The sequence below is a fragment of the Amblyraja radiata genome, chromosome 21 (assembly GCF_010909765.2).
Source record: "Amblyraja radiata isolate CabotCenter1 chromosome 21, sAmbRad1.1.pri, whole genome shotgun sequence".
Lineage (NCBI taxonomy): Eukaryota > Metazoa > Chordata > Chondrichthyes > Rajiformes > Rajidae > Amblyraja > Amblyraja radiata.
The window spans coordinates 6,489,720-6,554,899 of NC_045976.1; the positions used below are offsets into that span (position 1 = coordinate 6,489,720).

At 46.0% G+C, this 65,180-nt stretch overlaps 1 protein-coding gene and 1 long non-coding RNA gene across 2 annotated transcripts in view; one reads left to right on the plus strand and one right to left on the minus strand.

The window, feature by feature from the left end:
• LOC116984925 overlaps positions 1 to 5,943 on the plus strand; it is a 12,814-nt gene extending 6,871 nt beyond the window's left edge. Inside the window, exons 3-5 of the long non-coding RNA XR_004415169.1 lie at positions 982 to 1,087; positions 2,516 to 2,617; positions 5,840 to 5,943. This is a non-coding gene — a long non-coding RNA (uncharacterized LOC116984925). The remainder of the gene's footprint in view (positions 1 to 981; positions 1,088 to 2,515; positions 2,618 to 5,839) is intronic.
• A 31,058-nt stretch (positions 5,944 to 37,001) lies between these two features.
• LOC116985048 (death domain-containing protein CRADD-like) lies at positions 37,002 to 58,934 on the minus strand. Its single transcript, XM_033039415.1, has 2 exons — positions 58,387 to 58,934; positions 37,002 to 37,304 (listed from the first exon to the last, which is right to left on the minus strand). Exons 1-2 carry the CDS (start codon positions 58,688 to 58,690, stop codon positions 37,003 to 37,005), a joined length of 606 nt encoding a protein of 201 aa, XP_032895306.1. The 5' UTR covers positions 58,691 to 58,934; the 3' UTR covers position 37,002.
• Positions 58,935 to 65,180: the final 6,246 nt, after the last annotated feature.

Below are 65,180 nucleotides of genomic sequence, written 5' to 3' on the forward strand. Positions count from 1 at the left end.
GGAAGTGACTGGGAAACGGTTTCCCCCTATTCCCCACCCCCCATATAAAAAAGACTAGGAAACCTTTAAAAATATACTTTTAGACACACTTAAAATAACAAAAAGGGTGAAGGGATGGACAGCTGCTGGCAAGGTTGCCACATTCGATGGCGCCACCCGATGGTTTAGTTTAGTTTAGAGATACAACACAGAAACAGGCTCTTCAGCCCACCGAGTCCACGCTGACCAGCGATCCCCGTACATTAATACTATCATACACACACTAGGAACAATTTACAATTTTTACCGAAGCCAATTAACCTGTAAACTTGTACTTCTTTGGAGTGTGGGAGGAAACCAGAGCACCCGGAGAGAATCCATGCAGGTCACAGGGAGAATGTACAAACTCTGTACAGACAGCAGACCTGGTCAGGATCGAACATGAGTCTCTGGAGCTGTAAGTCAGCAACTCTACCGCTGCGTCACCATGCCATCCTGGAGGACTTTTATGACGTTTGTGTTAGGATTGCTTTTATTAGAGGGAAAACAAGAATTGAGAACTAATGGATGAATACGTTATGTCATTCTAGACCTTGGTAAATATTATGAATTCATACAAGTTCTGGAGTAGAATCTTGCAATTCCCAATCCTGAGAATGCATTATACACCATCAACACTATTTCAACCCTTGGTTTAAGATGTGGGAATGAGTTTTTCAGCATTCACATTTCAGAATAAATCCCTGCAACTCCAAATCCCTTAAAATCCTGCAACATGAAAAACATACTGCACCATTCTGAACTGAGAAGGCCAGAGATCAGGCACCATATCTGGAGAAAAGGAATAGGTGACGTTTCGGGTCGAGACTCTTCTTCAGCCCCTATCATTCAAAGTGGAATATTGAAATTGTTGATTTAAAATCTTGATCATTTACAGTTATTAACTCTTAGTGACTTAGATCTTGTTGCTTTAAAAGTGTTAAAGTTATGTTTTCTACTTAGGTGAGAATTGGACAATGCATTAGGAATCTAATGGTTCCATCTACCAACAAATCCAATTTAATTCGATTACTTGTGAGCCTTGTTATTCTGGTGATTTTGATTGTCAGTAAGTATTTAATATACAATGTTAACTATTGGTTAAAATATCTGATCTCTGTTCGTGCTCTCCCAGTCTTGTCTTGCCTGCCACTTGCTTTGGCCAGAGTTGGAATAATGGGAATGAGGGAGGGATGTGGGGTGGATCCACATAGAGATGTATGGATAGCAGAAAGGGAATGATGGAACAAATCTGAACTGATGGATTCATAGTTTAATAGATGAAGATTGAGTGAACAGGGAGAAATGGATGGATGGATGCATAGAGGATAAGCACTGTTCCTAAACTCACAGTGGTTGTGTAATTAAGGCATCAAGAATTAATTACAGGCTAAATGTGTGTTATTGCAGTTGGTCAAAATTGGATTAAACTTAGAATGACTGCGGGTGACCTAATCATCTGTGTATCTTCAGCAGCTTACAACCCAGCAGTATGAAATATTGATTTCTCTAACTTCAAGTAACCCTTGCTTTCCCTCTCTCCGCCCCTCCCCCACCCACGGCATTTTACTAGTTTCAGTTGTCTTGTAGTCTCAGTGTCTATAACGTCTTCACCTAGCCCACAGCTAACAATGGCCTGGCTCCTTTATCATTGTTACTTTTTTGCATATCTTTCATTCACTTGTTCTATATCTTTCTATATCATTATGTCTATATTTCTCATTTCTCTTTCCCCTGACTCTCAGTCTGAAGAAAGGTCTCAACACGAAACGTCACCCATTCACTGCTGTCTGACCCGCTAAGTTACTCCAGCTTTTTGTGTCTAGCTGTAGCAAGATTCAGTATATGGGGAAACAGAAAACCTAAATGCTGAAAGAACTCAGCCAGTCAAGCAGTATCTACGGGAAGAAAAACTGTTAATGTTTCTGATGAATAATTTTCAACCTGACAACAAGGTTGCCTTCTCTTTCCAGAGGTGCTGCTTGACTGGCTGAATTAATAAGGTCATAAGTGATAGGAGCAGTAGTCAAGTGTACTCCGCCATTCAATCTCTGGCTGGTCTATCTCTCCCTCCTAACCCCATTCTTCTGCATTCTCCCCATAACCCCTGACACCTGTATAAATCAATAATCTATCTATCTCTGCCATAAAGAATTCATCCAGCATTTGGTTTTGTTTGAAAGTTTAACAATCTGCAGTTTTCTTTTTCCATATATGGGAAATCATCAAAAAGTCAGCAGTATTAGAAATATTTAAGGAAATGCTTTTAAAGATATTGGAGCATTTTAATTTGAAGATGCAGTGTGGTTTTCACAAGCTTAATTCTGCATTATTATTTAGTATATATTATTTTTAGGGTCACATTTCACAAACTTTGACTAGAAATCTGTTTGAGACTTCTGGTTTTGGAAATGTTGCCCCTGCAGTGGTTAATGTTATTTACTTGGAACTTAGTTTCCTTTGATTCACAGTTGTTCAAATTATTCCCTTTCTCTAGTATGTTGTTGGGAATTGAGTCCGAAAGACAAGCAATTCTCTAAAAAACTGGATCCCCAAATGGAGCTCTTGGAAAGTAAATTCCGGACACAAATTTGATAAGGTAACTAGTAAATGTTTAATGCTGAAAGTTTAACTATTGCATTTAGCAATGCATCATCTATGGTAGTAAAGGGAATCCTAGTGGTTCAGCCACTCTTGCTATGCGAATCCTCGGCAGCCATGGGAAGGAGTCATGGGATATATGGGGGAGTGCCCTAGTATATAAGACTGGATAGACTCGGCTTGTACTCGCTAGAATTTAGAAGATTGAGGGGGGATCTTATAGAAACGTACAAAATTCTTAAGGGGTTGGACAGGCTAGATGCAGGAAGATTGTTCCCGATGTTGGGGAAGTCCAGAACAAGGGGTCACAGTTTAAGGATAAGGGGGAAATCTTTTAGGACCGAGATGAGGAAAACATTTTTCACACAGAGAGTGGTGAATCTCTGGAATTCTCTGCCACAGAAGGTAGTTGAAGCCAGTTCATTGGCTATATTTAAGAGGGAGTTAGATGTGGCCCTTGTGGCTAAAGGGATCAGGGGGTATGGAGAGAAGGCAGGTACAGGATACTGAGTTGAATGATCAGCCATGATCATATTAAATGGCAGTGCAGGCTCGAAGGGCCGAATGGCCTACTCCTGCACCTATTTTCTATGTTTCTATAAGAACTGACTTCCCTCTCTCGCTCTCTTGCTCTTCCGCATCCTCTCTCTTCATGACGTTCCAAAACAGATATTTTGGATTCCAAATTGGTGGTGAGCTGATGACTGCAGCCGACAGCCCAGCCCAGCTCTACAGTAATTAATGCTATGTATGCAGCCATCAACTCTGCACGGCAACCGGACGCCATCTTGGGCCCTGCAGTCGGGCCGCCTGATTCCCGCCAATGCCTGGCCTAGCTGATTGCAGGCTGCCAGGGTCGCCCGCCCGCGTCCCTGGCCCACCGCAACAGTCAGCGGTGCAGCAGCCTCGGCCCTCGCTTTCCTTCCCGCAGCACCTGCCCGGAGCTGCCCTACGGGGCTGAGAGGCTGCGTCTGCCAACACTCCCCCACCAGCTGCTGCAGGGGCTATGAGTGTAGCTGCCCAGCATCACCGACACCACCTCCAGTATCACCGACTCCCGCCTGACGGCGGGGAGAGAGAGCGGGCCCATCCATTACCCTGCCGGCCGCTGCTCAAGGCCTAGCCACCCGATAGGGCGGGCCTACCTGGGGCGGATACCCGAAGAACTCCCGCCTGATGGCCTCGGGTGCGGGGAGAGAGAGCGGGCCCGTCCATTACCCCGCCGGCCGCTGCTCAAGGCCTAGCCACCCGATAGGGCGGGCCTACCTGGGGCGGCTGCCCGAAGACATCCTCCTTCTCCTCGCGCAGCGCGGATTCCCTGAATCTGGAGGTGTGCGTTTTCACACTTCTATACCTTTTCCCTGATGTGGGGAAGGGAAAAGAAGGAGTGGCCAAGGTGCAACTCATCCTTGATTATGCTGCTGGCCTTGCCGAGGCAACGTGATGTATACTTGGAGTCAATAGAGGGAGGTTGGTTTATGTGATGGTCTGGGCTGCGTCCACAATTCGTCGCAATTTCTTGCGGTCTTGAGAGGTAGTCCCCCTTCCTGACTCAGTCTGATGAAGGGTCTCGACCCGAAATGTCACCTATTCATTTTCTCCAGAGATGCTGTCTGACCCACTGAGTTACTTCAGCATTTTGTCTCTATCTTCAGCAAACCAGCATCTGCGGTTCCTTTTTATACATATCTTTAATTGGACTTTATCTTGCACTAAATATTTTACCCTTACCCTTCATCTTTACACTGTGGACGGCTTGATTGTAATTATGTAATGCCTCTTCGTTGACTGGATACACAACAAAAGCATTTCACTGTAACTCGGTACACATGGGAATAATAACCTTAACTAAACTCCATTGATTTATTGGGAAAATGTTTTATCCATATCCCATTTTAGACATTGCACTGGAATTTGGGGAAATAATCACTGCATTACATTGATAGTGGGTCCACATATTGTCGCTGAACATGGCATAATCCTCAACCCAAATATAGGAGCCATTTAGCTTAAATTCCATGTCTACTGAGCAGGAAGCAATTCAAATGGTAAAACATCTGACTTCCCTCTGCAATAAGGGAGGATTCACGCTTTCCAAGTGGATCAGCAACAGTCATGTTGTATTGGAAAGCATTCAGATTCAGATTTCACCAGATGACTGAGCCAAAGAGACCAGAGAGTTGGATTTGGTCAAAGACAATTTGCCAATGTAAAGAGCTTTGGTACGGCATTGGTGCGTTGAAGCAGATGTGTTCAAGTTTAGAATCTCGATCCAAGAGCGACCATGTACTAGAAGGCATATCCTATCCGTGATTGGTTCCGTTTATGACCCTTTGGGATTCCTTGCACCATTTACACTGCCAGCCAAGTTGATTTTGCAGGTTTTTGTAAGGAAAAACTTGGATGGGATGAGAGTATAACACGAACTTCCACTCACCGATGGACAGAATGGTTAGAAGATCTCAACAAGATCTCAGAATTCAAAGTAGACCAGTGCATGCAGCCTACAAGCTTTGGTAAGATCAGATGTGCACAGCTGCATCATTTCTCAGAAGCCAGTGAAAGTGGCTAATTCCAGAATGGAACTTACTGCCGCAGTCTTAGCTGTTAAAGTTGACATATTGCTGCAAAAAGAACTACAGCTTAAACTGGAAGAATCTATCTTCTGTACTGATAGTACCACGGTACTTAAATACTTCAACAATGAGAACAAAAGTTTTTTGACATTTGTAGCAGACAGAATCTCTTTTGTTTTGGGAGCTACTAATGTTTCACAATGGAAATATGTCAACACAAAAGAAAACCTGCAGATGAAGCTTCTAGAGGACTGACAGCAGATTGCTTCTTAAGCAATAAGAGATGGATCAATGGACCAGAGTTTCTCTGTAAGCCAGACAGTGAATGGCCAAAACTTGAACTGGGATTTGAAATCTCTGCTAATGATCCGGAAATTAAACAAAACCTCACAATGAACGTTATTGCTAAAAATCCTATTATTCTCTTGAAGGACTTTCACATATCAACATTATCGTTACGACGTATCCATGAGTTGATCGGACATGGAGGAAGAAGTTTCATGCTGTCAAAACTTTGGACTTTTGTGTTTTGGACTATATACTGGGGATCATGCCTGATGTTAAGGGTTTTGTGTGCACGGTATGACTTCAGACTAAGAATAACATTTTAATAAGACCAATAACCAAGTTATGTTTGCTTCTAGGAGGCGAAGGTGAAGATGGAAGAATCGCTGAAGAAATCTGAATTCGGATATATAATGCATGCTATTTTTTGTTTTTGATATATGCTAAGCCTTTATAGCTACTTTTTTGGTACCCAGACGTGGCGCCGACAGACAAGAAGCCGAAGCAAAGAAGTTGAAGCCAAAGAACCGAATGGAAACGAGGCTGAAACGCTAATAAACCGAAAGAGTCCGAAGACAAAACGCCTACTAACCGAAAGGACGGGATGTCTAAATGCAAATTAACCGAAAGGGCGGGACGCCTAAAAGCAAACTTACCGAATGGCCGCTCTGTCGAAACACCACCTACCTGGAAGGCGGTGTCACCTACAGGCCAAAGGACCAACTGCCACTCAACAGAAACGTCCAATAACGGACATGACGTTGCCGGGGGGCGGGACTTGTCAGCAATTGGTCCGGACCCCCGCGTCCATCACTTTACTGTGAAGGCATGAACATTGTCCCAAACCTCCGCTCCACCCGACCCACAGCCCGTGGGAGAGTGGGGGATGTCCCGAGGGATGCACACCTTCGGCCGCTTTCAACTTGGTGCTTGGGTTCAGATTTCCCAGTCACCTATGGCTTGTGTGGGAAAATGAACCCCACGCTCCCGTCTCCCCCTTCTCTCTCTTCTCTTCTCTCTCTCCTCTCTCCCCCTTCTCTCTCCCCTCTTCTCTCTCCCCCCTCTTCTCTCTCCCCCCTCTCTCTCTCCCCCCTCTCTCTCTCCCCCCCTCTCTCTCTCCCCCCCCTCTCTCTCTCCCCCCCCTCTCTCTCTCTCCCCCCCTCTCTCTCTCCCCCCCTCTCTCCCCCCTTCTCTCTCTCCTCCCCCCTCTCTCACTCACCCCTTCTCTCTCTCTCCCTTCTCTCTCTCTCCGTTCTCTCTCTTCCCCTTCTCTCTCTCTCCCCCCCCCCTCTCTCCCTTCTCTCTCTCCCCTTCTCTCCCCCTTTTCTCTCTCCACCGTCTCCACCCACGGGAGCGTCCCACAGTCACTGACCGCGATGCACCACCATCAGACCCCAACCCCCACACCAAGGTGATTCACCCCCACGGCGGGGACAGACGTTTATTTATTACCGTCTCGGTGCTTGCGGAACGCACCCTAGCTCCCACGCACAAAACAGGCAGCATCTCTGGAGAGAAGGAATGGGTGGCGTTTCGTGCCGAGACCATTCTTCAGAGTGTGTCTGAAAGGTCTCGACCCGAAACGCTTCTCTCGGTGTGCATCCCTCGGGACATCCCCCACTCTCCCACAGCCACCCTCCACGGGCTGCGGGTCGGGTGGAGCAAAGGTTTGGGACAATGTTCATGCCTTCACAGTGATGTATGTGGTGGACGCGGGGGTCTGGACCAATTGCTGACAAGTCCCGCCCCCCGGCAACGTCATGTCCGTTATTGGAATTTTCTGTTGAGCGGCAGTCGGTTCGTTGGCCTGTAGGCGAAGCCGCCTTTCAGGTAGGTGGCGTTTCGACAGAGCGGCCATTTGGTAAAGGGCCTGTCCCACGAGCATACGACTTCATGCAGCAAGCGCGACCTAACATGGTCGCTTGAGCCGTACGGCCTCGCGGGGCCAGTCCCACTTCGATCGCCGGAGCCGTATGGAGTTGTGTGGAGCTGGTCCCGACATCGCGAGGGGCTCCGAAAAACTGACCGTTCAAAAATTCCGCGCGGCAACGGCCTGCCGGCTCGCAGCCGCCTCGACGCCGTACGCAGCGCCTCGACGGGCATGCGCAGCGTCTCGATGCTGTACGCAGTGTCTTGACGCCGTACGCAGCGTCTCAACGCCGTACGTCACGCGCGAACTTACCGCGGACTTCGCTCGAACTTCACGTCACTCACTCGACCTCCACGCGGTCCCCGCTTCCGGTTTGGTCGCGCTCGCCGCATGCTGGTGGGACCGGCCCTGTACGGGGATCACTCGACCTCCGCGCGGCCCCCGCTTCCGGTTTGGTCGCGCTTGCTGCATGCAGGTCACATGCTCGTGGGACAGGCCCTTTAGTTTGCTTTTAGGCCATGCAGCTTTTCAGTTCGTTGGCTTTTAGGCGTCCCATCCTTTTGGTTAGGCGTTTCATCTTCGTAATCTTTCGGTTTATTGGCGTTTCGGGCCTCGTGTCCATTCGGTTCTTAGGCTTCGACTTCTTTGCTTCGGCCTCTCGTCCGTCGGCGCCATGTCCGCACAAGACTTTTTTGATGTATTTTTATAATTGCCTCGTTATATATTCAGAACAATTAGGAGCCGGTATGTAATAGCCATTTAGCTTAACTCAGTGTGCTTTAACTATAATCAGTTACCTTTAAATTTTATCTGCCTGTAATTATGTGGGTGGGATGTATTACGTGGTCGGAGGCGTGTTTGTGGCTGGGATTTTCAGGCAGACGCGCCAGTGATTTTTAGTTTTAGTTTTTAAGAAACATGGGAAAGGCACAGCTTTTGACCATGCACGAGTTTGACTACGAGTAAGATCAAAATATACTTAAACAAGAAGAAGTTTGGATGAATATCTTACTGTTTTTACTACGACAATAAAGAAACTACTAATTAAGAGACTGTGTTTTGAAGGTTTATCTTTGGACGGCTTTGAATGTCTCGTGGAGAGCTCGCAAGCGTAACAAAACCATCTCCTTATCCCTGTCTTTAATCATAGTGGCTAGAGGAAAAATACCTTGAACGATATAATAAACTGCCACTACACCAAATACGTAGCAGGCATTAAGCCTTTGGTAAATAAAAATGATAAGCTTCATCTGTGGGAATGGTTTATCGTAAGCCAACAACACAATCACATTCAGAGAAAGTAGTTCACATGTGTTCCTTGTGCAGGGAAACTGTTCATGAAAACAACTGACAGCAAATATGCAGAAAGCAGATGATGAGACGGAAACACAAAATGTGTGAGAAACATTATTTGGAATATTCCATATTGGGAAGACTATCCGGAAGTGGCGGCACTGTGATACAGCTGCGGCTCGCCTGCAGTCTGTCTGTTTTTACTTTTTATGTCGTTTTTTTTTGTCTAGTTTAGTAATTTTTTTGGTTATTAGGTGGTGTTATGCGTGTGGGGGGAGGGTGAAACAGAGCTTTCTGTCTCTCCCTTCGGGGGAATGCGACTTTTTGTCGTATCCCCCTTCTCTTCCCCCGTCTGCGCTGAGGCCTAATGGCGGAGCTGGCGGCCTCCAACCTGCGACCGACCTCGAGGGTCCGGAGGTAGAGCCAGCCAGGACTCACCAACGCGAGGCTGGCCGTCTTCGAGCTGTGGCGACGTCCGGGTAGCGGCACGACTCGGCGCTCCGGTGAGGGCGGACGGTGCGGAGCTGAGACACTCCTGTGCGGCCGGCACGGCTACCGGCTGGAAGGTGCTCCCGTGTGAGCAGCCCGGTGCGGGGCTGAGACGCTGCCTTGTGGGCGGACCGGCTACTGGCTGGAAGGTGCTCCCGTGTGAGCAGCCCGGTGCGGGGCTGAGACGCTGCCTTGTGGGCGGCCCGGTGCGGAGCGGAGACGGTGCTACGGCGGCTGAGGCGGCGGCGACCTGGATCCTGGGCTCGGCCGCGGGCCGGTGGAGGACAATGTCGGGAGCTCGCAGGTCACAGGCTGGTGCCTGTTTTCCGGAGCACCCGTTGCAACAGCTGCGGGCAGCTTCGACCACCCCCCGGGCCGCCATCGCCCGGTGGGGTATCGCCTCGGCGCAGAGGGAGAAGAGGAGGGAAGAGACAGTAACTCTAAGACTTTTGCCTCCATCACAGTGAGGAGGTGTTTGGTGAACTCACTGTGGTGGATGTTAATTTGTGTTTATTGTGTTTTGTTATTATTACATGTATGGCTGCAGGCAACAGCATTTCGTTCAGACCGAAAGGTCTGAATGACAAATAAAGGATTCAATTCAATTCAATTCAATTCAATTCAATTCAATTCAATTTTCTCTTATATTTGAGGGAGTATGGTGCTGTGGAGATAGTTACACTAACATGGGAGGAAAATAATCATCTCATAATATTGATAGTGGGGCCTATGTATTGTAGATTATAGCAGGTTAGCACGCAACAAAAGCTTTTCACTTTAAGATGAAATACGACAGGCAACTTTTTAGAGCATGATAATTGACAATTTATTTAATTCTTTATTTCAAACAGAATAAAAGAATAAAAAGCAAGTGTGAAACAGCATACAAAAAACAAAACAAGAATATTTATAAAGTGTCATAAACAATATTTATAAATAAATGAAATCGTATGTGTCCGAAAAGGAGCAGGAAGCAGCCAAAGCTTATTAATTCCCACCACTTATTCAACTGTTTATAATCTATATTACTAAAAGTAAGATCTTGACTGCTTTTGACTTACTATGATGTGATTTCCGAGAGAACGCCGCCACTTACGACCGTCATTTTTGGCCATCTCGCTCAGAGCCCCCCTCCACCGGACTGGACTGGACTGGAGGATTTTTCCCATCGATGAAAAATCAAAGAGATATTAATGTTTTAAAACATTTCGCCATTCTCTCTGCTGCCCCCGCTGGCGGCAGAGGGAGGGACTATAAAACCCAGAAGTGTCGTGCCTCACTCAGTCTTTGCCAGACGGAGCAAGCGAGAGGGTCATGGCTCTCTGAGCTGCGAATAACACTGAACGCACGTCTACTCCACGGTGAGTCCCCGGGATGTGGTTTTCAGCAAATGTGTTTGTTGTTTGCAAAGTGTTTGCCCAATTGGGTTGGCTTTTTAAAGGGCTTTCAGCAAATGTGTTTTGTTGGCTTGCAAAGTGTTTTTACCCACTTGGGTTGGCTTTTTAAAGGGCTTTCAGCAAATGTGTTTTTTTGGCTTGCAAAGTGTTTTTGCCCAATTGGGTTGGCTTTTTAAAGGGCTTTCAGCAAATGTGTTTTGTTAGCTTGCAAAGTGTTCTTGCCCAATTGGGTTGACTTTTTAAAAGGCTTTCAGCAAACGTGTTTTGTTGGCTTGCAAAGTGTTTTTGTCCAATTGGCTTGGCTTTTAAAGGGCTTGCTTGCAACAGTTTTCAGATGGATAAAGCGTGAATAAACATTTTATTAGATCAGGACTGAGTTTAATTTCAAAATTGGCGCTCATTCTGTGATTTTCGCTTAGTTGCAAGATGGTGCCGATGACGTCATTTCTGGTTAGCGGCATGCTGGCGCTGAGTGCCTCATTTCCAGTTCGAGGCAAGAAGCGAGAGGGTGACGTCAAGATGGCGCCGAGTGCAGGTGCCGTTGAATAATTCAAGAGCTGACTGCTCTGGCTATGGTGAGTGTGTTTGTTGGATGTTATTTAAAGCACATTTTTGCTTCAGCACCAGCAGCCTCTACAGGAGGCTTTAAACATTCGTTTTACACAGTGTGTGTGTGTGTGTGTGTGTGCGCGTGCGTGCATGAGTCTGCGTGTGTGTGTGAATGAGTCTGTGTGTGTGTGTGTGTGTGAATGAGTCTGTGTGTGTGTGTGTGTGAGAGAGAGTCTGTGTGTGAGTATCTGTGTGAGGTGGAGGGTGTGTGTGATCAACAAATAAAAAATAGTACAAACTAGCACAACGGAAAGCCCCCCCCCCCCACTGGCCAGCAATATTGGAATTGGTGGAGAGGTGGAATATTGCGTTGGGTGACCAACCCTCCAGTGTGATGCTGGGACCCAACGGGTCCCACTTAGTCTGGTTATCTTATACAAATTTATAAGCTATAAACAGCTATTTCCATATGTACACCAAATTATTTACATTTGTACACTAATCAAATTTTTCAAAGCCATACAAAAAAAGAGAAAAAAATAAAAAATAAAAAACCCTCATATACTATACAGTATATCTTAGTCATATATACAACCCATCACCCTATAATCACCCTTCCCAACACAATCAGTATAACAAATATCCCACTCCAAATCACCTATCCTCATCTCAATGCTGAGCCACCAGGTGATGGACCTGTCATCCCTTGAATGAAGCTTTAGAACCATGGATCTGCAAATGCTGGTTTATACCAAAGATATGCATAGAGTGCTGGAGTAACTCAGTGGGTCAGGCAACATCTCTGAAGAAAAGGAATACCAGTGAACCAGGGAATTACTGAGGGAATGGTCTCTGCGGAAAGGGTTGGAAATGGAAAGATGTGACTTCTAGTGAAATCCCATTGGAGGTGCTGATAATGTTGGAGGATGATGTATTGCACCTCTCCGTACAGTCTGAAGAATGGCTCCGACTCAACGTCACCTATTTTTCTCTAGCGATGCTGCCTGACCTGCTGCATTACTCCAGCATTTTGTGTCTATCCCTTGAAGTTTTGTGCATTTTGCTATTTTTGTCTGTTATGTTTAGGCCTATTCAACCCGAAAAGTCAAGGTAATTATTTCACAGCAGTTGAAGCCTCATATAAACTTCAAATCGCAATTGTAAACAGAAAATCCTAGGGTATACTCATTAGGTGAAGCAGCAGCTGTGGGAAAGAGAAGCAACGTTAATGTTTGCCACACTAAAATCAATGGAACAGGTTTTAATTTAGTCTTGGCGAACTCAGCAGGTCAACTTCTTCCAGCGTCCTGTTTTTGTTCTGGATTATTGCATCTGCAATCTCTTTATGGGCCTGTCCCACTTAGGTGATTTTTCAGCAGACTGCCGGCGACTGTCAAGTTGCCGGCAGTCGCCTGAAAAACCGGCAAATGGAACGACGACTGTCAGAGTGCAACACACACACACACACGTTTCCTTCACCACCCCGTTATGCAGGCAGGGGACAGGGCAAGCAAGCAAGCAAGCAAGCAAGTTGTCTAAAACATTCACACAGTGCAAAGCCAAGGTGATGCAGACACACACCACGATGAACAGGAAGGTTGGCGCTGTAAAAAGATGGTTAAAGCACAATGTAAAGTAAGTCCGTTAAAAGAGGGGGGGGGGGGAGAAGGGGGGAGGAGACAACTTTTAAGAAGCCAGAGATACATGACTGTGAAGCTCGGCGGACATCAACATCGGTTATCCTTGGTTCTGAAAAATACTGCTTGCCCTTTTTTACAAAGCAGGTGGTCTAACTTGACATAGAGTGATACATGGTGGCAGGGTAGTGCCGTTAGTAATTAGTCAGGGTTGACAGTCACTCGGCTTTTAAAAAATCTTGAAAACCGCGCATGCACAGATTGTTCTCTCCGGTAGACAGTCAGTCGACTTTTATAAAGTAATTTGTCTTCAAAAGCCTTATCTCTTAATAAAGTATTTAAAAACATATACCGTATTTCCCGGCTATGAAGACACACCTGTGTCGAAGACGCACCCCTTTTTTGAGTAGCTAAATTTTGAAAAAAAGCCTGGCGGGCCATAGAATCTCTCACACACAAAATAATAAAAAATAAAAAATAGAAATAAAGAAAATAACAATTCAATTTGCCCAAGGCTTCCAGATCTCCATTCTGCATGACTGAATGGTGGTGGAGGGTGGAGAGGTGGTGGGGAAAACGGGAGCACACTGGGACAAGTTGAATCAGTTGTGATATTATTGAATGACAATACTAGTTCAAGGGGCCAATTGAGGTTACTTGCGCTGACACAGGAGTAAGCTCCACCGCCCGCTGTCCTGTTATCCATCGCCCGCTGACCCGCTCTGCTCTATGATCTGTGCTCTTGAGCTGGTCCCCTCACTGTCAGGTCTCCGTGGCAGGTCAAAAATAGGGATAACGAGAATTTCAAAACTAATACCAACTGCTTCTGTTGACAAGACAGCAGTTCTCTCTGTTATTCTCATTTGAATAACAAATGCCACACACCTCCAAAGCCCGCGTGCCACAGGTCTGGCCGTACCGCCCAGGTCGGCTTGCTTGCCCCAGGTCTGGCTCTGACATCCAGGTCGGTTGCGTGCCCTGCGAATGGCTGCAGTTTCAAGGTCGGCTCGCTTGGGTTCGCTTGAGTTTGGGTTACGGGTCGGACCGGGCCATAGGTTTCCGCCCCCTGTGTTAGGCCTCATTGTGTCCTCCCCATGTTTTAAAAGCGATTTGGCCCAAGTCTATCTTTGTTGGCTAACAATCTAGCCTTCGGCCTCCAAGACGCAGGTAAATTTCCGGGCCTTATTTTAGGGTAAAAAATAGCATCTTCATTGCCGCGAAATACAGTAGCTCAAAGAAATTTACTTACCACATTATTTGTACACAAACTCCATTCTTCGCTCTTTGTTTCTTAAAATACTCTTAAGATAACGACAATCCATGTTTGAAAAACCCGCCAAGAAACTTGCACTGTGCACGTGTGAACTTGCATGTTCACACGGGATAGCTGGTCCCCCAACGCAATATTCCACCTCTCCACCAATTCCAATATTGGTGGCCAGTGGGGGAGTGGGGGCTTTCTGGAGCACTAGGATAGGTGTTGTGGGCTGAAGGGACTGGTTCCCAGAAGGCTAGTGTGGACATTGTGGGCTGAATGGATTCTTGGGCTGGCAGCTCAGTCACTCAGGCCTGGTGGGCTGGCAGCTCAATCACTCAGGCCTGGTAGGCTGGCAGCTCAGGCCTGGTGGGCTGGCAGCTCAGTCACTCAGGCCTCGTGGGCTGGCAGCTCAGTCACTCAGGCCTGGTGGGCTGGCAGCTCAGTCACTCAGGCCTGGTGGGCTGGCAGCTCAGTCACTCAGGCCTCGTGGGCTGGCAGCTCAGTCACTCAGGCCTGGTGGGCTGGCAGCTCAGTCACTCAGGCCTGGTGGGCTGGCAGCTCCGTCACTCAGGGCTGGTGGGCTGGCAGCTCAGAATATGCCAGAAATTCTGCCCAAAACAGGTGATAGACTCTGTGAGAGAAGGGGGAGAGTGGGGAATCAATTTTAGACATTTTTCATATTTTTCTGCAGATCACAGCAATGAAGGAGGAAAGCCTATTATGGCCTAGATCTCACTGGGAGCCAATGAAGGGAGGGAGAAAAATACTGGGTTGAACTATAATACTTGCAGTGTGAATACTTACTGATGGGCCGAAGTCTGTTTACATAAAAATCAGAGTGGAATCTCAGTGAAAGGCACTCTTTCTGGACTTTTTCTGGCCTGGCACGGGCCTTTTGGGCCAAAATGCTCTTCCTGGGCTAATACAGGCATTTTCGGCAAAAGGGATTTCTCAGCTAATAGGGGCCATGTGGGCCGAAATGAGGGGTTTCAGGCAGTCCAAACAACTCATTTCATTTCATTTCCATTTCATTTTCAAGCACAGGGCAGGCAAAACAACATCTAATTTTCATTTCATTTCATTTCCATTTCCATTTGAGCTTCAAGCACAGGGCAGGCCAAACAACTCATCTCATTTTCTTTTCATTTCATTTCCATTGCCATTTCGAGACCCTTCTACGGACTTAGTAATTCTTAATAATGTAAATGCACCATTTAGTTTCACTTCAATTTTCATGATGGAAATTTAAGTCGAATTAAATGTTGTATTCACATCACTATTCCATGTTGAAATTGATGTGGTGAAGTTGTTAGGTCAGGAGGACCATTAAAGATGCACTGCACACACTAACAGAGTCGAACAGTAACATGCAATCAAATCAGCACACAAAACATTTTCTAAAAAAAGGTTTTAATTACTGCAAAAACTTACAGTATTTTATTTGCAGTTTTTGCATGCTCCTTTATAACACTTTACAACAGTACAACTTGATTATTAAAACAAGGACAACTTCAATTCTTGATTTAAGATAATGTATACAACAATGACCCCAATCATCCCATTCCACCCACTCATCACTCTTGACTAAACCAAAATTACTTCTTAAATATTGGTCATACATTTGGTGCACAAATGCTCCAAATTAAGGCTCAGAATGCACCAGAAAGCATCTAAAACCCCAGAGCTTCCAGGGCCCTTAAGCGGGCCCTGGGCCCGGACGCTAGGGACTTCGCGCTTCGCTCTTGTGATATGCGCTGCGTGCACTGATTTCACATAAAATGTTTGTAAACCTGTCATGCCACCTCCCTTTTCGAAAAGTTTCGTATGGGCCTAAGTTGGAAGTAAGATCGCATTTTGTCAAACATCAGTCCCTTATCCCGTTAATGTGACTGACCACATGATGGAGCTAAATGAGCATGTAATTTGTAGAAACAAGGAACTGCAGATGCTGGTTAACAAAGAAAGACACAAAGTGCTGGGGTTAATCAGTAGGTCTTGCAGCATCCTTGGAAAACATGGGGAGGCAATGTTTTGGGTTTGGGTCTGAAGAAAGGTCCCGACCCAAAAAGTTACCTGTCTATGTTCTCCATATCCCTCCAAACCTGTCCTATCCATGTACCTGTCTAACTCTTTCTTAAACATTACGTAAGTCCCAGCCTCAACTATAATAATAATAATAATGGATGGGATTTATATAGCGCCTTTCTAATACTCAAGGCGCTTTACATCGCATTATTCATTCACTCCTCAGTCACACTCGGTGGTGGTAAGCTACTTCTGTAGCCACAGCTGCCCTGGGGCAGACTGACGGAAGCGTGGCTGCCAATCTGCGCCTACGGCCCCTCCGACCACCACCAATCACTCACACACATTCACACACAGGCAAAGGTGGGTGAAGTGTCTTGCCCAAGGACACAACGACAGTATGCACTCCAAGCGGGATTCGAACCGGCTACCTTCCGGTCGCCAGCCGAACACTTAGCCAATTGTGCCATCTGTCGTAATCTAGCTCCTCTGGCAGCTCGTTCCATACACCCACCACCCTTTGTGTGAAAAAGTAACCCCTCAGATTCCTGTTAAATCATTTCCCCCTCACCTTAAACCTATGTCCTCTGGTCCTCGATTACTCTACTCTGGGCAAAAGACTCTGTGCATCTACCCCATCTATTCCTCGCATGTTTTTATACACCTCTATAATATCACCAATCCTCCTGCACTCCAAGGAATAGCGTCCCAGCCTACTCAACCTCTCCCTATTGCTCAGACCCTCAAGTCCTGGCAACACCTTCATAAATCTTCTTTGTGCCCTTTCCAGCTTGACAACACCTTTCCTATAACATGATGCCCAGAACTTAACACAATACTCTAAATGCGGCCTTATCAACTTCTTATACAACTGCAACCACCTCCCAACTTCTATACTCAATACTCTGACTGATGGCGAATGTGCCATAAGCCTTTTTGACCACCCTATCTATCTGCGACTGCACCTTCAAGCAACCATGCATCTGCACTCCTGGATCTCTCTGCTCTACAACACTCCCCAGAGCCCCAAGACACTGTGTAGGTACTGCCTAGGTTAGACTTCCTAAAATGCAACACCTCACATTTCACTGTATTAAATTCCATCAACCATTCCTCCGCACACCAGGCCAAGCGACCCAGATCCTGCTGCAATCTTTCACAACCATCTGCACTATCTGCAAAACAACCCACTTTTGTATAATTTGCAAACTTGCTAATCATGCCCAGTATGTTCTCTTCCAAACCTTTGATGTAGATGACAAACAGTAACGGGCCCAGCACCGAACACTGAGGCACACCACTAGTCACAGGCCTCCAGTCCAAGATGCAACCTTCCACCATCACCCTCTGCTTCCTTTCAGGAAGCCAATGTTCTATCCATTCAGCTATCTCTCCTTGGATCCCATGCAATCTAACCTTTCAGGGCAGCCTGTCATGCAGAACCTTATCAAATACAGCTCAGTCCTCATCGACCTTTTGGTCACAACTTCAAAAAACTCACATCAGATTTGTGAGACACGACTTCCTACGTACAAAACCATGCTGACTATCCCTAATCAACCCTTATTCGTCTCAATGCCTGTATATCTTACCCCTCAGAATACCCTCTAGTAACTTTCCAACTAAGGATGTTAAGCTCACCGGCCTATGGTTCCCAACATTTTTCCTGCAGCCCTTCTTGAATAAAGGCACAACATCTGCCACCCTCCAGTCTTCCGGCATCTCTCCTGTATTTAAAGGCGACTCGTAAATATCAACTAGGGCTCCCACAATTTCCTCTCTCCACAATGTCCTTGGATATATCTGACCAGGCCCTGGAGATTTGTCTACCTCCATAAACAACAGTACCTTCAGCACCTCTTTGACCATAACACTGACTGTTCTCAAGACACTTCCATTGACTGCCCCAAGTTCCTCCGTCCTACTGTCTTTCCCCTCGGTAAATACTGATGAGAAATACTCATTGAAGACCTTGTCCATCTCCTGTGGCTCCACACAAAGTGTTGAGGGGTCCCACTCTCTCTAGTTACCCTTTTCCCCTTATCTATATTACTAAAAGTAAGATCTTGACCGCTTCTGACTCACTGCGATGTGATTTCTGAGAGAACGCCACAACTTACGGCCGTCATTTTTGGCCACCTCGCTCAGAGCCCCCCTCCGCCAGACTTGACCAGAGGATTTTTCCCATCGATGAAAAATCAGAGATATTAATGTTTTTAAAAAATTCGCCATTCTCTCTGCTGCACCCACTGGCGGCAGGGGGAGGGAATATAAAACCTGGAAGTGTCGTAGCTCACTCAGTTTCTGCCAGACGGAGGAAGCGAGAGGGTCACGGCTCTCTGAGCTGCGAATAACACTGAACGCACGTCTACTCCACGGTGAGTCCCCAGGATGTGGTTTTTAGCAAATGTATTTGTTGTTTGCAAAGTGTTTGCCCAATTAGGTTGGCTTTTTAAAGGGCTTTCAGCAACTGTGTTTTGTTGGCTTGCAAAGTGTTTTTGTCCAATTGGCTTGGCTTTTAAAGGGCTTGCTTGCAACAGTTTTCGGATGGCCAAAGCGTGAATAAACATTTTATTAGATCAGGACTTTGTTTAATTTCAAAATTGGCGCTCATTCTGTGATTTTCACTTAATTGCAAGATGGCACCGATGACGTAATTTCCGGTTAGCGGCGTGTGCGTGTGTGCGTGTGTGTGTGTGTGTGTGTGTGTGTGTGTGTGTGTGTGTGTGTGTGTGTGTGTGTGTGTGTGTGTGTGTGTGTGTGTGTGTGTGTGTGTGTGTGTGTGTGTGTGTGTGTGTGTGTGTGTGTGTGTGTGTGTGATCAACAAATAACTAGCACAACAGAAAGCCCCCCCCCCCCCACCCACTGGCTCGCAATATTGGAATTGGTGGAGAGGTGGAATATTGCGTTGGGTGACCAGCCCACTCGTGTGATGCTGGGACCTAACGGGTCCCACTTAGTCTAGTGTATTTATAAAATCTCTTGGGGTTGTCCTTAATGCTGTCTGCCAGAGCTATCTCCTGGCCCCTTTTTGCCCTCGTGATCTCCTTTTTTACTTTGCTCCTTAGTTCCCAAAACTCATCCAAGGATGCACTTGATCCCAGCTGTCTGTACATATGTGCCCTTATTCTTGACCAATGCCACAATTTTGCTCATCAACCAAGCTTCCTTACATTTGCCTCCCTTACCCTTCAACTCTCAATATTCATGATTTTATACACCTCTATAAAAGTACTTTAAGCATTTTCTTCTTCAGCTTTCCAGCATATGTTGTTTAGTTTTGCTTTTGACTATGCTGGAGGATTGTGGCCCATTGTCTATGATGTGTCATTCCTTAATCTAGACTCTATCTGGCTATCACTTGATTTAAGATAGACACAAAATACTGGAGTGACTCAGCGGGACAGGCAGCATCTCTGGAGAGAAGGAATGGGTGACATTTCAGGTCGAGACCTTTCTTCAGACTGAGAGTCAGCGGAGAGGGAAACTAGAGATATGGAAAGGTAGAGCATATAAGGTGTGAAAAGGACAGATCAAAGCAGCCGATTTTCAAGGAAATGTACAATGGTTCATTGATGGCTCAGGAGAAGGGGACAAGGCTTACATTCAGTAAAATTAATCAGGACAGTGAAACTAGTCGGAGAACTAGGATGGGGAGCGACGGACAGAGAGGAAGAGAGCAAGGGTTACTTGGAGAAATCAATACTCATACCGCTGGGCTGTAAGCTGCCCAAGCAAAATATGAGGTGCTGTTCCTCCAATTTGCATTGGGCCTCACTCTGACAATGGAGGAGGCCCAGGACAGAAAGGTCAATGTGGGAATGGGAAGGGGAGTTAAAGTGTTTGGCAACCGGGAGATCGCATAGACCCAGGTGAACTGAGAGAAGGTGTTCAGTGTAACAATCGCCCAGTCTGCGCTTGGTCTCGCCGACATATAGGCAACCGCTTTGTAGGTTTAAACATCAGTCTGACATATTCACAAGGGAAACTTTGCAAGATTGCCTGAACTATGATTAACCTTGGCATATCCGAATTTGTTATCAATCAATCAATCAATCAATCAGTTTTATTCGTCACATTGCACATAAAGTGCAAGTGAAATGAATTTGTCAGCAGCGGTACAATAATAAAGAACACGCAAACACAATAAAAATTTAACACAAACATCCACCACAGTATTCATCACTGTGGGGGAAGGCACAGATTGGCCAGTCCTCCTCCATTTACCCCCGTGGTCGGGACCTCAACCCTCCGCAGCCGTCGCTGCGGGCGTCCAGATGGTAAAGGACAAAGTAAAGTCAAGGTAAGTCCAGGATCGTCTCTTCCCCACCGGAGACCGCGGCTTCAGCTGGTGTAGGCCGCAGGCCTGCGGTCGAAGGTTTAAAATTTGCGCCGCAGCCGGAAGCACCGCAGACTGCTGGGCCGGCAGTCAAAGTTCCCCTCCAGGGGTGATGGTAAGTTCACGCCGGGCCCGCGGTAGATGTTGGCCGCGGGCCGGCATTCGGAGCTTCTTCTTCCCCCCGGGTCCCCCACAAGGGATCGCGGGCTGCAGACGCCGCGCCAGCTGGAGCTCTGCAGACCGCGGCTTCAGGATGCCGGCTGCCGCGGGCTAACGAAACGGAGTGCTCCCCTCCAGCGAGCCCCAGCGAGGGCTTGCCCACTCCACGCCAAGAGTCCACGCTGCGCCCGCCGCTGAAGCCCCAGGCGCGTCTCCGGGAAAGGCCGCACCGATCCTTGATGTTAGGCCACGGGGGAGGCGACCTGGAAAAAGTCGCCTCTCCGTGGAGGAGGCGACCGAAGCGGTTTCCCCCTTACCCCCACACCACCCCCCACACAAAACACACCGAGAAACATCAAAAACATACTGTAAAACACACTAAAAAAACAAAAATAGTAGAAAAAAACGGACACGCTGCTGACAGGGCGCCGGCTTGCAGCGCCCCCACCGACCTGAAAATCTGTTATCTGTTTGATGTTGAGTGTTTCATCGTTTTTTTTTTTTCTTAGTCTATTTCATGTAGCGGATAAGATACAGCTTCAGAGGGTCACGTCAGAGGGCAACGAGGAGTCAACCATTTACAGCATGAACGGCGAATACAGGGATACTCTGGTTCTCATGTTGGAGTAAACCACAAAGTGCTGGAGTAACCCAGCAGGTCAGGCAGCATCTGTGGGAGGAATGAACTCTTCCAAACGTTACAACTCACTATTTAACAGCTCTCAGTTTAAAGGTCTCAGTTTAATATCTCCTGCCAAGGATGGAATTTCCAACAGTATAATACTGTAAAGGAATGAACTTCAGTTGCCGGTTCACACCAAAGATAGACCCAAAAGGATGGAGAATTCAACGGGTCAGGCAGCATCTCTGGAGAAAATGGCGCCCATGGTGGCGCAGCGGCAGAGTTGCTGCCTTACAGCGAATGCAGCGCCGGAGACCCGGGTTCGATCCCGACTACGGATGCTGTCTGTACGGGTTGTACGTTCTCCCCATGACCGCGTGTGTTTTCTCAGAAATCTTCAATTTCCTACCACACTCCATAGGTTTGTATGTTAATTGGCTTGGTAAATGTAAAAATTGTCTCTAGTGTGTGTGGGATAGTGTTAATGTAGGTATGTTACAACACTTACCTTCAGCGGCGCTGCAATTCTGCTACTGGCCGTGTGAGCGATTTTGGCGCCTATGAGGGGGAGCGGGGTTAAAACGCGTTTTTTTTCCTACCTTGTCCTGGAATATATTTGGTTGGAGTGCAAGCTTTTGCTAAAGAATCGTTCCGACGGGCGTTCTGTGTATTTTTTTTTTTTAATCGCCCGAAAATTTCAGCGCTGGAGTCATTTTAAAATCAGCTTCTAAAGCCATCAACGCCGACAACGGGGACGGATTTCAGGTCAGGACAGGTAAAAGAAAGCCGTTTATTTTATGTATCCTTAAGATGCCTTTAATTCACATTTTAAGTTGCGAAACGGTGATTAAGTCCCCATCCGAACTGGCAGTATTTTTCCTGCCAATATGGGTCTAAATTCACCGCAAACCGCAACGTTCCAATTGATCGCGTTCCAGAAAAACTCACTCACAAGATGATTTAAATGGCCATTAATTTACAGGTATTAAACATTAAATTCCTTCCATTTGCCCTATAAATCTATGACAATGAGATTTTAAAATTTTGTTATATTGTGAATTCTTGTGTGAATGTTATTTGAACACTTAGGCTATTTAAAAATGTTAATCTATTCTTAAGAAATTGATAGGTGTTTAGATCTAGTAATTGAATTTTGTAATTAGCTACAATTAGGTAACTAATTATATGCTTTAATTTCAAGTCATCTAAGTAAGCTTGTTTCATATTTGTTTCAGAATGCTTCAATCTATAATAACTGAAAATTTCATTGTGTGTGTGTGTGTGCCAGCGGTATGAATCCTGACTTCTCTAACTTCAAGTCACCTATAAAATCTTCCCCCTTTACTTTAAACCCACAGCCTCTGGTTCTCCATTCCCCTACTGGTCAAGAGACACTGTGCAACTACCCGATCTATTCCTCTCATGATTTTACACACCTCTATAAGATCAGCCCTCATCCTCCTGCGCTCCAGGGAATAGAGCCCCAGCCTAGCCAACGTGTTCTTGGTTCCAAAACCTTTGGAGCTGTTACCCCTGCCAATGTTTCATTTATATAAATAATGATTCACTCCACATCTATTTTTACACCTCGAGTAGCACACAATAATGTTGACGTTTGGTTGCTAGGGTACAGTTCTCTCAAATGATCGCTCAGTAAATAAGAAGGAGTTTCTGAAAGTTTTCATCGGGACTTGTCGACGAGATTTCTTTTCACAGTTATTGAGGTGCTTCTGAAAATCAAGTTTTAGCCAAACAATCCGATTTTTAGTTTTAATTTAGAGATACAGCACGGAAACAGGACTCTTGGCCTACTGAGTCCGCACCGATCTGTGATCATCACACATTAACGCCATCCTACACACAATAGGGACAATTTACACTTATACCAAGCCAATTAACCTAAAAATCTGTACGTCTGGAGTGTGGGAGGAAACCGAAGATCTCGGAGAAAACCCACACGGTGAATATACAACCTCCGTACGTAAAGACAGCACCCATAGTCAGGACCAAACCCAGTTCTCTGGCGCTGTAACTGCTGTAAGGCAGCAACTCTACTGCGGCGTCACCATACAATAATTAGTTTAAATTTATATTGTTGTACACAGTTATGACATCCCAAAGCATGTAACAAATATTTCTTAAATACCGATGTATTAATATTATGAAACATCCAGTTAGTGTGTCCTGCACCATTGCTATTGTTAGGACGTGGCAATATTTCAGATTGAGACTCGGAACCACGCAAGGTGCACGTAACACGACTGGTGAATCTGGGGACACTGCGGATGTTGGAATCTGGAGCAAAGAACAAACTGCTCAGTCATAGAGTGATACAGCGTGGAAACAGGCCCTTCGGCCCAACTTGCCCACATCGACCAACATGTCCCATCTACACTATTCCAACCTGCCTGTGTTTGGCCCATATCCTTCTAAACCTGTCCTATCCATGTACCTGTCTAAATGTTTCTTAAATGCTGAGATAGTCCCAGCCTCAACTACCTCCTCTGGCAGTTTGTTCCATACACCTACCCCGCTTTGTGTGAAAAAGTTACCCCTCAGAATCCTATTAAATCTTTCCCCTTCACCTTAAACCTACGCCCTCTGGTTCTCGTTTCCACTACTCTGGGCAAGAGACTCTGTGCATCTACCCGATCTATTATTCCTCTCGTGATTTCATACACCTCAATAAGATCATACCTGATCCCCCATCCCGGTGCTCCGGTTTTCTCCCATACTCCAAAAACGTACAGGTTAGTATGTTTATTGGCCTCGGTAAAAAATTGTATATTGTCTCTAGTGTGTAGGATAGTGCTAGTGTACAGAGTGATCGCTGGTCGGCGCAGACTCGTTGGACCGAAGGGCCTGTTTCCAGCTGTATCTCTAAAGTCTAAAGTAAAGTGAGAATAATATACCAATACCATATTCAATGACTGTGAGGAAGTTGGCAGAAAGCAGGACCTCACAATCAACCTCAATTTCAGCTTAATATTCAAGTCCTAAGTTCCAAAATATTGATATATTTTTTAACAGGGGTAGCACAGTAGTGCAGCGCCAGAGACCCGGGATCGATCCTGACTACGGGTGCTGTCGGTATGGAGTTTGCATGTTCTTCCCGTGACCTGCGTGGGTTTTTTCCAGGTGCTCCAGTTTCATCCCACACTCCAAAGATGCACAGGTTTGCAGGTTAATTGGCTAGGTATGAATGTAAAATTGTCCCTAGTATGTGTAGGGTAGTGTCAATGTGCGGGTCGGCACTGACTCGTTGGGCCGAAGGGCCGGTTTCCGGGCTGTATCTCTGAACTAAACTAAACTAAACAATGTGTAATATAATGTGTTAGTCGTTTCATACGGTGGAACATGGTAGGTAAATCTACTCCAGTGTTTTGAAGGGTGTATCAATAGACAATAGGTGCAGGAGTAGGCCATTCGGCCCTTCGAGCCAACACTGCCATTCAATGTGATCATGGCTGATCATCCACAATCAGTACCCCGTTCCAGCCTTCTCCCCATATCTCCTGACTCCGTTATCTTTAAGAGATGGCAATATACGAAATGGCAAACAAGTTGGCCTTGTCTGGGACCATATTGACTAATTTTCTCATTTTGTCTCCATTTCTCACCCTTTCTGTAAGCCTGCGTCTGTAGAAGGGCTTGAAGACGTCCAAATCATCTTCTATCCATGTCTTCCAGGGATGCCTGGCCCGCTGAGATACTTCAGCAGTTTGTGTTTTTTTTGTTGTAAATCCAGCATCTGCGGTTCCTTGTTTTGGTTTTGGTTAGAGATACAGCGTGGAAAAAACCCACGCGGTCACTGCGAGAACGTGCTGGAGGGACACAGCAGGTCAGGCAGCATCTGTGGAGGGAATGTACAGGTGCTGTTTCGAATCGGGCCCTTCGTCAGACTCCAATCAGTGGATAAATGTTCAACTAAGCCACCGGGGATCTAAAGATATGGAAATGTGGTCGCTTCCCTTGTTTAGATCTCAGTTGCACTTAGCAACATAAACCTTGATAAACAGCAGCTGGTCTGTAATCCCCATTGCCGACGTTCTGTGCCAGATATCAGTCAAACAGCATGCGTGGGAAGGAACTGCAGATGCTGGTTTACACCGAAGATAGGCACAAAATGCTGGAGAAACTCTAGCTTCCCACTTGTTCCATACACCCACCACCCTTTGTGTGAAAATGTTACCCCTCATATTCCCGTTAAATCTTCTCTCCCTCACCTTAAACCTGTGTCCTCTGGTTCTCGATTCCCCTATTCTGGGCAAGAGACTGTGTGTGTCTACCTCATTTATTCCTCTCGTGATTTTGTACACATTTTTTATTTATTCCACCTCCTCCCCTATTAGCAGTGAAACTGGGGTGAAACCGATGACCCCGAGACCCTGACTCCCAGTACTGAAGAAGGGTCTCCACCCAAAACGCCACCAATACCTTTTTCTCCAGAGATGCTGCCTGACCCGCTGAGTAACTCCAGCATTTCGTGCCTATCGTCAGTCAAACAGCCCTTTGTTCACGATTTTCTGTGGATTTTAGAAGAGGTTCTGGCTGCCATTATCACAGGTTGGCCCTGCAAGCGGAGCAGAGCGGAGCCAGAACTGTGACTGGTCGGGTTATCGCACCCCAAATTATTCCAGGTATAACACGATATTCAAGTCCCATGGTCTTTCAGTTTAGTTTAGAGATACAGCACGGAAACAGGCCCTTCGGCCCACCGTGTCTGCGCCATCCAGCGGTACCCGTACACTACACACTAGGGACGATTTACATTTGTACCAATCCAATTAACCTACAAACCTGTACGTCTTTGGAGTGTTAGAGGAAACGGTAGCACCCGGGGAAAACCCACAAAGGTCACGGGGAGAACGTACAAACGCCGTACAGACAGCACCCGTAGTCAGGATTGAACCCAGGCCGCTGGGCCTGTAAGGCAGCAACTCTACCGCTGCGCCACCGTGCCGGCCTTTATGTTATTAACTGTCTCAGCTACCAGGCGGTCCAGCATTTCACATCTCCCGTCACTGTCTTTCGACTGTTGTCCTTGTGTTAAATATTTCTATATTGACATTCTACTGTTTCTCAATCGTTCTCATACACTACGAGATTCATCAATCAAAAAACAAACCGCTGGAAGGATTCAACAAACCGGGCAGCATCTGCGGGGTGAAAGGAAATGCGGATGTTTCCGGTCAAGACCCTGCATCAGTTCTTGCCCCCCACACAGATAGTGCTCGACCCACCGAGTTCCTCCAGCAGTTGAATGTGAATGTGACACCATGGTGAATGGTAGGGCTCTGGAGAATGTTGTAGAGCAGAATGATCTAGGAGTGCAGGGACATACAGTAGTTTCTTGAAGGTGGAGCAACAGGTAGATCGGATAGTCAAAAAGGCATTTGGCACATTGGCCTACATCAGTCAGTATAGAAGTTGGGAGGTCATGTTGCAGTTATACAATATGTTGGTGAGGCCGATTTTAGAGTACTGTGTTCAGTTCTGATCACCATGTTATAGGAAAGATGTTGTTAAGTTGGAAAGAGTGCTGAGAAGATTTTACGAGAATGTTGCCGGGACTCGATAGTCTGAGCTATAGGGAGAGGTTGAGCAGGCTGGGTCTCTATTCCTTGGAGCACAGGAGGATGAGGGGTGATAGAAACATAGAAACATAGAAATTAGGTGCAGGAGTAGGCCATTCAGCCCTTCGAGCCTGCACCGCCATTCAATATGATCATGGCTGATCATCCAACTCAGTATCCCGTACCTGCCTTCTCTCCATACCCTCTGATCCCCTTAGCCACAAGGGCCACATCTAACTCCCTCTTAAATATAGCCAATGAACTGGCCTCGACTACCCTCTGTGGCAGGGAGTTCCAGAGATTCACCACTCTCTGTGTGAAAAAAGTTCTTCTCATCTCGGCTTTAAAGGATTTCCCCCTTATCCTTAAGCTGTGACCCCTTGTCCTGGACTTCCCCAACTTATAGAGTTGATCTTATAGAGGTGTATAAAATCATCAGAGGAATAGATTGGGTAGACACACAGAGTCTCTTCCTAGAGTTGGGGAATCGAGAACCAGAGAGTATAGGTTTAAGGTGAAGGGGGAAAGATTTAATAGGAATCTAAGGGGTAATTTTTTCACACAAAGGGTGGTGGGTGTATGGAACAAGCTGCTGGAGGAGGTAGTTGAGGCTGGTGCTATCGCAACATTCAAGAAGCAATTAGACAGGTACATGGATAATAATAATAATAATAATACATTTTATTTAATGCGCGCCTTTCAGACATCTCAAGGACACCTTACATAGATTAATAGGAATAAAAACATAATCAGAATAAAATAAGTAATAAAGACATAACAGAGACACAAATTAAAAACAGAATTCAATCCAAAAACAGAAAATCAAAAACACAATGTGAAGAGAGAGCAGCGGCAGCCAAAGTGCGCCAGCGTCCACTTTCTCTTCACGGCAGCCATCTTGGACATAGACTTACAGGATTACAATAGACAAAAAAAATCATCCCCCAACAGTGGATACCACTGTGGGGGAAGGCACAATGTCCAGTCCCCACCCCAAGTTCACCCCAAAGTCAGGCCTATTGAGGCCACCGCAATTGCCTCTACGGAGGCCCGATGTTCCTGGCCGTTCTCACCGGGTGGTCTTGCCCCGGCGTCGGGAGAGTCCTCTCGGCGGCTGGGCCACCTGGAACGGCCGCTTCCTGGTTGGAGACCGCGGCTGCCGAAGCCGACAAGGCCGCGCCGGTTTGGAGCTCCCAGGTTCCCGATGTTAAAGTCGGCGCCGCCTCTCCGCACTGCCACCTCTCCGCACTGCCGCCTCTCCGCTCCGCAGACCCGCAGCCTGGAGATGTTGCTCTCGGTGGTCCAGCTCACCAGAGCTCCAGCGCGTCGCTCCAGCGCGGCGACCCAGGCAAGGCATCGCCCGCTCCGCGATAGCGCTCCAGGGCTGTGCCGCCACCGAGGCCGAGGTGCTGGGCGGTCCCCGCCAGGAAACGGCGCTCCAAGCCCGCTAGTAGGCCATGAGGACTGGTCGACGGGCAGCCCAGAGAAAAAGCTGCCACACCGACCAGGTAAGGACCTAGAAATAAAGTTTACACATACCCCCCACATTAAAAAGTCCATATCCCCTACAAACAAAAAACAGGACTCACTAAAAACTATTAAAAAAAAGAATTAAAACGGACGGCTGCTGGCTAGCAGCCGTTCACCAAGATGGCTCCTCCTCCTCTGGGATAGGACAGGATTTGATAGGACAGGTTTAGTGGGATATGGGCCAAACACAGGCAAGTGGGACGAGTGTAGATGGGACATGTTGGTCGGTGCGGGCAAGTTGGGCCAAGTCTGTTTCCACACTATATGACTCGAAAACATTATTTGAATTACCTAATAATAGAAAAATGGTTTCTTTATACTTCACTTGCCAAAATTATCACTTGTTGGGGGCGCCGTCCTGTATGGTATGGCTGCCCAGCCTGCAGCTGTTAGTTTTTCACTCTTGTTTTTTATTTTTAATGAGTTTTAGTGTTTTGTTTTTGGAGCTCTAGTCTTTTTTATGTGGGGGGTGGGGGGGAGGAAGGGGGAAACTACTTTCCAGGGTCCCTACCTGGTCGGAGAGGCAGCTTTTCTCCGAGCTGCACTTTCGACCCGTCCTCAAGGCCTACCAGCGGGCCTGGAGCGGCGTTTCCTGTGGGGACCGCCCAGTACCTCGGCTTCGGCGGCGACGGCACAGCGCTGGAGCGCTATTGCGGAGCGGGCGATGCCTTGCCCGGGTCGCCGCGCTGGAGCTCCGGTGAGCTGAAGACCGCCGTTGAAACATCGCGGAGCTGCGGGACTGTGGAGCGGCCGGCTGTGGGCGGCGGCGCTGACTTTTCATCGGGAGCCTGGGATCTCTTGACGAGATCGCCAGTGGTGGAGTTCCATCCGGCGCGGCCTTGTTGCCTTCGGAAGCCGCGGTCTCCGGTAAGGGAAGCGGCCGTTCCAGGGTTCCCATGCTGCTGAGAGGATTCTCCCAACGCCGGAGCAACATCACCCGGCGAGAACGGCCTGGAACATCGGGCCTCCGTAAAGGCAACTGTGGAGGCCTCAATAGGCCTGACTATGGTTGGACATGGAATGAGGACTGGCCTTTGTGCCTTCCCTCATAATGGGAACCATTGTGGGGGGATATTTTTATGTTTACATTTCTTTATTACTGTTATGTCTGTATTCTTTCTTTATGTGCTGCATTGGCAACAAGCATTTCACTACACCTAGGTGTATGTGACCAATAAAAGAACCTTTGAACCCCTTTTTAATTGTGCACATCTCATTCGATCCTCTCGCTGGCATTTATTACACCCCCAGTTCTCGTGTTTCTTCCTCGATGGGGTGCCTTATTCCTCCCAACATGCTGAGGAATGTTTTGTGACATCTGCAGGTCCGTCAACCCCTGATGCCTACACCAGCATGCAGAGATCTATCCTGATCTGTATCTTGGCTATATAACTTCTTCCACAGCCAACAATGGACCATTGTGGGCTCCATCTTTCCTTGGCCATTGGTGCTGACGCTGATTTGTTCTGAACCTTTTCATACCTCTAGTTTCCCTCTCCCTTGCCTCTTAATCTGAAGAAGGGTCTCGACTCGAAACATCACCTATTCCTTTTCTGCAGAGATGCTGCCTGTGACCCGCAGAGTTACGCCAGCTTATTTGTCTATCTTCTGCATCTTGACTGTTCATCTGCCTTGCCTCCTGATCCCTTAATACAGCTAACGAACAAATAGCTAATCAACACAGTCTCAAAAAAATTGGACTTTCTTCTACAGAGTCATGAAGAGGTCATGGCAGGAAACTCATCAACTTTTTTCCCACAATTTTCAAGCTTTTATCATTTACTGATATTTCGAGTTTAAGTGTTTAAGAAAGAACTGCAGATGCTGTAAAAATTGAAGGTAGACGAAAAATGCTGGAGAAACTCAGTGGGTGAGGCAGCATCTATGGAGAGAAGGAATAGACGACGCTTTGGGTCGAGACCCTTCTTCAGTTCGAGACCCTTCATAAACTTTTCTTTCGAGTTTTTGTTCCTGATCATTTGGAGCTTGGTTCTTTTACAGTTGCTCGTGTTTTAGTGTAGTTTAGTTTAGAGATACAATGCGGAAACCAGCCCTACAGCGCCCTGAGACCACGCCAATCAGTGATCCCCGCACATTAACACTACCCTACACACACTAGCCTTGGCGGTGGCGATGAAGCTTCATGACGATGGGGCCTCGGTGGCGGTGAAGCATCGCGGGTTGACTCATGGTCGAGGGTCGATGAGAGCGTGGGGAAGAACAATGGAGGTCCCGGTGTGGAGGATACATTGGGTACGCAAGCAAAGCTTTTCACTGTGCCTAGTCACATGTGACAATAAAGTATTCCATTCTCTGTAATATGAACTGCACAAACGCCTCTTGTTATTTGCACCTCATTAAATTGAGTGCATTCCATGCTATTAACGAAGCAGGAGGGTGATTAAGTGATCGCTGCACCCACATTAACAAGTTTCTCCCTGTCAGACCCAGCGTCGGGCAGTAGTCCAGTGCATGCCTGGAGGTCTTTGGAGGGAAGCCAGCCTCGCACTGACTTCCGAGAAAGCAACCGATGAGGTTGTCACCACACTTCCTAGAAACATTCAATAGGTCATCTGCTGCAGAAACTATTTATTTTGTTTTATTCCGCACTGCCACTCTGAGGGGGAGGTTGGAGAGCCTGCAATTGACACTCTGTAACGTTGACCACAATCCTGCCTCATCTGCGGCTTTAGTGGGGCCAATAGCAAACCTGCCAGGTCACACACACGTTATCTTCCTATAGATGGTTGAGTCCCAACTCCTGACAGTGTTCGCAGCTACTCAATTAAGACAGATGCCGTACTTCCAGTTACAAGAAAAATATTTTTCCCTTCTGTAAAATAAGATTGTGTGCAACAGTTCAAGGGCTCTGTGTCTGTAGGAGGAGGAGATCATAGCATCAGAGTGAGAGGGACTGGCTGAACAGTGAAAAGTAGTATCTTTGGAGAAAAGACCCAGATTCCAACTGGGAAACAGCCTTTGCTAGACCTCTGGCAAAGATTCAAAACCACATATCTATCCGGCCTGGCTGGCTTACTTCAATGCCTTCTTTGCCTCTCTTTGTGTTCCTGAAGTGCTTGAATCCACACCAAGTGCTCTGTCTGTTTTATTGCTACAGAATTATTCAAATACGCAGACAACTCTCCTCATGCTTCTCCAGGCCATCTGTTTCCAGTCGGCACACAGCATTTCTCTCCCTCCCACCTCTCGGCTGGTTAGGAAATTCCACTCGGAGCAGGTGGCCATTAGGGCAGGTCATATTTTCACCACGAAAGTCAGTGGTTTGCTTGCCTACACTCTGGTTACCGTCATGAATCAAGAGTATTTCATTGTTATATGTACTGACAATGTAAACAATTAAATTCTTACCTGCATCAGCACAACAATCACTAAAAACAATACACATAAGTAATATATAATTAACCCCCCAAAAAATCAATGAATTAATAACCCTGACTGCAAAATCTCACCCCCAAGATACGTAGAAGAACCAAAGAGTAGAGGTTGGTGTTGTGTAGTGTTCAAAAGGCTGATGGTTATTGGGAAGAAGCTATTCTTGAACCTAGTGGACACCATTTTAACGACAGCCTGTTCTAGATGTCCACTCTGGTTGCCGCCATGAGTCAAATATATTTAATTGTCATATGTACTGACAATGGAACAACAAGATTCTTACTTGTATCAGCACAACTAGCACTGAAAACAATACGCATAATTATATATATAATTAACAAACAGAAAATCAATGAATTAATAACCCCAATACTAGTGCAAACCCTACCTCCTCCAAAGTCCTTAGATCAACCAGAGACAGCCCATGGGTCATAGTAGAGGTTAGAGTTGTGTCGTGTTCAAAGGGACGATGGTTATTGGGAATAAGCAATTCTTGAACCAGGTGGACACCATTTTAATGTAGGAACATTCCCTATACCTATTCGATTAATGAAAATCTGAAAATTATAAGGAAGATGTAACATCTTACATACTGGGGGAACATGATGGGCATAGTGAAGGGAACGTATCATGGTATTTAGATTACATAGCATAACTAAATTAAAATAAACATTAGGAGTTGTAAACTAAGCTGAGGGCAATAAAACTGATCATGGAGTAGTACATTTTATTGCTGCCCATTTGTTAGATAAATGGGAGAGTGGTTTTCTTAATAGCGGGGAACATTAAGCATAAATAATTCTGGGGAAAGATGAAAATGAACGCATGTGGAGACATTGATCAATGATGAATTATTTCAAACATGTAGAATCCACATGTAATTATTGTGTTGTGAGAATATAAAAATGCAGTGGGTGCTCTGAATTTTTGAAACACTTTGGGTTCTCTCAGAGTGTTTCCTCGTGCGTACCGTTAGGGCTTTGAATAAATCAACTTGTTTGAGACATGAAACGATATGGTACGACAGAACTTTATTTATCCCAGGAGGGAAATTGATTTGCCAACAGTCATAAAAATACAAAATACATGAAACGTGAAATTAAAGTGACGAGTGGAAAGGCTTGGGGAGATGTGCAAACATTGGGGAGGGGGGGGGGAAGTCAGTCTCAGTCTACTCCACGACAGAAGGGGGAGGAGTTGTAAAGTTTGATAGTCACAGGAAAGAAGAATCTCCCGTGGCGTTCTGTGCTGCATCTTGGTGGAACCAGTCTGTTGCTGAAGGTGCTCCTCAGGTTGACCAGTGTGTCATGGAGGGAGTAAGCTGTATGGTCCACGATGCTCCGCAGTTTGAGGAGCATCCTCCCCTCCAAGACAACTCCACCCCCAGGACAGAGCCAGCCAGCACTGGCTACCCCCGATTGGTAGAACATCTGCAGCATCTTATTGCAGATGTTGAAGGAGTGGAGCCTTCTCAAAAAGTACAGCCGGCTCGGTCCCTTCTTGTACAGGGCCTCAGCCTTCCTGGACCAGTCCAGTTTACTCACCACTGATCTACAAGATATCCTTTGCATCTGTTTCTATCTGAGCCACACTTAAGAGGGCAAATGGGTCCCACGTGAAGGGCAGATTCAGGGTACAGGTTAAACACAAAATTCCGTCCTACACTCCGATACCATTTTCTCGATGATAGGAATCAAAGGAGAGCATGACCAGGGTGGTGTGGGTCATCACAGGGACGCTTAAGTCAACAGCTTTGCAGTGGCTCCCTGTCCTCTCTCATATTGCCGCCCCCAGCATACGCAGAAGGGAGAGGATGTTGAAAGATTGGTGCACCATCAAGGGTAACCCTGACCTTCCCATCCATGCTGACTTGAACAACCTGCCCAACATGCGCCTGAAGTCCCGCAAACCCTTCTGGTCTTCCGTTAAATCCCTGGAAGACTTTGGCTCCAAGACTGAGTGGCGTAGAGCCTGGAAATATGCCAACACCAACAACGGAGAGGTCAGAACAGACCTCCCAGTGAAACCACCGGATTTTTACCTCCATCGCATGCAATAGCTAACCCTGAACAGAATCCGCACCCTCCATGCAAGAACTGCCCATTACCTGCATAATTGGGGGTGGGGGGGGGGGTGACAGACAGCCCTGCTGGCAACTGCGGACATTCAGACCAGACCATCCTACACATCGTGAATGACTGCCCATTGAAGCTTTTCCCTGGGGGCATCAAAGCCGTCCACCCAGTAACTGATGCTGTCCTGGCCTGGATGTCTACCCTTGACCTACAACTTTAGGCTGTGCACGCCATACGCAAGAAGAAGAATTCAATAGTATGAATGAAAGACATTCACAATTCAGTTACAACATGCACTATTGATATTGTGCAAGCATAATGCTTAGTTTAGAGATACAGCGTGGAAACAGGCCCTTCATCCACCGAGTCCACGCCGACCAGCAATCCCCGCATATTAACACTATCCTACACATATTAGGGACAATTTACATTTATACCAAGCCAAATAGTCTACAAACCTGTGCATCTTTAGAGTGTGGGAGGAAACTGTATCTCTATACATTTGATAATAATAATAACCCAACACCAAATTGCTAATTGGGCAAGACGGCACCAGAGCACAGCAACTCTTTGTCTGCTCTTCCCAGAGAAGAATCTACTGCCATCCAAACAATTGCTCAACTCTTAAATCTTGAGTATGATTTGATTATATTTATGTATGTTATATCTACTACAAACCAACTGATTCCCATAGCTTTCAAGAAGGAACTGCAGATGCTGGAAAATCGAAGGTACACAAAAATGCTGGCAAACTCAGCGGGTGCAGCAGCGTCTATGGAGCGAAGGAAATAGGTGACGTTTCGGGCTGAAACCCTTCTTCAGACTGATAGGGGGTGGCGGGGAGAAGGAAGGAAAAAGGAGGAGGAGGAGGAGGAGGAGGAGGAGCTTGAGGGCTGGGGGATGGGAGGAGACAGCCCGAGGGCTGAGGAAGGGGAGGAGACAGCAAGGGCTAACAAAATTGGGAGAATTCGATGTTCATGCCCACAGGATGCAGACTCCCCAAGCAAAATATGAGGTGCTGTTCCTCCAATTTCCGGTGTTGCTCACTCTGGCAATGGAGGACACCCAGGACAGAGAGGTCGGATTGGGAATGGGAGGGGGAGTTGAAATGCTGTGCCACCGGGATGTCAGGTAGGTTCTTGCGGACCGAACGGAGGTGTTCGGCGAAGCGATCGCCCAACCTCCGCTTAGTCTCACCGATGTAGACTAGCTATCTGGACTACACTTCTTCCCACCGTGCTTCCTGTAAAGACTCTAACCCCTACTCCCAATTCCTCCGTCTATGCCGCATCTGCGCCCAGGATGAGGTTTTCCATACCAGGGCATCGGAAATGTCCTCATTCTTTAGGGAACGGGGGTTCCCCTCTTGCATTATAGATGAGGCTCTCACTCGATATCCCGCAGCTCCGCTCTTGGACCCCCTCCCCCCACTCATAACAAGGACAGAGTCCCCCTTGTCCTCACTTCCACCCCATCAGTCGTCGCATACAGCATATAATCCTCCAACATTCTCGCCACCTCCAAAGGGATTCCGCTACTGGCCACACCTTCCCATTTCCACCCCTTTCTGCTTTCCCCAGAACCCGTTCCCTCCGCAACTCCCTGGTCAACTTGTCCCTTCCCACCCAAACTACCCCCTCCCCAGGTACTTTCCCCTGCAACCACAGGAGATGCAACACCTGTCCGTTTACCTCCCCCCTTGATGCCATCCAAGGATCCAAACAGTCTTTCCAGGTGGGGCAGTGGTTCACAAGCACCTCCTCCAACCTCATCCACTGCATCCGCTGCTCCAGGTGTCAATTTCTCTACATCGGTGAGACCAAGCGCAGGCTCGGCGACCGTTTCGCTGAACACCTCCGCTCAGTCCGCATTAACCTACCTGATCTCCCGGTTACTCAGCACTTCACCCACCCCTCCCATTCCCAATCTGATCTTTCTGCCCTGGGTCTCCTCCATTGTCAGAGTGAGGCCCAGTGCAAATTGGAGGAACAGCACCTCATATTTTCGCTTGGGTAGTTTACACCCCAACGGTATCAACGTTGATTTCTCTAATTTCAGGTCGCCCTTGCTTTCTCTCTCCATCCCCTTTCCAGTTCTACCACCAGTCTTACTGTCTCCGTCTACATTCTATCTCTGTTCCGCCCCCTCCCCTGATGTCAGTCTGAAGAAGGGTTTCGACCCGAAAAGTCACCAATTCCTTCTCTCCATAGATCCTACCTCACCCGCTGAGTTACTCCAGCATTTTGTGTCTACCTTATATCTGATCTGTTAGGATAGCAAGAAAAACAAAACTTTTCAATGTACACATGACAATAATAAATCTAAACCCAAAATTATGCTTCGAGCTCTGGCTAAACATTGCTCATGAATACATGCCACACTTCCAAACTTGAATAATATTTCTTTGTTTATTTGTACTTTTATACAATTACAAGTCACCAAAATGCTTAAAACAGAATTTAAATCTAAAGACTTCACCGATATTCTGTACCATTTACTATCTCAAAGTAACTCCCTTGTTTCTTCGATTATCCGTAGAGTTGCAGTTTACTGCAGAGTTACAAGGAGGACATTTCCTGGCAGTTCTCACATATTGCATACATTTTACAGGTTGAGGAAGGTGCCCAGGGTTTGATGACATTGAAGGTTTATAATGTCAGTGGGCAGGCAGGCAATTTGACAATTTGCCATTCCCATGTAGATATGTACTGGAGTTATGGAATTCAATGGGAGTCCAAAGGCAGAGTTTACCTTTCTCATTATAGTATTTTAATAATTTTAATATTCATGAGTGATAGGAACAGAATTAGGCCATTCGGCCCATCAAGTCTACTCCGCCATTCAATCATGACTGATCTATCTTCTCCACTCAACCCCATTCTCCTGTCTTCTCCCCATAACCCCCGACACCCACACTAATCACACATCTATCTCTGCCTTACAAATAACGATTGTCTTGGCCTCCACAGTCGTCTGTGGCAATTAATTCCCGAGTAACCACTCTCTGACTAAATATTCATTATATACTTTTACTTTTTACTGTTTTAAAAGTTTCTGAATATCAGAGAGGAGACCAAAGCAAAGCACCAGCCAACACTGCTCACTGTCCTCTGCTTCTTGCCTCGAATTCATCCAGGGACCCCGACAGTCCTTTCAGGTGAGGCAGAGATTTACCCCCCCCCCCCCCCCGCTGAGTTACAGCAGCATTTTATGTCTCCTTTGCTGCACCCTATTCACTGCTCCTTTGTTGCACCCTGTCAAATACGACTGGCCCTTCACTTTTAGCAGTGGGTAACCCAGCCCCGACTGTTTACTGAAATGCATCCTTTATTACTGTGGGGTCCACATCTGCTGAAGTAAGACTGGTACACAGGTTCCGCACTGTAGCTTGTTTTCCCAGCCGTTGCTTCCACACGATAAATGATGCCAAGATCTGTGCCTGCACGTTGTACTGGTGGTTCATTTTACATCGGTAGACATCTGAACTCCTCAGTCCCAGGTCCATCACAACCTGCTCCCATTCTGTTCCCATTTTGCCAGAGAGATGATTTAACTGCTTGTCGGTGGGCACGCCGTTCAAGACGTGATCCGAGATGGTTGACAGCACATCATCTGGAAGAAAGAGACAGAGGTACTGAGTGACACTGTAGCTTTCCTGTGCAGCTCAATATAGTTCAATAGTTAATTATTGTCTCGTGTGCACAGGTCGCCATATTTTGGCGCCGTTTACAAAGAAAAACAAGTCTAAAGTGGGGCCCAGGTGCTGGAAGTACTGGAGCATCCCCGATCCAGGTCAACTGCAGGGAACCTCCTGCAGCCGACCTCGAAGGCGCTGGAGGCAACACCCCAGTCCCTCTCCTACCGGCCCACTCATCGCATCTGTCACTACCAGCGGCTCTCTCCTCCTCCACTCTCCAGTCTTCAGAGCCAATCCGCTATATAGAGAGTGTAGGAAGAGTCTGACTGACCCCGATTACATTTTATCTGTTTGCTTTGTTGTTACCTTCTCCTACCTAACAATGATCTATTCTACATTTTCCTTGATCACCACCCCCTTTGATGTCTCGTTATCACACCTGACACTTCCTTATCTCTATATCCAACCCTCACCCCTCCCACTCCCAACTCTGTCTGAAGAAGGGTCTCAACCTGAAACGTCACCCATTCCTTCCCTCCATGGATGCTGCCTGTCCTGCTGAGTTACTCCAGCACTCTGTGTCTATCTTCGCTATATGGCGAGGAGGGATTCTCAGTACGAGAGGTAAACTCAGCATTAATCTGACCTCAGTTGATGCTCTGCAGATTGATGAGAGGAAGACCACAGAGAGAGTTGCTGAAGTCACAGGGTCTTACCACCACCAGGCAGCTCAATCATTCAATTCAACAACAACAACACCTGCCTTAAAACCTTCCCATTCCAGTACTGATATTGTAAACCGACCCCCAGCCTCAGCAGCTTGAGGGAGGGGATTCCCAGTAACAGAGCACGGGGAACTGCTTACTGGTTATCTCCCCACAATAGCTTGGCTCCAATTCTAAGCTTACTCATGCCTTGTTCTTGACTTTCCTACCAGAGTATATAGTTCCCCTATTTCCTACCAAGTTCTTAAACACTTCAATTGCACTCAATTGCCAACAGGCTTGAGAATGTAACTGATCTCGTCACCTTTAGACTTTAGAGATGCAGCGCGGAAACAGGCACTTCGGCCCACTGAGTCCGCGCCGACCAGCGATCACCCCATTCACCAGCACTATCCTAAATTGGGACAATTTACCATTTTATTGAAAACTAGATGTCTTTGGAGTGTGGGAGGAAACCGGAGCACCCGAAGAAAACCCAGGCGGTCACGGGGAGAACAGACAAACATAGTCAGGATCGAACCCAGATCCCTGGCACTGTAAGACAGCAACTCTACCGCTGCGCCACCGTGCTACCCCTAATACTTTTAATCATGGGGAATATTTACTGTATCCTTCCGAGATTTACAGATACTTTCTGAGGATGAAGCACAGATCTGCGCACTGTCCAGCTAGAGCTTGATGTGACTGCTGGCATTCTCTCTCTCTACTGCGCTGCCTCGCGTTCGTTCATTTCTCCACCACTACGGAAAATGAGAAAATAAGGCCCAAAATGTACTTATTGGAGTGGAAACTTTCACTGCTCCCCAGGGCACATAAAATGTCCAGGAATGTGCAGCAACAATTAACGATGTGTTTTATGTTTACCGTTCCACTTGCCAAGAGAGAGTTTTCACAACCGCGCAATGAATCAGTGGTAGTGTTAGATGACCCAGATGAAGTTCATTTTGATATGAGGGAGATGTGTTTTTATGTTAAACTGGAAGGAGATGAATGTGCTTCTCCAATTAAGCTTTTATTTGTAAGTCTAGACAGTGTAGATTGTTTTGCATCTTGTATCAGAGATTAATTGTAACTGGACAGCAGAGCAGAGCGGTGCTGGCTCGAAGGGCCGAATGGCCTACTCCTGCACCTATTGTCTATTATCAGACCCTTAACTCAGAGGCTGCAAGATGACTGTGGTGCTGAGCCCACTCACTTGCTTAACCCGCTGGGCAGCACGGGTGGCGCTGCGGTAGAGTTGCTGCCTTACAGCGCCAGAGACCCAGGTTCAATACTGACTATGGGGGCTTGTCTGTACAGTTTGTATGTTCTCCCTGTGACCTGCGTGGGATTTCTCCAAGATCTTCGTTTTCCTCGCACACTCTAAAGGCGTACAGGTTTGTAGGTTAATTGGCTTGGTATAAATGTAAAACTGTTCCTTGTGTGTGTAAGGTAGTGTTAATATGCAGGGATTGCTGGTCAGTGCAGACACGGTTGGCTGAAGGGCCTGTTTCCATGCTGTAACTATTAACCAAACTAATCTCCGAAGTCATTTTGTGCCGTGCCCATCATAACCCTTCACAAATATTCTTCCATTCTTTTCCTTCCATATTCTCTCAAGAATTAGCTCATGTGTGAGGCATCCTGTAATTCCTTGGAAACCACAATCCAATATATGTCACAAATCTGCAAACACCATCTAACCATTGAGTGTTGACCCGCAGCTACTCTTCGCTCAGAGTTGGCCTTGGCTTGTTTACCTTGCCAGTTGAATTGGAAGATTTGGTGGATAGAACTATAGTGGCACCACTCTTCAGAATAGAGACACAGGAATGCAGGGAACACAGTTTCATGAAAGCAGCAACACAGGGTGACATGGTGGTGAAGAAGGTGTCTGACACACATCATTGATCAGAATATAGGATACGGTATATTAACAAGACCTTTGGCAAGATATACATGGTAGACTGATATTGAAGGTTAGATCACATGGAATCCAAGACAAACTGGCCAATTGAAAACAAAATTAGCTTGATGACAGAAACAGAGAGTTATGGTAGAGGGTTGTTTTTCCCCAGACTAGAGACCTGTCATAGGTTTTTATGTCAGGTCACATTCTTCCAGTAATTGTATTCATGATTTGGATGTGAATGAAGGCAGCAGACTTAGTAAATTGACAGGTAACACTAAAGTTGGTTGAAAAATGGATACTGAAGGTCATCTACAACTCCAGAAGAAGTTGTAGAGGCAAGAATAAATAAGCCATTTTAAAGACACACAGACAGAAACATAGATAGAAACAGTTTATAGAGATTTGGGCCAGTGCAGCCAAATGAAACCAGCTTAATTGGGCAGGTTGGCTAGCAGGGATGAAGGGGCTGAAGGGCCTGTTTTCCGTGCTGTATAGCTCTTTAACCATGAACCGCCCCCCGCTCCCCCCGTGTTTTTTGAAGGCATCTGCTGAAGGGAGTCCCACGACAGGAGCAGAATGGAGAGTAGGAATCACAGCTATCCAGTAGACCATGAGCTTTATGCCAGGTTTTGGATCCTGATCTTCAAACCTATTCCTTCCTACTGTTGCAGAAGGCTATCCAACGACACTGATGACGATGGTAAATGTTCTCATAAATGTCCATCTTTGTGGAGAGGCAGCTCCTGAGATATAGGAATGAGGTGCATTTTCCAAGAGGCATTTTGTCAAAGGGCCCTGGTGTACACTGGGAGCCAACAATCCAGTTTGCATTCACGGCGCCAATGTAGAGATGGTTAAAATCATCAAATTCTCAGGAGTCAATATCACCAACAACTTCTCCTGGACCACCCATATTGAAACAACGGCCAAGAAAGCACACCAACACCTCTATTTCTTTAGAAGGCTTCGCAAGTTCGGCATGTCCCCAACAACTCTCACCAACTTCTACAGATACACCATAGAAAGCATTTTATCGGGATGCTTCACAGCTCGGTTTGGGAACAGTTCCATCCAAGAAATTGCAGCAAATTTTGGACAAAGCCCAGACCATCACACAAACCAACCTCCCTTCCATTGACTCCATTTACACCTCACGCTGCCTCAGAAAGGCCAACAGCATAATCAAGGATGAGTCGTACCTTGATCACTCCCTCTTCTCCCCTCTCCCTTCGGGCAAAAGGTATATAGAAGTGTGAAAATGCACACCACCAGATACAGGGACAGTTTCCTCCTATCTGCTATCAGGCAACTGAATCATACTACCACGATTACTGGTTAGTACGCAACAAAAGCTTCTCGCTGTACCTCGGTACACATGACAATAAACTAAACTGAACTGACCCGACTAACTGTTCGAGGGCCTGTGATTTATGGGTGTTTGGTGTAAGCCAATTTCCCATATGCTTCAGAGAATAATTCCGCAATAAATCACAGCCTAGCCTTTGAATGTGCATTTGCCAGTGTCATCTGTGTACTGCAGTTTGATGACTGAGGTTAGAGTGACCTTGGTTTAGGAGTGATGGCAGCACAAATTGAACAGTTTCTCAGGCACAAGCAACTGCAGATGCTGGAATCTTGTGCAATGCACAAAATGCTGGAGGAACTCAGTGGGACGGGGAGCATCTGGGGAGGGAATGGAAAGGTTGCGTTGAGTCTGGATCCTTCTTCAAACTCAAGAAAGGTCCTGATCCGAAATGTGGCCTGTCCATTCCCTCCCCAGATGCTGCCTGACCTGCTGATCTCATCCAGCACAGTTTTTCATTAGGCCTATACATTAGCTACACTTCAGTGGGGGGTTTGTTGGAGTGAGGTTACATATTGCAGCACGAAAGCTTGTGAAAAGCATTGGGATGATCGAGCAACCTTACTGTACATGGGACTGCACTGAGATGGAGTCTGTTGGTTGAGACCATGAACCACATGGCATATGTAGGAAGATGAAGTCCCGAGGGCAACTAAATATGAGCATATTCCAAAATCCCTCAAGTGACAGTCAAAGGCTTTTAATCGGGTTGTGTACATTAGCTGGTGCTGTTCCCTATATTCTTCTCAGAGTTGTGGCACAGTCAAGATTATGATCACCGTGCAAAAAAGTGGACTGAATTCAGGCTGTTATTTGATGAACGAATTTAAGCTTTTCATAGTCATACAGTGTAGAGACAGACCCTTTGGCTCAAGTAGCCCACACCGACAAACATGTCCCATCTGCACTAGTCCCACTTGCTGGCATTTGGCCTATATCCCTCTCAATCTGTCCTATGCATGTTCCTGTCTAAATGTTTTTTAAACATTGCAATAGTACCTGCCTCAACTACCTACTTCACCCCTTTGGGTGAAGGAGGTTTGGCAGGACATAGTTGAAGAGGATCCTGGTGATGGCTTTCCCAGTGGTAGACAGCAGGGCGACTCTTCTGTCGGTTGCAGAGTGTTGAAGATGCTCATGATTGCACCATCTCCCCAAGATCCCTGGCATGTCCTCTTCCCAGATCGAAGAAATGAGATTGCAGATTTGCAACTGAAGTTCTTCTCCATCAGCTATCAAATCATCAGCAAGTTTCAGAACGTAGGCCTTGCTGTCTCCCCGTTAACATTTTGCCTTACCTTGTCATCTGCGACAGCAGTGAGAAAGCACAGTATAACCCGCCGTGGAGAGGAGTCAATGTTGAGGTCTTCAAAGTGTTTATTCCAGCAGATACTGCTTCCTTCTGTTCCTGGCTCCCAGGAAGATGGGCTCTGCTATTTGGACTTTGACAGCACTGAAGTATCCATGTACACATCTTGGTTACGAGCGAGCAGCCATACCCTCTGCACTCTTTCCACCCACCATCTGTTTCGTTCTCCGGGATCTCCGGTTTCTTAATACACACCAGAGTTGAGGACACACAGGTTTGTAGGCTAATTGGTTTGGTATAATTATAAATTGTCCCTAGTGTGTGTAGGATAGTGTTAGTGTGCGGGGATTGCTGGTCGGTGCGGACAAAGGGCCTGATTCCGTGCTGCATCTCTAAACTAAACAAAACATTGTTTTTTGCATGGTCAATGTTGATGGCAGAACAGATTCGATGGTGGTTGGTCCAGCAGTCATTGGTGCCATTTACGGTGCAGGTGAGGTGATCATCTTTATGGTCACCCAGTCGAATGATGATGCGTTCTAATGGGTACCTGACCATGGATTGAGGATGTCAGCATGCGGTCTTTGACTTTGGCTCTCTGAGAGTTGTTATGACAAGACCATCCTCCGAACACACTGAAAATAGGAGGACATCACCTACTCCCTCCTTGCCAGTCATGCCTTCCAGAGTATTGTGTTCGTTGCAACCCTGGTATGGAGGCTGGGCCCAGGTGGGTCTGTCTTTCTCCCAGAGAAATGAGCACTCCTGGGCTCAACCTCATTACCGGCGCTGGGCTCAAGTGGAAGATCAGAGTAGAAGTCTTCCTTGGCCATCTCCTTAGCTTCGAGGCTTAGGATGCAAGCATTGATAAGTGTTGTGTGCTGGTTTTGCCTGAGAGAGTTGGTGAGATGCTGGACTAGATCATTCTTGATGACAGAGGTTGCACCATAAAGATTTCATTCTGTTTTGTCTTTACTCTTTCCAAAAGAAGGCGTATTCGCCGCCTTGGTCTTCGGCCGTCACCTGCCTGACCTGAATACTCAGGGAGGTGGTGTGTCAGTGTGGAAGCGTACAAGCTCCCAGGCTGAGATAGCAGAGCAGTGTTCACATTGGTCGATGATGGGATGCGACAAACCTGAACATCACGTTTTCAAACTGGGATTGGGCAGTGTACACCAGTTACCACATGAATGGAAAACACCCACACCCTTGGTCCAATGGTAAGAAGGTCCAAGATGACCAGAGACCATGTGCTGGCTGGTGATCCCTTGGCTGGTGATCCATGTGTAACAGTAGTCAGATCAGTCCACAGTTCCAATGCACTGAACAATGGATAATATTGGTATTGAACCTGCAGGTTATTTACTCACAAAAGTAGCAAATTCATAGTAAAGTGTTCAAATTGCTTCACATCCAGCAATGCTAACAATATGCTTCAATAGATTAAAACACCCAAACAAAGCATTGCAGTTTACAATGCTCACCTTGACCAACTGGGTGCAAGTCACAAATCAAACAAGAAACAGATTTTCTCGGCCTATCTTTCACCACAATGTCAGCCAGTGGCTGTTGAGGGAAAAACAGAGTTGAAATTTCAGGTTACTGAGCTTTCTTCTGGGAAAAATAGAGGTAACCAGGCAGAAAGATATCTCTAGTATTCCTCTCCCCTGACTCTCAATCAGAAGGGTCTCAACCTAAGAAGTCACCTATTCTTTTTCTCCAGAGATGCTGCCTTACCTCCTGAGTTCCTCCAGCATTTTGTGTCTATCTTCGGCGTAAACCAGCATCTGCAGTTTCTTCTTACACAGGCTTAAAGATATGCCTTAAAGTCTGTTATTTTGTAATTTTTCCTCGTTAATGATGGAAGTTCATCAACAGAAAATGGTGAATCCCTGCTTCTCTCCACAGACGCTGCCTGACCTGCTGAGGAATTCCAGGATTTTCTTTTTTTTCATTCCGATTTCTTGTATCTGCTTTTGTCCTTGATGTGAGGGTCGGCCTTCTATAGTCTGAACTGCTTGTTGTAATGATGAGCTATCAAACTAATAAAACGTTTAAAACTGGCAACGTTTACCTACAAACAGGTCATTTTCTCCTAAAATGTTCTCTTAAATGGCCAAGAAATCAGTGCTCCTGAGGACAGAAGGTTCTTAATCAGCATTCTAGACCAAGCTGGGCCACATCAGGTGATGAAGCTGAATTTTAGTTAAAATATAAGAAGATATTAAATTGGCTTCTGGGCTAGCTTACAGCTTATATTTGGTCTCAAATTAGGCTTGCCTCAGGTTGCGGGTGTGTGGGATAATAAATCCTATAACATTGTCTCCCAAGTGAGGAAGTGACAGAGAAAGAAACAGCTAGTCACATCTTTGAAGTAAGATGCCATAAACCAAATGGCCTATGTTTATGAAGGACCAAATGACAGAGAGGAAGCAGCGAGAGCTAGGGTGATCTCTGTGAAGATAAAATGTCGTAAACCAAATGGCCAATGTTATCTTGTACTATGTAAACAAAAGGCCTTTGATGTGATGCATTCTGTGGAAACCTTTTCCTGTACCTCTGACCATGACTAATGTCTGTGAAATGTGCTAAGGGGACAAAAAAACCCTATTTAATGCAATGTAATTCTGTTGTTCAGCGAGGTGAACGGAGGACAGTCAAGTGTCTGTAATGGTCACTTGACTGGAGTTCTCCCTCCCTTCCATCGGCCGATGTAAAGTAAAGTTTTGAACTGGTCTACCAAACAGTTTGTGTGGTGTCTGTTTATTAAGAAGCGAACCTGGTTTAGTAGTTAATAAAGTAGCTTTTTCATTGGCGTAGTTATGCAGGCCTCGCTGGGACCACATCAACAGCTGACTGTGCAAGAGGTTGCAGAGGTTGCCGGGATTGGAAGGGAGATAACTGAGCTCTATCGGCCCCCTTGTCAGACCGACTCCCTAGAAACTCCCGGGAACATCTGTGATCCTTCATCAGACATTGAATTGGTTCCCTGCCGAGGTTCTTAGAAACAGACAAAGGTAAGACCAGTTGGGCTTTATATGTTTGTTTTTAAGAAGGGATTGTGTATGTATTTTTAAGACCGAATTGTGCATGTATTTTTAGGAAGGGCTTGTGTATATTGTTAAGAAGGACGTGAGTGGTTTCTCTTTCTCTCTCTCTGTCTATCTCTCTTTGTTTTCTTTTTTTTATCTCTCTCTACTAAGGGCTCATCGGCTTCGTTGAGACATCCGTGATTTGTCGGGTTGAGATACGGGGGTTGAGGTTTGCGTCTGGCTTATTGAGACATCCGAAGAGTTGTCGGATTGAGAAATAAGTGGCGTTGTATATTAAAGAGTTAAGAAATCTGCCAGGTTGAGAAACGGGGGTCCTGGATAGCGGGTCTGCTTCGTTGAGACACTTGGGGCTTATTTTAAGAGTTAAGGAGTCTGCCAGGTTGAGAAACGGGGGTCACGGATAGCGGGTCTGCTTCGTTGAGACACTTGGGGCTTATTTTAAGGGATAAAACGTCTGCCAGGTTGAGAAACGGGGGTCTTGGTTAGCGAGTCGGCTTCGTTGAGACACTTGGGTCGTATATTAAAGAGTTAAAAAGTCAGCCAAATTGAGAAACTGGGGTCTCGAGTAGCGAGTCGGCCTGGTTGATATATTTGGAATGATTCGGAATTAAGAAGTCTGCTTTCTTTTTCTCTTTCTTTCTATCTATCTATGGGGAATGCTCTGGATAACAGTCCAACATATGTGTTATTTGAATCCTAAGTATAATAAGAAATTTAGAATGTTAAGTTACAAGTTGACCAAACGGTTAGGGGATGAAGCCTGGCCAGTAGGGGGAACATGGAATGTAGAGACATTTATATGGGAAAGGAAGACAGGAAAGAAATGGAAGAAAGGAATTAAAACATGGAAAGCAGGAACAGAGGAGAAGCATGAGGAAAGTAGAGTTCGAAGTTAGATGGATACTGTATGTAAGAAGGGTATAGAGTTAAGAAACAAGGAAAGCACCAGGAAAGGATGGAACGTATTGCAACTAGAATGCCAGTGGGCAGAGGAACAAGAGGAAATAATTAAAAGACAGACAGGAGGTGAGAAACAGGTGATGGTTAGTAAAAAATAAACCCAGTACTGGTAAATCCTCTGGAGGAGACTTCATGTCTGGCACGACGACCCTATTTGGTAATGAAGATGAGGAGTTAGATAATCTTGGGAGATGTCCACCTATGCCCTACCAATAGCAATGGCATCTTTACCTGGGACAGTTCCGTCAGTAACATCCCTATACCTTGAAGTTCTGACCTTACAAAGCTCCCCAGGATTGGGAGCACAGGAATGCCTTTCTGTGCGTAATTTGTTTAACGCATTGATGCTACCAGAACAGCTGGTCATTGTTAAATGTTCTGCACACACTGGTGCTGGGGACCCTATAGCAAAAGGCAATGAGTTGCTGATAATGTATCCAAACAGGCAGCCTGTACATCCAAATGCGGAGTGACAGCACATAAACAGACGCTAGCAAATAGAACGGTCCTGCCAAACATGAAGGAGGTATGTACATTACAGAGGGACGCCTCTCATATATAATAATAACTATGGAAACAAGAGGGCTGTGCCATTGATTCAGCACACCCCGCTTGGACAAGTTGGTGTACACTACATTTTTACCCGTCTTACCCATGCTGGTAAGGAGGGAATGATAGGATAACAAAGGAAACGTGGTGGCAGGCCTCTGAATGTAAAATTTGCCAACAAAGTAATCCAAGCAAATCAATTAAGATACCCTCAGCGGTGACGCCAATGCCATCACGATCGTTTGAATGCATACAGATTGATTTTATTGAAATGCCAAGTGCCCAGTGTTATAAATATTGCTTAGTGATTTTAGATTTATTTAGCAGGTGGAGTGAAGCTCTACCAACCACTAATAATACTGCTGAAACTATGGTAACATTGTTGTTAAGAGAAGTTATTCCCAGGTTTGGCCTACCTACTGCCACAAGTTCAGACAATGGTCTTCATTTTATTGCCACTATTAATAAGGAAAAATGTGCACATTTTAATATTCGACTGCAATTTCACTGTATACACCACCCACAGGCATCTGGGATGGTGGAAAGAGTCAATGGGGATTGCAAAACAAAATTACCCCGGAGGTAAATCCTTTTTCTGACAGGCAACTATGTTATAAAAAAATTGGGGATGAAGGAAAATTTGATGGAGAAATGAGGATAAGGTAGGGAGACTGAAAAGTCAAGGGGAATCTGACTAATCATGATCTGGATCAATGTCCAATTAGGGTTAGGTAACCAGGATTTTGGTAAACAGAAATCTTGTCAGAAAAAGGGAAAGTAAATTACAAAGAGATGTCTTTGAAGATGAAATATTATATACTGCTGGTAAAACAATGTTTTTGTATATATACTGCTGGTAAAACAATGTTTTTGTATATGTACAGCTTGTAAAACAAGGTTTTTTGTATGTGGAATGTGTGAAATTCAAAGCAATGAGCAAAGTTGTGTGTCACTTTAAGAAGTTTGTCCTTTAAAATGCAAATGGATAGTTTATGGTGTGCTCCGTTAAGAAACAGGCATGAATGGGGGGCGGAGCTATACTCGAATGATAAAATGTGTTGGTTGATTATAAATCTTTTGAACCAAGTTTAAAAAAGACTCATCCCAATTAAAGTGTTAAATGAGATTGGAAATGTCAAAATTACAGAGAAAAAGAAAATGTATTATTGATTACTGATTCTGAGTGAGTTCTTTTAGGAAAGATTGTTTTGATATGATAACAGAGGTTGTCTTTTAAAATGCAAATGAAGCAAGATTACTGTTTTCAAGCAAACAAAAAGATTTTGAAGCATGGGCTGTTTGAGGGAAATGATGGTAGATGAAAAATTGTATTATGACTTACAAAAGGGGGTTTGAGGGAACTCACAATGAGGGATAAAAGGTCAGAAGATAAAGTAGATTGGGGAAGAGAACATATTTGGAGAATTGAATATTTAGGTGGGGAGAGCCTCTTCGGATATAATTGGATTAAAGAATAAGTTCACAGGGAAGTGTTAAGAAGGAACTGAGATACGAGGATCAAAGGAAGACAAAAGTGCTGGAGAAACTCAGCTGGGAACAAGATTCACAACTTTTTATTGATACAGGAAAAGCTGCGGTGTCCACCCCCTGGAGAGTGGGGGGGAAGCTACCGACAGGCCCTGGGCAATTAACTAATTATGTATGGACGGCAATTAACCCATGTCTTGCCAGATCTACATTCTCAGGATGGAGGAGCTTTGCTGGAAGCCATAAAAGCTATACGATGATGGTGCTGGGACAAGAAGAATTGAGACTGTGTTGAAAAGAACAACCAAGTGTTGCTAACAACATGAACTGCTGTAAAGATTGAAGATCATCGTCGCTGGATACATTTGATTGACTGTGAACAGTTTGTGGAAACAAGGACGATGGGCTATTGATGCTCCCTTTATTCTGGGGTGGCCCAGCCCACATGGACTGAACTTTCTTCAGAATGGCAAGCTTGCGGACTAACCCACATTTAAAGGATGGTACACACCTCCTTTTAGACAAGATTGAAGTCAAACATGACAAGCGCAGCAAAGATATCCTGACTACAGACAGTAAGAGGTCTGCAAAGGCCAGTTAAATCTACCTGTTTTTGCCACAACCAAGGCACTGGTGTATTTTTAGGAAACAGTATATTTGTGAAAGGCATTGTTATGTTGCAAATGCAGTGCCACACAAGAGAAGCATGAACCAGTTACACCAGCACACGGGAATTCCAAGCGAAGCCGAATAAAGGCTGAGCAATTTTAATGATCCTTTTCCTGTCCTATGATAGTATCTTAGTGTCACGTCCGGGGGAGGTTTGTGGCCATTTAAAATGTTTGGAGGGACTTGTGGAACGATTGTCCACTATGAAATGATTGTGTTACTAGTGTACTATTAATTTGTCTGATGAGATGCTTATGGTCTTTCGTATGTACTCAGCAAGGGCTGTAGTTGTTATCAAAAATTTGATAAAAGGATGGAATGATGAAGCTGAATTTTAGTTAAAATATAAGAAGATATTAAATTGGCTTCTGGGCTAGCTTACAGCTTATATTTGGTCTCAAATTAGGCTTGCCTCAGGTTGCGGGTGTGTGGGATAATAAATCCTATAACACTGTCTCCCAAGTGAGGAAGTGACAGAGAAAGAAACAGCTAGTCACATCTTTGAAGTAAGATGCCATAAACCAAATGGCCTATGTTTATGAAGGACCAAATGACAGAGAGGAAGCAGCGAGAGCTAGGGTGATCTCTGTGAAGATAAAATGTCGTAAACCAAATGGCCAATGTTATCTTGTACTATGTAAACAAAAGGCCTTTGATGTGATGCATTCTGTGGAAACCTTTTCCTGTACCTCTGACCATGACTAATGTCTGTGAAATGTGCTAAGGGGACAAAAAAACCCTATTTAATGCAATGTAATTCTGTTGTTCAGCGAGGTGAACGGAGGACGGTCAAGTGTCTGTAATGGTCACTTGACTGGAGTTCTCCCTCCCTTCCATCGGCCGATGTAAAGTAAAGTTTTGAACTGGTCTACCAAACAGTTTGTGTGGTGTCTGTTTATTAAGAAGCGAACCTGGTTTAGTAGTTAAGAAAGTAGCTTTTTCACAGGAACACACTTCCCTTTCATGAGGGCATTATTAATGCTGTGTCGTGGGGAGAGGGGTAGTAGAGGTATGAAAAGGTACAGAAAAGGTACCCTGCTTCTTGGGCCTACACCTAGAAAAGAAACAATACCTGTTGCTTGCCAAGCTGGAGATCTCCCATGGCAACCACTCCTTGAAAGCATAAAACATTAAGATCCAACAAACATTTGCAAAGGGCCTTGCCACAAGGCAGTGTTTCCATCCAGAGACCAACCACTACATTCCTCAGGCATTTGTTCCCCAATGCCTAGCTATTACAGTGCAGATATTTACACTACACTTCATAAAAAGAACACTTGTAAATAACTATTCCAGCTTTGCTTATATTCACTCGCACTTCCAGTCCTGATCTCTATCTCTTGGCGTGTTTCTTTGATGACACAGTTCCAAAGCTCTCAACAATTCTGGAGTGAGGCAGATGTGACCTGACCATTTGACTTGCAAGCTGTAATTACAGATGGAATTCATTCCACTTTCTTTTGCAGTCAGTTGAAGGCTTTAGCTCAGTCTACAGGGCTAGACCGGCGTAATTTCCAAAACGACAGGGTGTTTCATAAATTCATAAGTTATAGGAACAGAATTAAGCCATCAAGTCTACACCACCAATCATGGCTGATCTATCTTTCCCTCTCAGCCCCATTCTCCTGCTTTCTCCCCACAACCGCTGACACCCACAATAACCAATCTATCTATTTCCGCCTTAAAAATATCCATGGATAGATGGAGAATATGGACCGAATGAGAATATTGTGGGAAGTGACAGGTCCTGAAGTGGTCCTGAACCTGGTGCTTGAATTATTTGTTCATGCAGATGGAGAGTCTCTTGCCCAGAGTAAGGGAATCGAGGACCAGAGGACACAGTTTACAGGTGAAGGGGAAAAAGATTTAATAGGAATCTGAGTGGTAACTATTTCACACAAAGGGTGATGGGTGTAGGGAAAGAGCTGCCAGAGCAGGTAGTTGAGGCAGAGACTTTCGCAACATTTAAGAAACAGTTACTGAGGTACATGGATAGGACATGTTTGGAGGGATATGGGCCAATTCAGGCAGGTGGGACTAGTGTAGCTGGGTCATGCTGGTCAGTGTGGGCAAGTTGGGCCTTAGGGCCCGTTTCCACATTGTATCACTCTATGACCCCATGAGAAAGATAAGCCAAATGTAATACAGGTGCACAACCTTTTATCTGAAGTTCCAAATAACGAAAAGCTCCGAATAGCGGACATTTTTTCGGTCCTTGAAGAAAGGTCCTTGAAGACGTTCACCGAGGGTGGCCCGCAGAGGTGACAGCGGAACCTCCGGTCGGTCCGCGAAGAAAGGGGAACTAAATCCCCATTCATAAAAGAGAAGGTGAGGGTATATTGCGCGGGAGGGTTAATAATTGACAATCTGCTGCTGCCTGCCCGTTGAGTTAAAAAGTTCCCACGGTAGACTCACGATACACAGTGTATCGTGAGTCTTGCGTGGGAACTTTTTAACTCAGCGGGCAGGCAGCAGCAGATTGTCGCTCCCTTCAGTTTCACCCCACCTACACCCCTCTGCTTCCCGGCCATGTGTGTGACCCCTTCCCTCCCCTCTCCAGCTCCCCGCCCATTGCACCGGCGCGGGGGATTTGCACTGTCTTAACATCGGCGATGCCAGCAGGTCAGTGCCAGTCACCGGAGACGTCAGGACCAACGGGACACCGACCCCCAGGCCCACTGCAAGCACGGAGATCCCAGAGACCCACAGCCCAGCCCCGTTCCAACTCCAGAGGAACACGCTCCCCGTAGGGACAGAAGCTGATGGTGTGCAAGGTGCGTCTTGTTCTTGGGGTTGCGGATGAGGGGGCGCAGCTCGGGCTGTGACGTCTCCGGCCACCCCCCTGTACAGGAGCTGAGACTGGGAACTGTGGGGTTGTTTGCAGTTGCAGAGGGAGGGGGCAAGGGCGGTACAGTTCCCAGTCTCAGCTCCAGTCCAGGGGGGTGGCCGGAGACGTCAGGACCAACGGGACACCGACTGCAAGCACGGAGATCCCAGAGACTCACAGCCAGCAGCAACTCTAGCCCAGCCCCGCTCCAACTCCAGAGGAACCCGGGTTGCGGATGAGGGGGCGCAGCTCGGGCTGTGGGCGAACTGCCACTTGTCGCTGTAGCGGCCTTGCGGATATGAGCCGAGCACTCTACCACTGAGCCAGCCGTTAAAATCTACGCTAAAAATCTTCAATTCCGAAGGCCGAAAAATTCCGAATTACGAAAAGTGTCTGGTCCCAAGGCTTTCGGATAAAAGGTTGTGCACCTGTATGGATTACTTAAAGAAATGCAAAATGTGTGGTAGAGATTTGCTTGATCGGGGGTTTCAAAAACCTTTGTTATATCCTCATTGCACACTGCATAAATACTTCAAAATTAATTCCATAAGTTATCGCTATCATCGAGATCCAACAAACTATCGAGTTATTGTTGATACCGAACAATGGTGAGGTCACCAGATCGTCACAAACAAGGCTAATATCTAGAATGAAATATTCACACTGCCGTGTGAAATCAGCCAACATAATCAGAGATCATTTACACTCCGGTCATTTCTTCTTCTCCCCTCTCCCAACAGGCAGAAGATACAAGAGCTTGCAAGCAGTAACCCTAGATTCAGGAACAGTCGCTTCCCCGCTGTTATCGCACCACTGAACGGTCGTCTCATAAGCTAAAGGTATAGTCTCGATCTCCAGACCTCATTGTGGGCCTTGCATTTTTTTTTTAATCTGCACTTTCTAGCTGTAACACAATATTCTGCACTCTGGTATTTTGTTGTTGTACTTGTTGTACTTGTATGGCTTGATTGTGCTCGTATATGGCATGATTTTGTATTGCATGCAAACAGTGGCGCAGAGGTAGAGTTGCTGCATTTCAGCAGCAGAGACACGGGTTCGGTCCTGACTAGTGCTGTCCGTATGGAGTTTGTACGTTCTCCCTGTGACCGCATAGGTTTCCTGCGGGTGCTCCGGTTTCCTTCCACATTCCAGACGTGCAGGTTTGTAGCTTAACTGGCGTCGGTAAAAATTGTCCCTAGTGTGCATAGGATAGTGCTCGTGTATAGGGATCGCTGGTCGGCGCGGACTCGGTGGGTCAAGGGGCCCTATTCCGCGCTGTATCTCTAAAGTTCAAAGTAAATGTTTTTCACGATATCTCAGTACACATAACCATAATAAACCAATAGCAATCAAAATTATGCCTGTAGTGTATATAGTAGTATATAGTGTAATGCATGTTCTAGAGACCCTGTGGAGATGCCTAAAGAATAGCATCAGCCAAAGCACACAGAGAAGCCCGTAATCTTCAATGTGATTCATGACCAAATCATCTAATTTACTGATGCTTGTTCAGAGATAAATATTGTCTTTGGACACCAGGGAAAAGGAAATGTTTTACTTCTATTTCAGATGGCAGAAGGGGACCACTGTTTAACTTCGGCCCACCAGGTCCACGCCGACCACCCATTCGTTCGCAGACACGAGCACTATCCTACACACACGGGACAATTTAAAAATGTACCACACCGATTAGCCTACAAACCTCTAAGTTTTTGGAGTGTGGGAGGAAATTGGAGCACCCGGAGAAAACCCATGCAGGTCACGGGGAAAACGTACAAACTCTGTACAAACAGTACCCGCAGTCAGGATCGAACCTGGGTCGTCGGCGCTGCAAGGCAGCAACTCTACCTCTGCGTCACCATGCTACTCTATATCATAATATCATATTGATATCATAATGTACACCAATTATCATATGAAACAATCCCTTGTTCTCTGAAGCATCATCTGGCCATTTGTCTTTTCCCTTCCCACCATCCGAGCACCAAGCACTCAGTCCAGGTCAAACTGCTGTTACTGCATTTGAGGTTCACAATGTTTGTGCCGAGATACAGTGAAAAGCTTTTGTTGGGTACTAACCAGTCAGCGGAAAGACAATGGGTCTCGAATAAGGTAGATAGTAGTTCAGGACTGCTCGGTAGTTGTTGGTAGGATGTTGCAGTTGCCTGATATCAGCTGGGAAGAAATTGTCCCTGAATCTGGAGGTGTGCGTGTTCACATTCTATACCGCTCGATGGGAGGGGGGGAGAAGAGGGAGTGGTCCGGGTGCAACTCATCCTTGAAAATGCTGGTGGCGTGAGGTGTAAATGGAGTCAATGGAAGGGAGGGTGCTCTGCGTGGTCTCCCCTACATTAGCAAAACAAATGGTGTGAAAGCTTTCCAAAACATTCAGTCTGCTGGGTTAACCATGAGCTTCCAATGTTTGTCACTTGAATTTTCCATCCTAATTTCATTCTGATACCTTAATTTTGATGTCGTAAGCTGTTCCATTGAGACCCAACATAAGCTTGAGGAGCAGAATTCCATCTTCCATCTTAGGCCAGTAGCTGTGCACAGGCCACAGGGCATCATCTGGTGCATTGATAGTGGTGCTGGTGTGAAATCACCAAATACACAGACATCTTAAACTGCTTACTCTGCATAAATCCAACAGGTGTGCACTGTGCATATGTTAGGGACTACACTAATATTAAAAAGGGCGGCACAGTGGTGCAGCACTCGAGTTGCTGCCTTACAGTGCCCGGGTTTGATCCTGACTATGGATGCTGTCTGTATGGAGTTTGTACGTTCTCCCTCTGGCCATGTGGGTTTTCTCCAGGTGCTCCAGCTTCCTCCCACTCTCTAAAGATTGGAGGTTAATTGGCTTTGGTAAAATTGTAAATTATCCCTAATGTGTAGGATAGTGCTGGCATACAGGGACTGCCGGTCAACGCAGACTTGGTGGGCCGAAGGGCCTGTTTCCGCACTGTATCTCTGAAGTCTAAAGACAATATTGAATTTACTAATTTCAGATAACCAGCCTTTCATGCAAACTGAAATGGACAATTTTGCTGAACCTCTGCCATTTTTCACTCTCCATAGATGCTGCCTGCCACTACAAGAATTTTCCATATTCTTTTATTTCAGATTTCCAGCAACTGCATTGTTTTATACTTAAAATTCCAGCATTTCTTTCCTCTCAGCTTTGTTTTCATACATCTCCTTCTACGTATATCTACTCAGATTAAGAAGCCTTGATCACCCTCACCAAACTAGCACAATTATCTATCATTCAGTCTCCAGCGCAATAAAGACTTTACTCTGCCCTCTCCACATTTCCTGAAATTAAAACATTTACAATTTACAACTTTGCTAAATTGATTAAAGATCACTGACCTGACGCATTAACGCGTATCTCCACAGAGGCTGTCTGACCAGCTCAGTTCTTCCAGCCAAAGATCCTATAGCGGAGCTTGCTATAAGATCTTTGCTTCCAACACTGTTCATTTATTGTTCACAGGCGGTATTCACACGCACTTCCCCAAGCTTCCAGTAGATGGAACTATCTGACATTGATGGGCATGATCAATGCCAAATCAAGGCGGGTGTTCTAGGACCTCAAGTTCTTATATCTTTGGTTCAGTCTGGGATATTTCTTCAGCAAAATCAGATAGATTTGGTTATGATCAAGGTAAAGAGTTGCATCCTAATTTATCCGGATGGCACCTTGGTACACATGTCTATAATAAAACTACACCAAAACCATCCACTTGAAAATGCAATTACATTGAAATCGGTAGCATTCATATTTTGATGCTCATTTATAATTCATATTCACCATCATCTGCTGAGTCATCAAGTTAACATTAATGACCAAAAAATGGTCAGTTGCCAGACTGAACATTCACAAAGCTACGTGGCATTCTCAGAAGTTTTTAACTCGATATAAATGCATTTGCTTTCCTATCTACTGATTCGACTTGCAAGTTAACTTTTTGGGAATCCTGCACCAGCGCTCCCAAGTCTCTTGGCACCTCTGATTTCTGGATTCCCTTCCCATTTAGAAAATAGTCTACTCCTTTATTCCTCCTACCAAAATGCATGACTCCACACTTTGCTATTCTGTATTCCATCTGCTACTTCTTTGCCCACTCTCCCAAGGATTGAGCTTATGTGGAATTGTGGACAAAGTCTTAGGACTGCCGCACATTTAGTCAGACTACGACTTCGCTCAATCACTAGATTTCAGGTGACATTGAACCGAACCTTCAGAAACACAATAGAGGGAAGGGGTGGATGCAGAGCTGATGGCCATGTACATGTGGAAACTGCCATGCTTTCCAATAATGCCACTTCTCTACTCCCAGAGAACTGTATCACCCACCATCATCTTTCAAAGCAGTGATGCTTATGAAGGATATTGGGAAGGCAAAGAGATCACAAAATATCAAAGGCAGACAGGACTCAATGGATCACACTAACAATGGACCATTGTGTGCTTCACTTTTATTGAGTCATCGGTGCCAGCTGTGATCTAGTTTAGTTTAGAGATACAACACGGAAACAGGTCCTTCTGCCCACCGAGTCCACGCCGATAAGCGATCCCCGCACATTAAGACTATCCTACACACACTAGGGACAATTTACATTTATACTAAGCCAATTAACCTACAAACCTGCCGTCTTTGGAGGAAACCAAAGATCTCGGAGAAAACCCATGCAGGTCACAGAGAGAACGTACAAACTCCGTACAGACAGCACCCGTAGTCAGGAACAAACTTGGATCTCTGGCGCTGCAAGGCAACAACGCTATTGCTGCGCCACCATGCTACCCCTGTACATTTCCTTTGTTCTGTACCTTTTCATACCTCTACTACCCCTCTCCCCTGACTCAATCGGACTTTATTTACACTATGCTTTATACACTTAATCCTGTGTCTGTGCACGGCATGATAATAATCATACATAATCTTTTTGCTGACTGTCACTGGGGTGGGGTCATTGTGAGGGTGGGGTCGTTGTGAGGGTGGGGTCGTTGTGAGGGTTGGGGGGCTGACATGGGTCGGATACCGGGGGCGAGGGCCATTGTGGGGGTGGGAGGTTGTTGTGAGGGGAGTGGGGCTGACAGCAGGGTCGGATACCGGGTCATTGTGGGGGCGCGTGGAACATTGTCGAAAGGTGAGGGACATTGTATGGGTCGTGGTGGGGTCACTGTGAGGGAGTGGGGACACTATGTGGGAGTCTTTGCGAGGGGGTGGAGGCTGACACCAGCCTGTATACCATGGGTGGGGGGGCATTGTGATGGGGTGGGGGTCGTGGTGAGAGGGTGGGGGTTGTGGTGAGGGGGTGGGAGACTATGTTGGGGTGGGTGAGGCATTATGTGTGTGTGGGGTCATTGTGAGGGGGTGGGGGTCATTATGAGAGGGCGGTGGTCACTATGTGAGTGTGGGGTCGTCGAGAGGGTGGTGTGGAACATTATGTGGGAGTGGGGTCATTGTGAGGGGGTGGGGGACATTGTGTGGGAGTGGGAGGTAGACAAAAATGCTGGAGAAACTCAGCGGGTGAGGCAGCATCTATGGAGTGAAGGAAATAGGCAACGTTTCGGGTCGAGACCCTTCTTCAGATGTGGGAGTGGGGTCGTTGTGAAGGGTGGGGGTCACTATAGGAGTGTGTGGGTCGTGGTGAGAGGAGTGGGGTACATTATATTGTAGTGGGGTCGTTGTGAGGGGAGTGGGGTCACTGTGGGTCGTTGTGAGGGTCGTTGTGTGGGGGTCACTGTGGGAGTGTGTGGGTCGTGGTGAGAGGAGTTGGGTACGTTATATTGTAGTGGGGTCGTTGTGAGGGGAGTGGGGATCACTGTGGGAGTGTGAGGGTCGTTGTGAGGGGAGTGGGGGTCATTGTGGGGGGGTCACTGTGGGAGTGTGAGGGTCGTTGTGAGGGGAGTGGGGGTCACTGTGGGTCGTTGTGAGGGGAGTGGGGGTCACTGAGGGTCGTTGTGAGGGGAGTGGGGGTCACTGTGGGAGTGTGAGGGGAGTGGGGCCACTGTGGGTCGTTGTGAGGGGAGTGGGGGTCACTGTGGGAGTGTGAGGGGAGTGGGGCCACTGTGGGTCGTTGTGAGGGGAGTGGGGGTCACTGTGGGAGTGTGAGGGTCGTTGTGAGGGGAGTGGGGGTGGGGACACCAGCCCGGATACCGGGTCGAGGGGCGCGATGGCGACGCCGGGCCTGCGGCGATGGAGCATCTCACCTGCCGGCGGCTCGTCGTCCTCGTCCTCCCGCGCCTCCTCCTCCTCCAGCCGGCGGCTGAGCCACGGGGCCTCGTCCCTGAGGGAGTGGACGAAGGCGGCGAAGGCCCGCGGCCCGCGGCCCGGCAGGTAGTCGAGCAGCTTGAGGTTGCGGCGGGCGGCCACGGGCTCGGCCTCCAGTTCCTCCAGCAGACTGCGGTTCACCACCCCCTCCTGGTACAGGTACTGTAGCGGCACCTCCAGCCGCAGCTGCTCCGCCAGCTCACCCCGCAGCCGCCGCAGGGCCCGCCGCTGCCGCGCCTCCATCGGCCCGGACCCCGGTTACGATGCGGCGCTCAGGTTTAGGCCGCTCCCCGCAGGCAGCTAACGCCGCTTCACACGGGAAATACCAGAGCACTCGCTTTACACTGAAGGTCTCGGGTTTACGCCGCTGCTCTGCTGCAGACGGGTTTGCAGGGAGTTTGTACATTCCCACTGACAGCGCCTTGGAGGAATATAAAGAAAGGAGTAAAGAAAAGTGGTCGAGTAGAAAGGCCAAAAAGGGGCCACCAATGCGAGTTGCATTAAAGAAAGAGAAAAATAATATCGATTTAAAAAAAACAAGAGGGTATCGAGGGACAAGAAAGGACCACAAAAAAATAAAGGAGGAAATTTGTGCTTGTGCTAAATGAGTGTGGAGAATAAAATCAACAATTAGTTCTAAGGTAGACAAAAATGCTGGAGAAACTCAGCGGGTGAGGCAGCATCTATGGAGCGAACGAAATGGGCAATGTTTCGGGTCGAAATCCTTTTGTCTCTTCGATTTTCCAGCATCAGCAGTTCCTTCTTAAACAATTAGTTCTAAGTAGGTATGTTGCAAAGCCTACCTGAAGCGTCTTTGAAAATCTGCCGCTGAGGTTGTGCGCGATTTTGGCGCCGTTTAGAGGGGGTGGGTTTAAAACGCGATTTTCTCTAGGCTGTTCAAATCGAAGATGTTCAGCCTAGTTAATTATTAACGAAAAATCGCTGGAAGACCCCGTCGCAAAAGCTATTATTAGGTTTAAAGGCCTTGAATAATAGTTATAGTAGTTTAAAAATCAATCTCTAAACCCGCGACAGCCAGCAACCGCAGGGTCTCATAAAGCAGATAGCAGAAGGAAGGTTGTATATTTTTACATTAAAAAGGGCTTCTAAAGATCCCTTTATACAAAGTTTACTATTGCGAGTAGCTTAATTTGGGCCCATTATATCGCGCAGTATTTTTCTGGGCATTTGAGGCACAAATCTACCGCAATGTGAACGTTCTAAACCAGCGCGTTCCACAGGGACCCACTGGAAAGCTGATTTAAATGGGCATTTATTTACAACAATTAAACACTGAATTCCTACCATTTGGCCTATAAATTAATGTAAATGAGATTTTAAAATCATGTTTTATTGTGAATTATTTGTGAATATTATTTGGACATTTAGGCCATTTAAAAATGTTAATCATTTATTAAGAAATGGATAGATGTTTAGATCTAGTAATTGAAGTCTGAAATTAGCTACAATTAGGTAACTAACTAATTATATGCTTTAATTTCAGGTCATCCAAGTAAGATTATTTTATATTTGTTTCAGAATGCTTCAATCTATGATAACTGAAAATTTCATTCAGTTCTCTTAATTTTTAAGAAAGTTATGGGCTTTTGACTGTTCACGATCACAACTTTTTTGTTATGTCCATAGAAAATCAATAGGGAACAAGATGCTCATTTCCGAGTATGAAAATGGCCATAACTTTTTAAATACTTGAGATATGAAAGTGAATTAGGTGTCAAATTAAACTTATTTTTATGCTTTATCTGATGGGATAAATTACAGACTTGATTTTTAAAATCTCAAAATTTTGTAACATTGCTATTTTACTTCGGAGTCACGTGAGTGACTTCGTGAAGAACCCCGCCTACGGCGCATGCGTGTCATATCGCATACACGCATTGAACGTGTCGGACCTGGGGAGGACGTCCCCTTGAACGGGAGAGTTAACAAGCCGGTCGACGGCAGGTAAGTGATTCTGCATTTTCACCGTTTTTTTAGGAATGGATAGAGGACGCAGAAAGGCTGTGAAGAAGCTGCAGGATGTCGGCGGTAAAGGTGCCGGGGACCCGCAGCAGCAGCCGACGGCACAGGCAGTTTGCGTTGAGCCAGCTGTGCCAGATTCAAACCCCGCGCCGGGGAAAAACTAATTCTAGACCGGGCGGGAAGGCGAAACGCAAAACGAACCGCTGGGAAAGTGAGCCCGAAAAATCGCCGGTAAATACTTACTTGTATAGCAGTGATGATGACCAGCTGCAGGGCATAGAGCAGCCGGCAGCGATCGCATCTGCAGAGCTCGGAAAACAGTACGAGTGGCTGCAGCATGTGGGGCCGTCATCTATCTGTTTGGAGGAGTACCGGGACGGCGAAAAACGGCGTTTGCAGCGGCCGGGAGCAACCAGAGCCGGTAGGCATGGCGACGAGTTGCGATTTAAACCGCGTGCGACTAGTGCCCGAGGGCACGAAAGTCGGCAGGAGCGGTGGGCTAAAAAGAAACACCCGCGAGCGACTAGTGCGGGAGAGCACGAAAGTCGGCTGGAGCGGTTGTGGGAGGAACATCTCCATAGTGTCAGGCTCCAGAAAATGGATAAAAGCCGCACACATACAGGTGTAAGTCCCTCAGAGCATGGCCAGAAAAGGCTGCTGGACATATCATCCTCATCTGAAGAGGGTGTTCAAGGGCTGCCTGACTCGGACTCTGAACAAGAGTCAGAGCCACGTTCCCATATGGAGGATGAGGGAACACAGTTGCTGGACATGGTGCACACATATTTCCAGCAAGAAGAAACTGGAAAAGACCTAGAGGCCAGGATGGCGGCCAGCATTGATTATATGACGACCCATCACCTCAAAACTGATACCTTAGCTGAGGTATGGGCAAGACATTTACCTCCGCGAAATTGTGCGGCTCTGAATGTACCCAAGGTGAACCGAAGCATTTGGAGACACGTGGGGCAGGATATTCGGAGTCTGGATATAAAAATACAGAATGCTAGTAAAGGACTCTCGGCGGGTATAACAGCTTTGGCCCGTAGGCTGGAAAATGTGGATATGTCCAATGACATGAAAGACGCTTTAGCACTGTTTTGCAATGTTCAATTTGAACTGAACAACATCAGGAAAGGGGCTATTCAGCCAACGTTAGACCCAAAATTTGCAATCCTGTGCAAACAGAAAGCCATAACACCTCAAAATTTGTTGTTTGGGGGTGACCTATCAAAACAGGTCAAAGATTTGGAGGAAGAGGCCAAAACGTTGGGCCTAATAAAAGCGACCAAAGGATATGTCGGAAAACGGTATCATCCTTATGGGACGACTAAAAAAGCAAGTACTAGTATGTATAGTACGAAAAATTGGAGAGAGGCCAGAGGAAACCAGCAACAGCGTCCTTTTTTAGGGGTTGGCCCGGGACGCCCACAATGGAAAATGCGGAAGCCTCCACTTCAACATTTACCCCACTTTCAACCTCAAGGCCCTCCGCAACCTCGGTTAAGACCAAGAAAGTAACACCACCGATAACCATGGAGGTAGGTGGGTCTGTGCCTCAAAAATTAATAAAGAGCACAGAACTTGGAGGGAGTTTGCAATTTCATTTGGAAGCATGGTGTAAGTTAACTGTGGATAGGTATATCCTTAGCAGTATTAAGGGATATCTTATAGAGTTTATACACATACAAGAACCTCCAGTACAACATACACCGGACAGAACTTATATGCTTACCAAATTAGACAGAGCTAAAGCAAAAATTGAAATACAAAGGTTGTTCACGAAAGGAGTAATTGAAAAAACCAAACATGAACAACAGGAATTTGTCTCAAATATATTCATTAGACATAAGAAAGATGGGGGTTGCCGGATAATTATTGATTTATCAACACTTAATAAGTTTGTACAATATGCTCATTTTAAAATGGAAGTGATGGCATATTTGGATGATATCTTGATTGTGGGGAAAACTTATGAATTGGCTAGTAGAGCAGTGGTTGCCACAAGAAAATTGATGGAACAGCTGGGATTCATTATCCATCCAATTAAGTCAAAATTAACACCTGCAACTAATATTGATTACTTGGGGTTCACTATTAACACACTTGATATGTTAGTGACTTTACCTATAGGGAAAGCCACTGAGTTCCAAAAGGATTGCACAGAGCTTATTATTACCGTTAAACCATCCATTAGACGGGTAGCCAGGATTATTGGGAAAATTATAGCCACGTTTTCTGCCATTCAATTTGGACGATTGCATTACCAAAATTTACAGAGAGAAAAAATTAGAGCACTAAAAATTAATAGAGGCCATTTTGATAGGCCTATGGAGCTAACAATTAGAGCTATAAAAGAACTACAATGGTGGGAACAAAATGTTATATATAGCTCCAACCCAATAGTTATTCCAAACCCATCTGTGGTATTACAAACAGATGCCAGTGCACTGGGTTGGGGAGCAACGGATACCATCTCGAGCTCTGGAGGGAGATGGAATATACAGGAAACTAACCTACTTACCACAAAGGGTATAAATTACTTAGAAATGTTGAGTGCTTTTTATGGTTTAAAATCTTATTGCTCGGGAATGATTCACCAGCATGTTAGATTGCAGATAGACAATACCACGGTGGTGGCATATATAAATCATATGGGTGGAAATATATCAATATCCTGTGATGAATTGGCAAACCATATTTGGGAATGGTGTATCCAAAGGAATATTTGGTTATCGGCTACGTATCTACCAGGGATACTTAATTCAGTGGCAGACGCCAGGTCACGAAAATTTAATGAAAATACGGAATGGATGTTAGACAGAAAGATATTTGCTGATATCACAGCAAAGTACGGAAGGCCGGATATTGATCTTTTTGCATCCAGGTTAAATCATCAGTTACCTAGGTATATATCATGGGAACCAGATCCTGAGGCAGAAGCTACAGATGCATTCTCTTTGCACTGGGGGAAATGGTTCATTTATGCATTTCCTCCTTTCTGCCTCATCAATCGGGTACTACGGAAAATTCAGCTAGACTCGGCATCTGGGATTCTCATAGTACCTGATTGGCCTACCCAACCATGGTTCTCGGTGCTGCAGGATTTGGTGCTTACACCATATATTACTTTAAAACATAGTCCTCAGTTGCTGGTGCATCCGGTGACTGGGGACAGCCATCCTTGCCATAATTATCTAAATTGATTGGTTTGTAGACTCTGAAGGAACCATTTCGGCATATGGGTTTATCTGATAGAACTGTGGACATGATCACAGCAGCACAGAGACTTTCCACTCAAAAACAATATTTATGTCATGTCAAGAAATGGACTAAATACTGCCTGGACAACAATCTAGACCACAGAAAGGTGGATATTCCAGCTGTCCTAGAATTCCTCACAAGCCTGCACTTTGAAGGACTCAGTTACAGCACGGTCAATAGTGCTAGGAGTGCCTTGTCCAGTTATTTATGGGAAGGCACAGAAAGACAGGGTGTCGGCTCACATCCTCTAGTAATAAAACTGCTACGAGGCATCTTTAACACTAACCCACCAAGGGCTAGATATAGCCAAATCTGGGATGTGAGCGTAGTCCTAAAAATGTTACGGAATTGGTCACCGGCTACGGCATTACCGCTAAACTATCTAACTATGAAAATGGTTATGCTTATGGCGCTGGTCACAGCGCAAAGGGTCCAGTCATTACAGAAGTTAAGATTGGATAACTTGACGGAGGCGACAGGAAGGCTGATTTTCGTGATCCAGGGCCTTATTAAGCAAAATAGACCAGGATCAGCGGGTCAGGTGATAGAGTTCATAGCCTATCCACAGGATGAACGTCTCTGTGTAGTAAAACACATCATGTTATATATGGACAGAACGAAGGCTATCAGAGGCAATGAAAAGGCTCTTTTAATTAGCCATAAGAAGCCATACCATAAAGTCTCGACTCAGACCATTTCACGGTGGCTGAGATATTGCTTAGTTCAGGCAGGAGTGGACACTAATGTATTCAAATCTCACTCCACCAGGGCTGCATCTACATCAGCAGCTAATCGCCTGGAGGTACCGATGGACAATATCCTCAGAACTGCAGGATGGTCATCAGAGAAAACGTTTCGCACATATTACAACAAACCAGTTAGAAAAGAAGAAACGTTTTCGGGCAAAATTTTGAGTTCTATTTAATTTACACCTGAAGCTTATAAGGTTTATAAATTGATTTAATAAATATTATTTACAATTTTTGCTTAAAAATGTTGGTATCATTGTGTTTTTTTTTTTTTTAAAATACCAGTAACAATTTCTCCCAAACTACCAAGGCAGTTGTGAAGATTGGACTCGTTCCACGGCATGAGGTCACAGAGCTTTGAAGTCTTCACGAAGTCACTCACGTGACTCCGAAGTAAAATAGTAAGATTAAACGAGAACTTACCAGTTTGAAGTTTGATCTTTATTTTATGAGGAGGAACGTTGAGGGAATACGTGCCCTCCGCTCCCACCCTTATATGGTCATATCTTAAACTGGTATCTCTTTAATAATCTTACTATCTTAGGTCATTATTTTCTATCTGTGACCTCACACCGCTGCTTTGAAGAATGACACGCATGCGCCGTAGGCGGGGTTCTTCACGTATTCCCTCAACGTTCCTCCTCATAAAATAAAGATCAAACTTCAAACTGGTAAGTTCTCGTTTAATCTTACTATTCTAAGGGTCAAGTTTCCAGTGCAAGAGACCCGGGTTCGAT

What these genes read in the sequence shown, in the direction of transcription:
- LOC116985048 (XM_033039415.1), bottom strand. Translation starts at nt 58,690, where the DNA reads ATGGAGGCGCGGCAGCGGCGGGCCCTGCGGCGGCTGCGGGGTGAGCTG. An exon ending in GGACGACGAGCCGCCGGCAG is followed by an intron (nt 37,305 to 58,386) that starts GTGAGATGCTCC and finishes TCTTTCTTCCAG; the next exon opens with ATGATGTGCTGTCAACCATC.